This window comes from Phoenix dactylifera, chromosome 18 (assembly GCF_009389715.1).
Source record: "Phoenix dactylifera cultivar Barhee BC4 chromosome 18, palm_55x_up_171113_PBpolish2nd_filt_p, whole genome shotgun sequence".
Lineage (NCBI taxonomy): Eukaryota > Viridiplantae > Streptophyta > Magnoliopsida > Arecales > Arecaceae > Phoenix > Phoenix dactylifera.
Genome location: NC_052409.1, coordinates 3,585,775 through 3,639,735, shown reverse-complemented (window position 1 = coordinate 3,639,735; position 53,961 = coordinate 3,585,775). Strand labels below are relative to the sequence as shown.

The window sequence follows — 53,961 nt, the reverse complement described above, 5'->3', positions numbered from 1 at the left end:
GTAGAATTGGATGCGGCATGGGATGGTCTTTGCTCCGGAAATCCGTTTGCCAGTTCTCCATTGACTCTCGGAGAATCAAAAGATAAGGTCCAGTTACAAGAGACCACGCGAGTCCGCCTTGATAGATTCTATCAGATGGCACGCGGCACATCGTGTGATTCGACCCCTCGTGCCCCCGCGACCGGCTTTCGCAAAAATACCGACCACATCAAATCAACGGTGGATTCACGGCCAGAGTTGACAGGTGTCGTTTTATTTCATGCAAATGACATCGGGAACCCTCCCTTCCTTTTAATCGCATCGTTGAATCCAAATCAGGCGGCCAAGCAGTGCAATGTCGCATAATATTCAGCGTATAATCAACGAGGTACAGGTGAACTCAGTCGGTCGGTTAGCACGGTATCGGCCGGTACGGTTTAAAAGACGTCCGCCACAGCAAACCCGGGTGGCCATTCCCCAGGGCATCACCGGATCAACTCCTCCCTCCGTACCCAAATTCCGATCGCTCAAAGGCTCCTCTTCGTCTCCAGCTCGTTCTTTCTCTCCTCCTCGATCCCTTCACGCCTTTTCCGGCGTTCGAATGCTGCGACCCCGCCCACCGCCGCCGTCCTTTGCCCGTCTGGTCACGCCGCCGTAGCCCGCCGCCCGCCGGAATCCTCGTTTCCGGCGTTCGACAGGGCGAGGAATCGCCGCGGGCTCGGAGGAGTGGTCCGGGCGGGGGGTTCTAGGGTTTCTTTTCCCGTTCCTTGATCTTTTCTCTTCGCGCCTGGGTTTCTGGACGACGGGTGGGGGTTAGGGTTTCTTGAACGTCGCCATGCCTCCGGGGCGCAGGAGAGGTGGGGGCCGGGGCAAGGCGATGGACCAGTTCAAGCTGGGGGATTTGGTTCTGGCGAAGGTGAAGGGATTCCCGGCATGGCCGGCGAAGGTAAGTTGGGCTTCTTGTTTGGATTATGATTCTGTCACGGCAGTTGGAATTTTGATTTCCGTGCAATTCTTGTTCCTCTCTTTTCCTCTACTCGTCTCAAGATTTCACTACCGTCTTCTTGGATTTTAGTGAAAGTATGACACATGACATCTAGGGTTTTGGAATTTCGCTTTAATGGATAAATGTCTGGATAGCTTGATTATATTCTGACTGAAACTTTGTTCATGATGCTTTCTGCTTGCATAGTTTTTTCCCTTTTCTGGATGCTTATTTATGTATGAGAAGTACTTGGACCTACCAAACTATACTATAGTAACTCGCATTTCTTTTTATTTCTCGGTGGCTTTTAGTTTATTGTCATCTTTGTTCCTATTAATTTTTTTTTTAATAAAAAAAAGAGACCATGATTTTTGTTTCCGATTTCTCTTTATTGCGCTTGCACTAAACATTCTCGTTGCTTCTCTTATCGTTTATATCTAATAGACCTGGGATGTTTCTTCTCAGATAGGCAATCCCAAAGATTGGGGGCAATCACCTGATCCTAGGAAATACTTCGTGGAGTTCTTCGGGACTTCTGAAATGTGAGTATGATGCATGCCCCTTATTTTCTTTATAGCTCTTATTTTGTACTCTGGGTGAATATGTAAGTTACATCCTGCGTTATACCTTATCTTGTTCTATGTAGTAATATCAGCTGCTCTTTGAGCGGTCATCCCATTGCCCCTTCACTTTTTTTAATTAACTTGGTTAAATTTGAAAGTTAAATATGGGGATGGCCAAGAATTATTATATGGTGTAATGTTCATATAGGGAATGACTCCTCTTAGAGCCCTTGTAGAGAAAATTCAAGGAGAGATTTTTCATGTTCTTCATACAAGGTTCATTTTAAGATTAAATTAGAATGACCGCAGATAAATGCTTTTGGGAAATTCCTTCAGAAAGTGGATCTTTTCTTATTTATTATCTGGGTATAAATGGTTTGCAAATATTTCACTGAATTATAACTTATTAGTATTATGATACATGCTATTATCAGGTTTAGATAGAACTAAGTATTTTGCCTTTTGGCTACTTTTCCAATGTAGTCAGTTGAGTCATATTAGAATTTTTTGGAGACTTAATTTAAGGTTTCAGACGATGATGAACTTTATGTCCAAATCTTGGGTGAGACTTGCCGTTCCCATTCATGTCGAGATTATTAGTGATAATTCATGTAAGTAGCAAATAGCTTATAGTCAGTGTCATAGTGGCATTTAGGTGGGAAATAATTGTAGAAGCTTTTAGAAATAACTATTGCTATGAGGGTGGTGTAGGATTTTAGGCTCCATTTGAGCATAATACATACCTTAACATGGTTAAGCTGACTCCCACCTTAATTGCGATGATGGGGTAGGGCTGCAACTGTGTTTGTCAAGCTGAAGATTAAGCTGTTTGGACTTGGCCAAGTTATATCCGGTGGTGTTCAATCTCAGTTCAAGCTAGAGTCAAGCCCAAAGATCAATGTTCAATCTTGGGTTGACACAGTGCTAGCAGATTTAACTTGGCCTGCAATTGGCTCATTTGTTCTATGAGCCAAGTTCAAGTTCAAGGTTGAAATTTAGGCTAGAGTGCAAAAAATTTGGTACAGTGAGTCTAAATCAGCAAGAAGAACCTAAAAGTCAATAAGAACAAGAATCAACTATATACTTCCCAAGTACTTCATGGAACACGAATCAACTATCTACTTCCCAAGCACTTCATGTAATTGAATGTTGGCATATAATTCCCTAGTAGTTATAACTGATGATCTTTCTAGTTCAATATTTTGCTTTCCCTATCTCATGTAAATAAAAGCTATTGGGATCCCATCAACAGAGAAGAATATGGAGACAATTGCTTGTGGAGTGTTTTTTTCTCTTCTTGTTTGGGGCCATGAGTTTTGGTTGGTTTGTGGTTTCATTCATCACTCGATGAAAAGTGCAACACTTCATTTCTTGATCAGCAGTGGATGTTTCTGCCACTTACCCATGATTGAGGTGTATGCACAATGTATCATGCATTTTTTGATGCATGGTTGATTATAGAGTTTGCTTGATGGGAGGTGTATATATCCTTTGAATGCATGATGTGCGTATGGTTCATGTTGGAATTTAAGAGGACCAACTGGTTGTTGGCTTGCATTTGTATCATGCGTTGGTTTGTCCGAGTGTCAACGGTTGCTTAGTGAAAAATGTTTAGGAACTAAAACATCCATGTACATGTAAGTCTTTGAAAAAGAGGAGGTAAGTTAGAAGCATGTAAGTTACAGGAAGCATACATGTGGTTTTGAGGTTTTCTTGGAATGCAATTTTAATGAGGTATTTTTGGATATTGTAGATAAAGTACCAATTTTTTTTTTTTTTTTAATTCTATGCTGTGTTTATATACCAAAGGAGGGCCTTTTACGTACCAAAGGTGCTACAAAAAAGGTTGAGGATTTGGGTTGACGGCAAGGCCAAAGTGGGAGGGTAGTGTATAAAATTATCATACTTCTGATTTAGGAATGGAGAAGTATGATTCTAGGTACCAAACGGTGTAATAAGGAGCTAGGAAGTGGCAGGGACTTGTAGGATTGGAGGGGATCTAGGACAATTGGACTAAAAAACGGAAAGAGTGATGCAGTTTAGTCTAACTTCCTAATAATCTTCGCTTAAGAGGTGATAATTTCTAGTATTGAGTGTGGAACCATGCTAAATTTTGTGAATCTCGCCACACTCATCTTATAGCTTCACCTTTCTTTGTCTATATATTTGTTTGTCTTTCCGCGTTCTCTCTTTGATGCTTTCTGATATTGACTATAACTATGAATCTAACCATACCATCTTTTGGCCTCATGTCTCTCTCCCCCTCTCCCCATTTTTTCTGTGCTTCCTTTGGTTTTGTAAGAAGATGGAGCTCTTGTATCAAGGGTCATTACCTATGTCACTTTGTAGTCATGTTTTACTGCCGCAAAATAATGTCATTCAGAGTTGAACTAGTTTAGCGTATCCAATGAATTTATTTGTTGTTGTGTCGGTTTGCATAGTAAGGTTGTTTATGAAATTTAGTTTTACTTGTTTGTCATTCTGAATTTCTGGAAATCTTGTCCTTGACTAGGTTACTAGGTTGGGGTTCTACATAATGTGGGACCCTTATCATATTGTGTGCTGTGTGCAGCAACATTAGTAAAAACACCTATTCTTGGCGACACCCCCTCGTTTGGATTTTTTTTATTCAAATTCAATTTGAGAGAATTCAAGAGTCCCAATTTTTAATCCTGATTGCAGAACCTATGTAAATTAGAGGATAATCTTGCTAATCCCTGCATCACATATTTCACAATCGGTGAATAAATTAAATTGCTCTCAAGGAGCATATGAACGATTATTCTTAGAAATTCTTGTATACTCCTTTGGTGAGGCACCTAAACTGCTGCCTCCTTCCTCCTCATTCACTTCCCTTCTCTTTTTGTTGTCTTGTTTTCTCTCCTTCCCCCCTCTTTGAAAGCCATTCGCATTGTTGTCCCCTATCCCCTCTTCCTTTCTGTGAATGATGCAGCAAGAAGGGCGAAGGGCTAAACAAGGGATCCCAATGCCCAGCAATGGGGTAGGTCAATTGGAAGGGTTGTCCCCCCTTCCTCCCCTGGTGCACCATTGAGGAGCGGTGGCAGGAAGCATCGAGGGGGGAACAAGATATGCAAAGGGCAGAAGTGGAAGGGGAGGACATGGGTAGATCCAGGGGCTGAGTTGGGCTTGTTCCAACTTAAAATGAAAATTTCGACAGCAGAAATTGGATCCCTCTTTTCCATTCCTGAGTTTCTGACCATTTTAACCTTCATCATAATATTTTATGTGAGATCGCTTCCATTTCACCCTAAGTTTTTTAGAAAACCTTCCTCTTGATATTGGGCTTTTATTTTGTATCATAGAGGTACGAGGGAAGTGTCATATGGAGATAAAGAGGGCCTTCATTTCATGGGCACTTGTTGCTGGTAGTAGAACAAGGATGAGAGAGGAAAAGGCAAGAAAGATGAAAGATGGAGAGATGAAGTGTATGGGTGGTCTTAAGGTTGCCAAAGGGCCATTGACTATGAGAAGATGAAAAAGCTATGGTGTTTAACTTTACTGTATGCTATAATGTGCTATTTAAGCCCCAAAATGGAAAATAAAAAAGGAAAAAAGTCAGTTAATTAGATTATTATTGGATGATCTTCTTGGTGCTGTTTAGCTGTAAGAGATCTATGTTTGATGTCTTCTCCTAAAAGAACATGCCAGAAGGCTAAATTTTGTTCTTATAGTAAAATTCAAAATACAGAATACTCCATAAGTAGTAAGAACCACTTTGTTCAGGCCATGTTGTAAACAATTGAGGAATTTACTGTTCCTTGGATGGACCTTCACTTAAGAGAAAGAAAAGGCCTGCATGAGGTCATGAAGTAAAACAAATTGCAGAATGAGTTGTGTAGTTCTTCACCAAAAGTTAGGCTGCATTTGTTGCTTTTCGCAAAAAATAATTTATTATTTAAGGCGAGAGTGATTTTATGGAGACTGATTTCTCTTTCGTAACTTGCTGTACCAGATACCAAATATTCCATTGTGGACTAAAACTAATGAAGAGAAAATGAACATATTTTTTTTCTATTTTGTTAATTGGAACTAAGGATTTCCTAGCCTTTAATTCTTTTCATGAGATTACTGGATTTTGTAAAAGCTTCTGATTTAGACTTAAGCTCTTTGTTCGTACATCCTTAGGGCTTTATACACATGTAGCAACTAGGAATCAGGTTTCTTTATTGTTAATGCAACTTTAGTATTATGCAGACATTAATGAAAAAATATTTGTTGATGCATTAATGCATGACCTCCATCTTTTAATTTGTTGTTAATGTTGCTGCAACACGACAGTTCTTTTTTCTATACAGTAAATTGGGTTAATTCATATTAAGCCTAGGTAACCAATATATACTGCGTATTACCGTCTTTTGTATCGTAGGAACCAAGCTGCCCCTTCTGACAGCTGAAAGTAGATTGTCCAAAAAAAGGCTTTAAAATCGATATTTCTTTGCTATCTAGCTAATCAAACATTTTGTTTTGTCTCCTAATCTTATGTTCATACCCATGCATTACCGAAAAGGATGGTACAGTTTAGATTGTTATTACAAGACAAGTGATGTTGGTCATTGCAGTAATCAGCTTTCCTGGAAAATGGATATCCATACACTTGAATTTTTAATGGTGGGATGGCCACTAAGCTAGAAATGTTGGCAAATTAAATATACTTGAGAGTTTTAATTTTTTCCAGGGATTTAGAATCAGGATAACTATGATTGAAGAATTATTCTAAATTTATGTATATATAAATGGAGTATTCATGACACATGAATGTACATATGGAGGTTTGCATATTCTAGTTTAAAAATTGACATTCCGTAAATAGAGATCAGAAAACTTTAGTGGTTTATGGATTTTAGAGGTTATTAGTTATTAACCATGGAACCGGCTTGGTTCTTGAAAAAGTATTCGATGTCAGAGACTATTGTTTTTTTAAGCACTAGTTATTGAAGTGTCTGCCTTATTTATAATAATTAACTACTTAATTAGTTGATAACTCTGCCATTGACTTATTTTGATGCTTTTATAATTAAATTCAAATTTCTATGCGAATTTGAATGCAAAACCTCTTTGAAATCATAATTCGCAAAATCTACTTGGAGATCAGGATCACACTTCGGGAACCAGAATAATTTCTCCTTATAACATTGAAGTGGCTCTAAATCATGCAAACACGAAAAAAGTATTGCATTAATTCAATGACTGACCATAAATCGTCCAACATTTTTCTAGAACATTATTTTATTATGGTTCTTATTTGCAGTACTTAATATATGATATTCTTCTAAATGGAGACAAGATGGAAGAGAAATTTTGTACTTTCTCTCTCGGCATGTATCATGCTCTTATTATTAAAATATGACGAGCAGTCCATCCTAAAGAGTTCAGGAGTTATCTGAAGCAGATCTATGTTATACTGAGACAGCAAATATTTGCATGATTCAGTTTACTTGGAAACCGGTTAGTCAATACTGAGAAAAACTGAGGTTGCTGGTTTCAAGTGATATTAATTTTCTTCTCTGAGATTTATAGGGTTATAAATGAGATTTATGTGTATTATGAAAAGTCTATGTCAGGTCCTAAATCTTGTTTAATTTATAATTGCGGTGCCCATGTATGGTATTTTTCTGAAGTGAGATCTTTCTGATGCATGCCGTGAAAACTGTGTGGGTAAGTGACCTCAAATGAAGTGTCTTCTTCCCTACCTTAGTCTTGTTCATGTGTGACCATTTACCGAAATCTTGTAGTCATTCTTCGGACATGGTTGGTTCGTTACACCGAGAAATATTGGTTTCCTCCATGTTTCTTGCATCTTATTATTGTTTACTGTCAAACCTTGATAGATAAATAGTCTTCATATGAAAGTTTGCTCCCGTGCTGATGACATGGTACTTCACCTTCGTTTATTGATTCTTCTCATATGTCATTCTTCCTAGTATTATGAATTCTGTCAAAGGGTACTTGAGTCTGGTCTAAGAGTGTGTCCTGTTTGGCCAACTCTATATATCCCTGTAACTAATCATGTTTGTTTGCTGTTCTTCTGCAGTGCTTTTGTTGCACCAGCTGATATTCAAGTATTTACTAAGGAATCGAGAAGTAAGTTGATAGCTCGCTGTCAGGGTAAAACTGTCAAATATTTTGCCCGTGCTGTGGATGAGATTTGTGGGGCTTTTGAAGAACTGCACAAGAAAAGTTCAGGTGAGCTTGGACAGGATGTTGACAGGACCACCACTGGTCCTGCATTTTCCCAAACTGATTGTTTTGAAGATAGCAAGGATCTAGTAGATAACCATGAGACATTTCCATTAAAAAATCGGGAGGAAAAAGTGGAGCAGAACGAAAGAGATAAGAGTGAGAACTCTAGTGATGAGTTGCATGGCTTGGAGCACTGTTCACGGAGTCATGAGGGGAACGTGACCTCTGATTTGAAGCCTAGCGATTTAAGTGGAACAGAATCTTTAGTTTTGTCTGAGTTGAGGAGGAAGAAAGCTTCAAATACTGATGGTATACATGAGCCACTAGAAAGGAAAGCTTCAGTTTCTAATTCAGCTTCTGGTGGTCCTTCCCTGAAGGAAGATAATCTAACAAGTCCTCATCTTGATGTCAATCAAGGTAATGACAGGGAAATATGCTCCAAAGCTGAAATGGTGGAGACTCTTCCAAAGGGCTCTGTGGCTAGTGGATATCAGCATCTTTGTGATTCGGAAAGAGGCCATGGGGACCTGTCTTGCAGCGGGCCTCTGGGTTCTCCACCTGTGGCAACATCAGTTCATTTGAAAAATGCAAGCAATGTACAGAAAGTTGTAGAGAATGGCCGTCTCATAGCAAAGGTGGTTCCTAAATCAAAAAGAGAACTCAGCAATGACCTGAAAGTACAAAGAAGCCCTGCACTAAAAAAGCAGAAGGATTCTTATATGAAGGGGAAAAAACAGCACATATATGAAAATATTGCTTCACGTGATGGTGCTAGACCCGAAAAAGCTTCAAGATTAGATGCTGATGTGAAAAGTGGAAAGAGATCAAAGTGTTTGAAAAAATCAGAGGAGGATTCGGGAAAAGATACATTACAAAGGGGTCTTAGCAAGGAGGAGGAGGAAGAGGAAGATACTTCTAAGGGACATGTCTCCGAAAGGTCACCATCTTCTGATGGATCTGGGGAGAAAAGGTCCCAGTTTCGTGGTACTAAGCATAAGCTGGATGACAATGAAGATTCAAGGCTAGCTAAAAAGTCAAAATATGCAGACAAGGGTGGTGCAATAACCAAGAGCTCAAGAAATAGCAATTTATCTCATTTTTATGCTAAAAGTAAGGAGGTCATAGAAAGTAAGAAGAAATCTGCTACAACTCTGAAAGCTGATAGTCATCTGGTTTCTAAAACAGGAATGCATAATGTTAGGATGCCCATACAAGGCCCGCCATTATCAAAACAACATTGTCATGAATTGGAGACAGCATCAAATTCAGAGACTAAAAGTGCTAGAGATAAAACCTATGTTCGCCCCAGACGGAGGTCATGTCGATTTGATGATGATGATGAAGAGGAAGGGCACAAAACTCCAGTTCATAAACAATCGGCTGGCAATTTGATTATGGTAAAACCAGACATATCAGCTCCTACTGAGAAATTTCAGTCACAGCTAGGAAGATGCAGTGATCCTCCATCAAACGTTAACAATGGCGTGATTAAAAACCCAGATTTTACAAGAGAGGAGGAGTCTTCCAGTGATAGGACATCACCTGTTAAAATTGAGAATGATTCTTCGTCTCCTTGTCGTGGCAAAATCGCAGAGAGAAGGGCAGAAAAAGCTTCTGGATTTGGGAAGCCAGAATATCAGAAATCCTCATTTAGTGAGGTCAGGAAAACCATTGTTTCACCCAAAATATCTGCTGGCCCAGGTGATACAACAAAGTTGTCAGAGCACAAATCTATCAAGCCCCAACCAAGAACTTCAAGTTCAGTTTTGGTAAAGAAAGCACAAACTTCTTCGTCTAAACTCTCAAGCCAGACTGCTGAGAGCTTAACCCGCACTCATAATCAAGCTATGGCAGAAAAGAATAGGTCATCGTCTAAGTCAGAGATGGTGAAGGTCAACTCTAAATCCGATGTGCAGATATCTGAGGTCACTGAAAATAGGTCTGTCATTACTTTTTCTGCTGAGCATAACACTGAGAAGGATGTTTTAGCAGGAGAACGGTATGTAAATTGGTACTTATCCTTTTTATTAGTTATTGTACATAAGTTTGGTGTATGATTCCTTGAGTCAATTGATTTTGATTGCAGATCAGAAACTGCTAAAGAAGATAAACCTGCAAGTTTATCAACTGATTGCAAATATACAGGTTCCTTCAAGTCAATGAAACATCTTATTGCAGCTGCTCAAGCAAAGAGGAGACAGGCACATTCTCATTGCCTACCCTGTGAATATGCTTTTCCTGGTTCAGTCTCGACACCGCCTGTGATACAGGGAAGAAGCCCAAGTCCTGCTTCTTCCATTCCCTTGTCATCAGGGAATTCTGTTCAAATGGATGCAAAAGAAACTTCCGCACCTTCTGATTCTCCATCCATACTTGCTCGACAACTGTCATCAACAAATCAAGTAGAACTCGAAGAATATGAGCACAAATTTAGTCCTGGATATAGACCACCTGGGGGTTCATTGAGTGGCGGTACTGAAGCTGCTGTTGCACGTGATGCTTTGGAAGGAATGTTAGAAACACTTTCAAGGACAAAGGAAAGTATTGGACGTGCAACCCGTCATGCCATTGATTGTGCCAAATATGGCATTGCTGGTGAGGTAAGCTTACTTGTAGGATCGTGTGTTATTGCAAATGTTTTTATCTCTCACCCCTCCCATCTCTCTGTTTTTTTTTTTTTTGGGGGTGGGGGGGGGAGAGGAATAGATGCACCACATGTTGATAAAGCTGGCTACATGCACTAGCTTGTGTGATTTTAGTGTCTTCACACCCTTTATGTGATCAATCTGCTTTCAAGTGGCACTTTATATTTTCTTGCATCAAATAAGGATCCTATGCAAGCGTCCTTCAACTTAGGTTTTTCTGACAGTTCTTGCATTCTTTTGGTTGGTAATGATTGATAATTTGGGTTTTATTAGTGGGACAAGTTTATCAATTTGCTTGTTGACAAAATAAGGGGTTCTGTTAAGTTCTTTTGAGCTTAAAATTATTTTTACTTGATGAATTCTTTTCAAAATAAAGTTTTGTACCTTTTAGTTCCTTGATTTGATGGTAATGGTTATGCATCAATAAGTTATGCTTCTCCCCTTTCTTGTGGTTTGTTATACATGTTAATGTTCATTCACTGTAAAGTTCATGCCTTATGCAGATTGTAGAACTTCTCATTCGGAAGCTAGAGTGTGAACCCAGTTTTCATCGTAAAGTTGACCTCTTTTTCCTTGTGGATTCTATCACCCAATGTTCACATAACCAGAAAGGTAGGTGCATCTATGGAAGAACTCCTGTGGCTTCCACGAAAATGTGTTTACAATCAATATAATTTTGGTTGAAACCATAGTTTATAATGGAAGTCTACGATTCTACTTTTTGGTGTGTGCTTCTGGATCTAATAAGATAACCAATGGATGGATTTTTTTTTTAATTTAAAAAATCTTAGTCTTTTTAAAAATGATCAGGAATCGCTGGAGCCTCATATGTTCCTACTGTGCAAGCAGCATTACCACGTCTTTTGGGTGGCGCTGCTCCACCTGGAGCTGGTGCTCGTGAGAATCGTCGCCAATGTCTCAAGGTAATTGTGTTACTAATGTTCTATTAATAAGAGGTTGTGCTTTTTGAAGGAATAAACTATTTCTTCCACAGGTCTTAAGGTTGTGGCTTGAGAGAAAAATTCTGCCTGAATCACTTCTACGTCAGTACATGGATGAAATTGATGTTCCAAATGATGACACGAATGCTGGATTTTTTCTGAGACGTCCATCTCGAGCTGAGCGTTCCGTGGATGATCCGATCAGAGAAATGGAAGGCATGCTTGTTGATGAGTATGGAAGGTAGTTTATTGCACATATTAATCGAATTCCTTCCATTTTAATATGCTGATTTCATATTATCTAGTCATCCAGTTCATTAGTTTAGTGACAAAATTTACCATTTGATTGAATACCAGGTTCGGCTGATTTTCTTATGAAAATGGATATATTTTGGAATTTAGTCTTTCATAATTTGAACCTAGATTTTAAGTGCTGGCTCATGCTCATTTGCGTTGGGTGGCACATACTCTACTGGGTGGTACGAGCGCCAAAACTGGATTATCATGGCATTTATTTGATTCCTTTTTTTATTTTTTAATCATAAAAATACCTTTTAAATTATTAGAGGGCAAGCCTTGGTGGAATGATAAGGTTGTTTTATTGTGACTTGGGTGTTATGGGTTCGAAACATAGAAATAGCCTCTATGCATGCGTGGTAAGGCTGTTTACATCTGACCCTCCCTAGTCCCTGAAATGGTGGGAGCCTCATGAACTTAGATCCCTTTTTTAACTTTGCAGTTATTAAGTTTTTTAAGCACTTTTATTTTAGCACTGCTTGGCATGTGCCATGCTGGCTAGTGGCTGGTGGCCAGCGGCCAACATGCTTGGCAACACTAGTACTTGAAGATATGATTTTTCCTATTTTAGATTAAAAATCAACATTGGAATGAGATCTAGAATGCGTTAGTTTTGCTATTCATCTGGTTCGGAGAAGCCATGAAGAGTGAAATTAAACTTTGCGTTATATCTTTGGCTTTGCATTACAATATTGCAATTGAGAGTTGAATGAAATCTTCCATTTTGTTCTGTTTGTAACAAGAAAATTGAGCAGATCACTTCTGTTATTATATGTTTTTGGCACTATTTTTATAGAGTCCATACTAGGGCCGGCAGAATCGGTACCGTACCAATGGTCCGACGGGACGAGTCGGTACGGGCCCGCGCTGTGCTGTCGGGTCTGTACCGACACAGTAGGAGAGGCAGGGGAGAGGGAGAACGAGAGATAAAAGGAGAGAGAAGGGGGAGGTTGGCGGAGGGCCGGAGAGCTGTCGCGCGGAGGAGGTGGAGGCCGGAGAGCTATCGCGCAGAGAAGGTGGAGGCCAGAGAGTCGCGGAAGAGGGGCTTCCTCCAATCTCCTATTTTGTTCGAAACAGGGGCCGGAGAGGGCTCTTTTATTTTGAGGTTTTTAAGTGAAAGTCGGCAAACTAATTGCCGACTTCACTTAATTTTTTTATTTAAAACAAATTAAGTGAAGTCGACAATGAGTTTGCCGGCTTTCACTTAAAATCTCTAAAAATAAAAGAGGCCCCTCCGGCCCCTGTTTCAAGCGAGCCCCTTTTTTGTGGCTCCTTCCTCTACGCGGCGGCTCCTCGGCCTCCGCCGGCCGGCCTCGACCTTTCTCTCTCTTCCTTTCTCTCCCTCTCCCTCTCCCGCTCTCTTTCACTCTCTCTTTTTCTCTTTTTCCTTCGTCGTTTTCCCCTCCGGTGCCGGTCTTGTTTTCGTCGTCGGAATTGTTCCGGTCTACGGCCGGTACGGCTCGGGACGCTTCGGTTCGGGACAGTTCTGCCGACCTTAGTTCATACATTTGTTTGGTCAATAGTACATCTTATAATGAAAGTACATATCCCCCTCATCTGGTTGCATTTATTTTCTGCACAACAGTCTGGCAATCATGTGTGCACTTGCTTAAGCTTATGGTTTGATGGCAAATCAATATCTATTAAATGAAATAAAAGCAAAGAGTTAAAACATAAGTTGTGCTTCAATACAATTACCAGCATTTAGCTTGTTAAGTGCCCAATAATGATATCATGGTAGCTAATGTTCCATCAAGATTTGATACACCAAATGGTGGGCTTGTACCTAATTCAATTGGATGCACATTAATTTTTAACTGTCTTCTATTTGATGAGCCCACACACACAAAAAAAAGTTAAATAGAGATTTTTTGGTCCCTGTTTCCACCCTTCATAAAAGATAAAATTGGAAAGAGGAGGAAAAAATCAACAAAGTGCCCTAAAGAAGGTTCCCAGCTAAAGTCCAAGCTATTTCTCTTGAATATAACTTGTTTTCATTTTCGTATGCTCACATGTATGTTCTGTTTGTATGTATTATTTATGTATATAGTAAACAATTATATGTGTGTATATATTGTTTATAGAAGTTGTCGTGTTATTAAGGTTACCCCACTTTTCTTTCATTATTTGCAAAGTCATTCAACATACACGCATCATACCAATCCACAATGGAGTTTCAAATCCTTCACTTCTCAGTTGGAGAGTCTGAGTCTGAGAACAAGCCAAAGAGAGGGAAGAAAAGATTGTAGGTCATATTCTTCATTTGTCCTGTCAGGTATGCTGGACTGGTGATTGCATGTGTAGTTGAATTTCATTATTGTGTTTTTGTATCTAATTTTCTGATCTTTATGCGACACTTGTTTCCTGTTTATTGAGAAACTATTGGTTTCTTTTATCATTTGATTACTTTCTTCTTTGTGCTGCCATTCTTTGAATCTTTTTACATATTTTCTTATTCTGTTTTTTCAGCAATGCAACTTTTCAATTGCCTGGACTTTTATCATCCAATGTTTTTGGCGATGAGGATGAAGATCTTCCTGGTAGTCCATGCAAGGATACTGGCAATGAATTGGTAGTTGAAGCTGTCGGTGCTTCAGAAGAGCTAGATGCTTGTGCTTTTACTCCAAGTGACAGACATCATCACATACTGGAGGATGTGGATGGTGAACTTGAAATGGAAGATGTGTCTGCCTTATCCAAAGATGAGAAAAGTGTATCAGGGAATAATCACATAAAACTGGAACCTCAGCATCAGAACTCTGACTTAGCTTTTGAACCTGCATTGGCAGATCAAACTGAGCTTCCCCCTCTACCTGTGGGTCCTCCTCCACTGCCTTTGGATCCACCTCCGCTGCCTTTGGATCCTCCACCTCCGCCACCACCTTTGCCTCCATCACCACCGCCGCCGCCACCACCACCACCATTATCACCATCTCCTCCACCCCCACCCCCACCCCCACCATTATCTGCAGCACCACCCCTGCCATCTCTCCTGCCACCCCCACCCATGGTGTCGTCATCCCCGTCATCATTGTTATATCATCCTTCTATGCAAGAATATAGCAGGACCCCAAGTGTAAGTGTATTGACTGGTAGCCTGTATTCATGCTCTTTATATAGTATCTTTAACCTCTGTCTTCTATATGCAGGGCAATCAACTAGCCCAGATGACTGCAAATGCTACCATCCAGGGCCAGGATAATGCTGCTTTGAAAAGTGAAGTGGTTTTGCAGCAGCCTGCTAACTTCATGACAAGTGGCATTTGCAACACACAACCTATAACCAGCTTTAGTTCCTCGAGGCCATATGAATATGGACATAATGACATGTATTTAACAACTCAATCTTCCTATGCCAGTCACCAGCTTCAACAGGGCAGTGCGCCCTTCCACCAAAGACCTTACCATCCTCTTCCCCCTGCACAAACACCCCCAAGTCATCCCTTTCCACCTGCACAAACACCACCAAATCATTTCTCACATGTTAATGCTATCAGTCAACAAAATATGCAGCAGTCGTGTAATCCTTACACCTTGTCATCTCATCCTAATAGTCGGAGGCATTTTGCTTCTGATGAACAATGGAGAGTGCATTCTGGGGATTTTAGTCCAGATAATCATCATAATGCTTGGGTGTCTGGAGGGTCGTCAGCTTCTTTGGTGCAGGATGGTATGTGGTAAATGTTGCTTATAAATGAATATTTTTCTCTCCCGGTTGAACAAGCCTGTTAAAGAAAACAAACAACAGCTTTTTTAGTAGTTAACTTAGGATGGTCAAACTCTGAATATGTTTGACATTTTTCTGGTAGGATTTTTGAGGCCTAACATGGAAAGACCATCTTCAAGTTCCATGTGTTTTCAGCTTCCTTTGAATACTCTTATGCCATCTGGCGGAGATTCAGTTCCAGGTTGTTTTGATTTGCAAGTTGGGAATTTGGTAAAGACAAATTTTTATTATCATCACGTTGTGATTGTTTTGGTGTCTTTTGAATTTATCCAGGCCATGGTCTTCGCCAGGTGTTGTCATGTAGGCCTGATGTTCCTCTTAATTGTTGGAGGCCAGCTTAATGGTGAATTTGGTAGTGTTTAGTTTGTGGTAAGTTTTAATAATTAATAGTATGTAGCTGTGTACTTCATTTTCTGAAAGTACTCTTGGAAGTTATAAATTATGTTCTGCTGAAAGAATTTCTTGTAGAAGAATCTCACAGCAAAAGATATCTTCTTCTTTTTTTTTGTTTTTTATTATGTTTCAGCTTTTGGCTGTATGACATGTGGAAGTTGGGGACTTGCAACACTGATATTTGTGGAGGAGGAACTTTCCTTGGAAAAAGGCAATTGCCATTAAAGATGGTGGCAATATCTAGAACTGCCTGTTGGCAAGGCTTTGTACATTTTAATTTTGTCTTGACAATTGCATCAAGCAGGCTAATCGCTGCTAAATGTAAGCCCATGTTATTTACACAATTAGAGAATGTGATTCTGACCCTTGTACACTTCTGAGTTAAATACAACATTTTTTCAGTTACAAGTTTGTTGGTCATACTGTTCAGAAGAATTTTATTCCTGGAATATTTCTGTCTTAGTTGATGAAGCACCTTTTCCACATTGATGGTTAGAGGCATTTTTTGAATCAAGTTTAATTAACTGCAGAAGTAGAAATATCTGGGTGGAAGCAAAATAGGCATGAGATGAGGAGAAAATATGTGATTTACTTGCAGAGGTATATTGGATCTTTTTCTTTGCTGATTGTTTGGTGCCAAACAATGATATGTGTGGAGATTGTTTTGCTTTATACTGTCGTAATTTGGGTACCACTAGGCAGAAGTGATCCCACTTTTTGCCTTTTTTTGATTGAGATAGTTAGCTTTGAACTAGGCATGCATTAGTTTTTGCATTGGACTTGGAGCTTCCACTTTTTGTAGGTGAGACCTGATCAAACACCAGCCTGTCCACATTTCATGATTAATCTACCAATATCTTTTGATGCACAGGTTCTTAATTTAGTTTCTCTTTGTCCAAACTCATCTTGGTTGAAGTTGTTCCACATGTTTTTCGTCGTTGTTCTTTGTTTAGAGAAAATTGTCATTATATATGTCCATTGCAACCGCACATTCAAGTATATATGTGTTTGGTTGGGGGAGGGGCTGTACAACCATCACAAATACATGATCCATGTTGAAAAATGGGAATCTAAAGCATCACATATGATTTAGAAGATTTAGAATGCCTTTGTACAAAAAAAAAATGTTTGTTAGATACCCCTAGCTTGTGCATCAAGTTGCCCTAAAGATAATACATTGTATCATGACATTAAACATTATTTATAGACCACCTCTAGTGGGATGATTGATCCCCATATGTGTATATATAGAGAGAGAACGAAAATCTATACTACACAATAAATTTTAATTTTTTACTAAACAGTTTAATGATTCAAAAATCAATGATGGGTCATTTCTCCAGCATTTGGTCATGATCATCACCACTGAAAATGCTTGTGAAAACCATCTATTTGTGGAGGTCTCTAACCTATGCATAGAGGGCAAACATAAATGGCTTTAATGGCATGATTTTTCTTACTATAATCTGAGTATCAAAACCTATTGAAATAAGGTCTATAGATGTTTTAAGATGTGTAAATCAAGATCAACAGCGTGGATTTTCAGTTCATATGCCCTATCTTGTATTTTTAGGGCACTAGAACAGTTTGTTACAGTCCATTTTTTGCACCTAGTTGATGCTTAGGTAGGATACTGACATTCGTTTTTTAGGCATCTTTAATGGTGTAGATCATGATCAATGATGCCGTAAGTTAAAATCCGACTATTAGGGAGTCTTTGCAAGAAGGGAGTATCTTCGGCAATCAATAATTCAAAACTTCATGCACGTTATGTACTATATCATAGAATGCTGATTATGTTGAGGACTCATCAAGGAATATTGAAATGGTTGATACTATTTCATATTGCAAAGAATTGATTGATGCGCATGCATAGGAATACATACAGATACACTTAATTGACCTGAACTTATTGAATGCACATATTGTATAATTTAGCTGCCTTGATGATATCAGCCTGCCATCATAAATGTGGTTGGTATCGGTGTGGCTTTTTTAATTTTAAGAATTTTCCAGAATATGTATCTATATATGTATGTATGTATGTTTAGATGCATGTATTTGCATCTGTAGTATATACATGTATATATCCTGATGGATTCATAATTTTTGGCATGTTCATAATAATATATTTAAAAGTTTAAACATGTTTTTCGCCCATAGTATTGCCATTTTAACAGTTTAAGATGGAACATTGAAGTCCTAGTTAGCATTTGTTTATCCTTAAATTCTTTGAAAGTTTGTATATCCGAACAACATAGGCACTATATTGCCACCCTCTCCGATGCAAAACATGTGTAATGTTAGCCTATCAAGTGCTGATTATAAGGGGTATTCTAAAAAAATGTTTTTGGCGTGTTTTTTGAGAGCATGCTATCATGTCTCTCGATATAGATGTATTTGGTGTGTTTTGTCAGACATACTGTTTTGATAGCTTAGGTACTGATTAGCAGCCTATGTAAGTTAGGTGCTAATCTTGTGGTTGATGGAATCTCTCTGTGTGCAAGTTTAGCATTTGCAATTTGATGAACATGATCAAATTGCTAGCCAAAATGTCTATATGGTTATTCTGACAAAGTTTGTTTGTTCCAGAGTTGCAATCACACCTATGAAGCATGTTAGGAGCTCACAAAATTTCTGAATTTGATGAAGAAATCAACTGTCTTAGCCTGTTAGTTTGTTTTCTTCCGGCATAGTTTGGTTTTGCCTCTAATTTTTTGAGAGTCCTCACAAAGGAGAAACCAGAACACTTATTTTTTTAGGAAGCACATGTTTGCTTTAAAAGTTTTAAAAGTGCTTATTTAAGAAGCATGAAACATGCCCTTAATAAATGATGCAACTGTCCTAATCTGATCTCATGCATGTGGCTAGCCCATAAATGATGCAACTGTCCTAATCTGATCTCATACATGTGGCTAGCCCTTGCCTGGCAAAATACCTTCCCTTCCAAATCTTTTTACACCTTCTATATACATATCTTGTATCTGCTGACACAGCAGATCAATGTTAATCTTCAGCTGGACCAGGGAACTAGAACAGTTAAACAAATGTATGGAGAATTAGATCTGTCAATTTTTCTTTGGTGCCGAAGAAAAAAAAAGGATACACGTAAAAGCATTTTTTTTAAAATGGTTGTGTAGTTAAATTTAACTAGAAAATTGTCATTGTTACTGGTCATAAAACACTAGCTTCAGTTTGGAGTCATGATTCATATGGCAATAGCCCATTAGCATCTCATTCTGCTAAAACCATAATATAGATAAATCATTACTGGAAATCATTACTGAAGAACTCTGTAAAACTTCTGAAGCTCCTTGGACATTTCATAAGAGAAATAATGGTTTTCTTAATATTAGTTGGTCATGAAACAATATAATGTCGAAGTTAGTATGTGATTTACTCTTTTGTTGGGTGAAAATTCAAAACAAAGTAGTGGGCAAAATCCAATCCAAAATCATTGTTCATCTCAAACTAGCGCTTCTGTAGATTTGAGCTGAAAAATTAACAAGACTTTAGGAGCTGCCAAACATCTTCCTATAATAAAGCTTATTACTCCAGTGGTTCTCCTATAATTAGCTTCCTTGGTGATGATTGTTGATGGTCACAGATTAGGGCTAACATGACATATACTGCAGCAAATTCTGTTGTCATTTGGCATCATCTATTGTCTCTGTCTCATTGATTAACAGTACTCTTTTAAATTTTTGGGATATGTAGCACCTGGTAGCTCTTTTATGGTTGTGGACTGTAGTTTGAACTGTAAAATTGTGGAATTTAAGGATGAGATGAATTCTGTATTGGATTTTCTTCTAGTATTACTACTTAAAACATTTGGGAAAAACATAAAAGAGCATTCTGTAAGATTATTAGAATTTGGGTACCATTCTGCTAAACTTGTGAGAGGAGGCTGTGAATTATACACCTACCAATATACAGGAAGGAAGTAAGATTTAGGGGAATAATGGCACTGATGATAGGTAAAGTACTTTTAACATGACTAACAGTGTGATAGTTGAGTTTAACAATTGCTATGTGTATTTGGACTCTGAGACCAAGCTTTGACTAAATGCATTTGTGGTGCTACATTTAAGCTTTAATAGAAGTAAATGTATCTAGTGAGAACATTTGTAATCAAGGTATTTTAGTTGTGGTAGAATATATATGATGAAAATTAAAACCATTCCAATGTCTTTTTTTCTGCCTTGCATATGCTATAAAAGTTCCATTACCCAATTATTGTCCCAGCAATCTAGGGTCCTAGGACGGGCAATCTAGGGATAAACCTAACCTTAGGCAATTTTTTTTTTTTTTTAGCATGTAGTGCCTGCTCCATGACTCGAACTTGCACTATTGCACTTGTCTGCCGAAGCCTTTTACAATTGCCCCAGGCATGGCGCACCTTGCATATGCTATGGCAACCAGAAATAGAAGCTTTTAAACATACTTTTAAGAGCCTCATACAAGTTACGCCATCTTGGTATTAGGTCCCGTTTCGGTGCCATCTAGTCACCGTATCAGTACGTCTGATACAAGGGCCGATTCGGTGTACCGAGTATCGGTAAGCCTCCTATACCATATACTGGTATCGAACTAGTACGGTATGGTACGCCTTGTACTGTCCGGTTCGATACGGTATGGCATACCATGGCCTCATATTTCTTTAGGAACTGATTATGGCTTAATTAGCTGATTTGCAAATGCAAGTCTATGGAATCAAATCCTGTTTTCTTGTTTAGAAACAAAGTATTGGTGGCTTTGTTTTGCTTGAACTATTCTCATGGAAGAACGCCTTTTCGTCTCCCCTCAAAAGTTGGTTCTTGGGATCTTGAAGCATATCTCTATGTTTCATGTACATGCAGGTGTGATGGTTACATCATGTATATCATATGTTGATTTTTTCCTCTTTTTTCTGAACCTGATGAAGGGACATGTGTTTATGTTTCTACCGCCTATGTACTTACCCTTACCTCTAAAACACAAACAAATGATGGTTGATGGCCCAAATATTGCAAAGATCCTCTAGTCTTCTCCAGTGATTTAATTATGTCTTTCTTCCTAGACATAATTAGCATGGTGCACATTGTTTTTTTATGTTTTTATGTAAACATGTTCTGCTAAATTGATCAGCTATGAATAGAAAAATAATAATTTCTGACATGGTACCAAATCCCAGAGTATGATTTAGTTGAAAAAAGAAAAAAAAACTGAGGAAGCTTATGGGTTGCAAATGTTGGCTTGTATTTCATGATTTTTTGTTATAGAAAATTTAATATTTGCGAAGAATTAGGCATTCAGGTGTCTGACAATCATAGCGGTCATTAAGAGGTTTTTATTTCATTACTAGAACTGTGCATTAACCGATTTTCTTGGGGGGTTATATAACCGTTCAAAGTTGCAATTTCTTCAGCCTAGCTTCAAGTTTGTGTTGCCTACTACGTACAATGTAATTAAGCAATTTGCTTTGTCCTACTACATTTTTAAGTTATTTTTCCTTCCATCTTTTCGCTTCTTTGTCTATGTGCTCGTAACATATGTGTTTTAAGGTGTCGTGTAACCATGTCAGGGATTATGTTCACACTATTCCAATATTTCTAGATGCTAGAATAGAAACAGAAACACAATAAATTGGTAGATAAAAGAAATCATGTTCTGCCTATTGATACAGAACATGTAAGGCTACGGAGAATTAACAATGGTAGATGTGAAATTGAGCCATCAGAAGTTGGAAAATAGTGAACTATAAAACAAACTTACCAATCTTGTGTTTGAGCCCATTATAGTATTTCATTGTATTGAACATGCCCTGGCTTGATAATACTGAAGTCCATTACCTTTTTGCTTTGTATGATCTTTTGATGTTCTGTTTTGTCTGTTTTAATTTTTAAGAATATTATATCAAGTAGGTTTAGACTTAAGGAATTGTTTTTGTTTTATCTGGTATCCACTCTTTTTGTTTTTTGTTGCTTAGGTTGCTGAAGTTGGGAGTCTGCTGTCACCCACATATTATCACATCACAATTTGCTTGAGTGGTTTACATATGCATCTGTACACATTGCTATGTCCCATTCTGCTTTTCTTTGGGGTTTCCTTATGCTACACATTTATTAGTTTCCACGCTTTTCTTGTTCAAGGCCATTCTTTATGTCAAGTACCTTTTATTACATATTATAGCAGCGTAGTTCTGTCAAAAAGAGAAAAAGTTTACATGATTTTCGGGCACTTGTCCAAAACTCATTAGCAAGGGTTGCCGTGCCGGGACCGGAGCTTGTACCGATCGGCCGGTGGCACGGTTCGGTATGTCTCCATGTTGTTCTGTGCTAGGCCCGTACCGATGCAACAGAGATGGCGAGGGAGAGGAGAACGGGAGAGAGGAAAAGAGAGAGAAGGGGGGAGGGAGAGGTAAGAAGGGCTCCAGACCCCTTTTTCGAATGAGGTCCGTTGGGCTTCCTTTTTTATTTTGAAAATTTTCAATGAAGCCGACTAGGGGTTTGCCGACTTTACTTCAAATTTAGGCCTTTTTCATTTTGAAAATTTGAAGTGAAGTCAGGCAATCCCCTTGCCGACTTCACTTAAAATTTTCAAAATAAAAAAAAGGGCCCAACGGACCTCATTTGAAATAAACAGGGGTTTGGAGGGTGGATCCCCTGCTTCGGCCTTCCGGCGGTCCTCCTTCCCTTTTCCTTCCTCCCTCCCTTTCTCTCTTCCTCTCTTTCCTTCTCCTTCTCCCCCTTTGGCAGTTTCTCGTTTTGAATGCTTGAACTGTCTCGGTTTGCCGCCAGCACGGCTCGGTAGGCTTCGAATCAGGCAGTTTGGGACACTTCCACATTCTTTCGTTTAAAGAATATGTAATCTTCATTTTCATGCTTATGCACATGAATATAGATAAGTATTCTTTGGCACCATAATGATCTGTAGAATATGTCATTGTAAGTGATTCTGTATTTCCTTTTCTGTATTGTTCTTTTCTTTTCTTTTCTTGTGGACCATCTTAGTTTAGTCACAAGGCCATTTCTTGTCAACCAACTAAAACTGTGTATGAGTTCATGGGTCATCTTATAAATTTTTGGAATCTATATTTTCGTGGTGCTGTAGATGGTCAGTTAATTTCAGTATTTTTTGCCTTTTCATTTGTAATTCATATGTGAATGCGATGATAAGTTGTATCATTATACCCAGGACCTTCATTTGTTGTGGGGTTTCCAAGATTCTAAATTTGTAGCATCTTGTCTATGGAATGCAAGACATGAATTGCCATTCTGCAAATATAACTTTTCTTTTTGTGGGTCGCCTGAGTTTAATATGAGGGCCATCTCTTGTCAACAACAAGTAATACACATGTTCAAAGCTCTAGTCAGAAATCCACATTTCTGGCATGCTGCAGTTATTCAGTTTATGTCAGTATTTCTTTTCCCTTTTCTTTTGTAATATATGTTGATGTGATGACAGGCTACATTTTTTTACCCTGGAATTTCATTAGATGTGATATTCTTAAAGTCCAAAGACTTTTAGATGCTTGTCATGTGTATGTCTGGTAGATTTTTGGTCTACTTTAAATTGTTTTTGGGATATGTCATAGTTGCTCATTAAACTCTTAGTTGCTGGAATCTTCAGCCTTCTGGCTGTTATACTCGCTTTGAAATTCTGCTCCTGCTCTTCCTACTTCTTTTAAATGCTGTTTTACTTAATTCTTATTGCAACTATAGTTTAGCAATATCCTTGTCAAGATTGAATCTCTTATTTGTTTTTTAAAGTTCTTATGATGTGTATATCTTGAAAATGAAGCAAAGTAATTTGTTAGTAATGTCATAAGAATTTGCATGATTTTAGAAGGTGCTCGCTATCTTTAATTTTTTAGAGCTTGAGTTGCCTGCTCTTACCAAAGCCTGGTTCACAGCTGCTTCTGACGCACAATAATGATTGAATACTTTCAGCCTAAAAAAATTATCAATGGACAGTTAAAACCTATATAGTACATGATAACAATCAAATTCTGCCCCTGATTTTTTAATTAACAATGCATGGTTCTTCATATGAAATTCTTCCAAATGTTAAATCTCAAGGAAATGTGGGCATTCACTTGCATGTGCTCCTGTATGCTTCATTTAGGAGGTTGGATGTGGTGGTAAAATTATACAGTTTTTTTTTTGTTCTTCATTGGGGAAGGGGGGAGCCCTGGTTACTGTAGTACTATTCTTGCTTGATTTCTTTACATTTAGCTTGTGATATAATAACTTCTATGGATCAGAATTTTTTTTTAAGTTCTAGACTTACGTGTTTGACTTGAAATTGGACTGAGAAATAACTGTGACAGGTTTTTGGCTGCACGAATGGTGATCTATGTAAATAGATATCTTATCAGAATCATATGTGGCAAATGAAGAAGTTATGTTAAAGGTTCCCGGCAGATGAAAACAGCTTCAAATGCTGCTGTGAAGTTTGGAAATGCCATAGGTTCTTGGAGAAATGGACAGTTCCATGACATTCTGCAGAGCATTTTCAAAACATCGGACAGAGGTCATTGTTCCTAAACTTCCAAGTTCAGAATTCTGGTTTAGTTGTCTCAATTTTGGCATAGATATTGAAAAGTTATTGCTGTGACTTGAAGTGGGAAAAGATAATAGTAACCTATATTTTTCTTGATATTGATCTTTCACCATGTTTTAATTTGAAGCTGAAACAGTGAAAATTTACTACATAAACTCTGAAACTAAATCTTTTGTGTAGGCTTATCATATGTAAATATACTTGCTTCTAAGTGCCAATGTTTATTTGTTATTTTGATAGCGATGCATTCATCATCTGGACCCTTGTTATGTGGATTCCTTTGTAAATATATATGAGCTGTGTGCCCTTACAAAATCTGTCAATTTACTTTTCTTATCTCTATTGTTATATCAAGATTTTCTAAATCCTTTTGAGCTACTTCCATTCATGTTAGCCTAGGTATTCCCCTCTTGGGGTTTCAATGGAAAATAGCATCTCTAAAACCATGGATTCAAATACCATTGAAACATGAAGGTACCATCGGTCTCGTATTATTTGGGCAAAAAGATGGCACTAGGAGGGGTGTTGGGTTGCCGAAACCTAGTGGTATCGGCATGTATTGACCATACCAATAAGTACCGCCTTCATCGACCATGTTGATGAGTACTAGTCTGTACCAACCATAGGAACCGGCCAATATGTAGTGGTACCAGGCTTGGTTCTGTCAAAAAAAAAAAAGAAAGGGAGAGAGAGATACGAGAAAGATAGGGAGAGGAGGCTAAGGCAGAAGGGGGGTAGTGGAGAGAGAGAGAGAGAGGAGGATCAGGGACGGTGGAAAGCTGAGGTTCCTCATGCCCCATCTGACACTTGGGATGAGCCCTAAACTGAGTTTGTGCACCATAAATGGGTCCCAACTCAAACCTAATCCATTCAAACGTGACTTAAATCTGGCCTCGTAACTTCTCCCCTTAACACCTCTCCTCCTGATCGTCTCCTTCCTCTCCCTTAAAACCTCCACCATCACCTCCTTCCTCCCTCAATCCTGCCCTTCCTCTTGGTGGCATTATCTTTGGACCCTTGCCCCCCTCCATGCCTTGACGACAAGTTCTTCACCCCACCGCTTGGTGTGCTTGCGCCATCTCCCAGATCCTCTCTCACCACAGCTCTGTTTGCAGATTCCTCCTCCAGTGCTGCTATTTTGGCCTCCCCTCCCTTGATCACTAAATCAAGACCCAAAAAAGAAAGGTAAGTGAAAGTTTAAGAGCTTGAAAAGGCTGGAGAATCCAAAAATTCAAATAAAAATCAAAATAAAAAAAACATACTAGATGGTACCAATACACCATCATCCCTAGAGTTGGTACGGGACGGTCGGGTACCATAATGTTCCTGGGAAAAATAGATACCACCAACTGATATCGTTAAGTCCTTGTCTAAAGCTGCACATCTAACAATTTTCCTGCACATGTTTGTGATATTTTGATCAAGTTTTGGTAATTTCTTCAATTTCTGCCACTTCTGTGTTCCTTTGGTATTCTCGCTTTTCATTCTATGCTTCCTAGTTTTAACCAAGCCTTCATGTCAACATTCTCATTTCAGCAAATCCCTTTTTCATTTTTTTTTTGTTAGTGTGTGTGTGTGTGTGTGTTTTTTTTTTTTGGGGGGGGGGGGCGCTCACTTTTGCCATCTGATTTTTATACCTTGTTTGAAACAGTCATTTGTTTTATTGTCATGGTAAACATTCATTGAGAACATTGCAGGCTATACTTAGCACCTTACGTGACATGTACGGAGATAACTAGCATGGGAAATACTCTCATGCCTATGTTATAATCCAACTTTAGACCTACACACCCTTATTCTCTTAAAAGATTAGCATGAACAATGTAGTTTTAATTGATGAGGGGAGAAATGGTCTTATATGCTAAATTAAGTATGTGAAAAAATAACTTGGAGATAGTTTAGAGACAGGAGTGCTGATGGGCCTTGATGTAGGCAATTTTGATTCTGGCATGGGATAAGTGTTATAGCTAGATGTATAGAACTCAAAACTTACTAGGCCCATAGTCTACTGTTGATATACCACACTAAACGGTTCCGGTTATAATTAGTAGCCTAGTGTTTGCTCATTATTATCTGGTGCAATCTATAATCGATTACTACAGGTGTAGATTGATTTCATAATAATCAATTATGGTGCGATTGATTAGACACTTCAGCAAATACTTATCATCCTAAAAGATTATCATACAGGTATGTGAACGCAAAACAGAACATGGTAAATGTTTTATTAATGAAGCCAAATCAATGAAATATAACTAGTGCAGCAAACTGAAAATAACCACAACAGAACAATAAAAAAATATTGCCAGTAAACTAGGGTTTCAAGGATGTGATAGATGGCAACGATGGTAATGATGATGGGTGGAGATAATGATTGATGGATGAAGAAACGAGGGCCGGGCAAAAGATGGTGATAGAACTAGTCGGATAATTACCTCTGCGAGTTTGTTCCCTCCAATCCAATAAGAATCCTCAGGCCGCGCTTCACCAAGGTATCGAGATGAAGGATGACGGGGTCAAGAAGGTGGCTCCAATAAGAAATAGGTCAAGAAGCAGGATGAAAGTAGAAGAAAAAGGATCTCTCAAGGCTTCGCCCACGGTGGCACTTATCTTTCTAGGGTTTCTTCTTCTTTCTTCCATGCATGCACAATTCTATTTTCAAGACTATCATCCATCCTCCTCCGTTCCTAGAGATGAGTGATGACCGTGGGTATTGAAGAAAGGCTAAGGCTCAAGCAATTAAGTGTGGTGGTTTTCTATCGCACCTAAGTGGATCCTTTTTGCTTGGCAGTACTAGTACATGACTCGACTAAAAATTCAAGCCTAAACATGGCTTTAGATGAAAAACATAGAAACAACAAAAAACATAAACTATGTCTAAGATGGAGTCCTGAGACTACATCATTATCATTTGGATTTCTAAGATATTTCAGATGAAGAGGTGGAAAGATAAACAAATATTGTTGATTTGTAGGCAAAAAAAAAAAAACAAATAGAGTTGATGAGGTTGAGATGTTTTTCTAGATCATTATTTGATTGCAAAACCTATTGCTAAGACTTGGGTGAAAATAATGTAAAATGTGATGTGCCAGGAAGGCCACTGTAGATGGGAAAATTTGCTGGCGGTGTAGAGGAAGGCCAATGTAGATGAGAAAATTTGCTAGCGGTGTAGTTCAATTATGATGTATCTAGTTAGAACTATGTAGTTACGGGTTACCTAATGATTGCATTGGAAGAGGGATAAGAAATGGATTGATTGAAAGGGTGAGGATCATGTGCTGAAAAAGGAAGAAAAAGAAGACCTTGTGAGGGATGATTGCAAGAAAAAGAAGACCTTGCGAGGGATGATCGCAAATCTCTTTTGTAAAACTTGAAAATTTAATTTCTTCTGAAAGTATCATGATTAATGTTTTTTCCCAAAGGGTTTAAGAAATCTTGCATGAGCCGAAATTTTAGTTTGATATGATTGAATGACTAAGAAGTGGAACATAGCAAAATAGGAAAGTTGAGATGAATGTGTAGAAATACTAAAAGGGATACAGGGAGGAATAAGTGCGTTAGAGAAACTGTAATAGTAGTACAAATCAAGACGAAGTGCTGGAGAAGCAGTCAAGATGGCATGGTCATGTACAATGAAGATCTCAAGGGGCTCTAGTAAGGAGGGGTACTTTAATCTTTGTAGAAAGACGTAGGAGGGAAAGACCTAAGGTAACCTGGATGCAAGTTGTGAAAAGGATATAAAAAAGCTTAGGTGACATCAAAAGTAGTTCCTAATAGGAGTGCTTGGTGAATGAGGATCAATAAATTTAAAAAGCTTATTATTTCTAGTTATAGTTTGATAGTTGATACTCATATCATGCCTAAGCTATGTAATAATATCTACCAGGTAGACTAAAATAGCTTCCTGTGACAGTTATCTAGAGAGTGGTCTAAGGGGGTTGGGTAGCTTGAGGTCTGTCACTATTTATTTATGGATGGATGGATGGATGGATGGATGTGCAATAGCTGACACTCCATATTCTAGGAATAACTGTGGATTAGCTTCACATTCTTGTGGAGACTATTGTGACTAGGGATGTATCTAGTTTTATTAGTCTTTGAAATGTGCAATAAACGCAACTTATTGCTGCAAATTTGAATCAAGTATATAAGCAGCTGAGAGAATCAGTATTTGACATGCATACACCCCTTTTATTTGGTGCATCCAAGTGAATAAAGTATATAAGCAGCTGAGAGAATCAGTATTAGACATGCATAACCCCTTTTATTTTGTGCATCAAAGCGTGTAAATCGAGGGGCAACTGAGACTACATTTTACAGATACTTCCATAGGGTGCAGTTTAGAGAAGGTGGTTGGTATCGAGATCTTAAAAGTATGGAGGAATGATGGTGTGAAGTGTGGGCATGCAATTTTGTGGAGAAATAATAAATTTTTGTGGTTGACGTTTTCAGTGTCACATAGATAATTGAAATGGGCAGGTGCAGGGGGGCCATAGTAAGAAATTCAGTTTGATGGTGATGTTTGATCATTGAGATGTTACATGGTGAACAGTAGAGAGACGGCATAGTAAAAAATTCAGTTTCATATTTGCTTTCGTTAAGATTGATAGTAGACCTCTTGGTCAATATATTTGATGCTGAATGGATGTGATGAGAAATCCTCTTCTCAAAAATACTTTAGGCCCCACTGGAAAGCAACCAAATAAATGGTCAAAATTAAAGATGTTATGGACTTGTTAGTTCTGCAGGCACATTATAAACCCAATAGGGTGATCTTATCAAATGGATAGTTGGAATAAGTGGAGAGGTGAAGGCATAGTTTGCTATAGCATTTGCTCCAGAAGCTCTGTCCTTTCACCATTGGATGGTTTTGTTCTTTTCAACATGGTACATACCAAGCCCACCATAAAAACCACTTCTAAGTTGACTATTTTTGCTTACCTTTCTTGTTTTGTCCTACTAATCTCGTGATCCATGGTATATGTTTTACATTGTTCAAATTTATTTGGCACTCTTCTATCTAATTCTTTGTCACTCCTTACAAGGTAACTCACTTCTTATATTTGGAAGAGAGATTGGGGAAATGAGGGGTGTCTTTGATAGATATCTGTCGAATATCTTGCAAGTGTCGCCAAGTCAGAGCACTCAATGTATATGGAGATAAGGGTCTTATGGATGAAGAAATCGTTGTTGAAGTCGTTGACGGCTAGGACTTGTGTATGGGTTTAGGCGTCCATGCAGAGGGAGTGAGCAGCAGTGCAAGCCTTGAGGAGGGTGGAGAAGGTGAAGGAGAGGACAGGGTAGGGGGTTAGAGGCAGCGCATGGCAGTGTAGAGGTTGAGGGGGTGGATGGAGAATGAGGAGGCAGCTAAGTGGAGGAGAAAAGGGAAGAGAGAATCTTGTTTTTTTTTAATTGCGATATCTATTCGGGTAGCTGCAATTTGTCCTGTGGCAATTTTGACTGCAAATCGACCTACTATAAGATAGTCTTGAGGTGCAGCTTAAGCAAGTTATTGCGCAACTTGAGTTGCAGGCATCCAAACAAGCAGGCTGGCTTGTACCTGCAACTTGAGCTGCATGCGTCTCCACTTACAAGAGTCCAAACAGCCCCTACGTGGAAACAGTTATGGGCCCATGTTTGGTCGTTTGTGTAGGCCCACTGCATGTTGGAACTTGTCTTGCTATAGAGCCTCGTCACGTCATACATTTTGCTAATAATTTCCAAATATACCTTATAAATGCAATAATAATGCACGCTGGATAATTTTCTCATGGCACTCAATTTGACGCTCTCATTAAGTCGATAAAATAAACCGCATGCGGATCTCCATAATCTTTTGAGAAGGAAATGCAGAATTCTTTTCTTGAAATCTCTTTCAGCTGTCTATTAGCATGAAACCAATTTGGTTCTCTCAAAATTTGTTTTATCAACTCTTAACTATGTAGTTTGGCTTATAGATTAATTTCATGGTGGTTGGTGCAACTATTTATGTCACCTTTATTATTCTTATTAACAAGCATCTCAATCCTCCTCCCAGCATTTTGATTCTTATGTCCTTCTAATGGACAAAGGCTTCATCCAATTATTTGGTTGCATTATCAACTCTAGAATAAATATAAAGCAAATCATTGCTACATCTTTGTTACAACTGAAGGGGAAAAATCAAATGGCCAATTGGTTGCTAAAGCAAAGCAAATTGCCTCAGAAGTGGACCATTCGACCACCCTTTAGGAGTTTCCTTCTCTGTAGATTTGAGTGCCTAGCCAGAAATCCACGTGCTTTTTGATGTCTTATATATCTAGTAAGCATGGACGAGTAGTACTTCAGTCACCATCCACCCACAACATGATAGTTAGAAATCTTATTTAAAAGAAACTGCTTAGTGAACTAGTCAGTCATTAAATGAAGTTTCCCTTGATATTCTACAAACCTCTTTTCTTTCTATATTTCTTTCTTTTGCTATCATCCAAATGCTTTAATCTGCCACATGCTTTTTTTAGCCATCTAAACTGTAGTTAGATATGAATGGTCATACACATGGACATCGAAAATCCATTCTATTTAAATATAAAAACTCAGACTTAAAATGGATTTTTTGGTGTCCACGAATATGACTGTTCTTAATTTACAAACTGCATATATAACCATCTTCGGTGTAGTTACATGTGAATGGTCATACACATGGACATCATGAATCCATTCTAGTTGAGTATAAAAACTCAGACATAGAATTGGATTTTTTGGTGTCCACGAATATGACCATTCTTAATTTACAAACTGCATTTATGCCTTAATCTGTCACATCCGTTTTTTAGCCATCTCCACTGTAATTATGGGAATGGTCATACACATGGACTTCATAAATCCATTTTATTGGAAAACAAGAACTCAGACATAAAATGGATTTTTTGATGTCCACGAATATGACCACCATTCTTAATTAACAAACAGTATATGTAGCCTTGCTACCTGTTTAGCTTTATTAGCTTTTTCAATATATTTGAAATTTTTCAATTTCATCTCTGACTCTCTCTCTCCCTCTCTCACTGTGTGTGTGTGTGTATGTTTTGGCCACCAACATACTTCATCTATCACATTGCAAATTCTCTATGATCAATCCGCTGAATATAGTATGTCATATTCCCACATCTTTTGCATTTTTAAGTTCAGATAGTTCTTTCTTTTTTCGGGTAGTTAACTGTTTGGCTCTTTCCTTTTTTGGATTGTAACAACTATGTTCTTCCCACAATGTCTCTAAGGATCTTGCATCTTTTCTATCTCACATATCACTATTTTTGTTTTAGGCTCTTCGTTGTTCCTTCCTTTTTCTTCTAGAGTACATACTCAGAACCAAGATATGCCATCTCGGTATCGGGCCCCACACTAGTATTACCCTGCTACTGTGTCGGTACGCCTAATTCGGGCCGGTTCGGTGTACCAAGTGTCAGTACGCTTTCCGTATTGCATACCTGTACCGAATTGGCACGTTTTGTACTATTTAGTTCGGTACGATGTGGCATACCTTACTCAGAACAACCTCACCTTTGTTTAGCAATTCAGCTTCCTCGTTATCCATTAGTGTTGGAAAAATGAACTCTATGACTTCATAATCCAGTCACGAAAGTCAATAAATTGTCAGGTATCATCATAATATGGATACTGCTTAATGATCATAGGCCACTGCATAATGTCTTTTTCCACATATTTCTAGAGGATTTTAACACGGTCCTCATTTCACATTTCACCACTTTATTTTTTGGCATTTTATGGTTTCCTCCTTTTGCTCCTGGAGTACATACCCAACAAACAAGCCTTTATTTTGCAATTCAGCTCTCCTTATCCATTAGATGTTCATGCACATTGATCACTCTTTTCTTCAGTGGAAAATTCTGGATGACTTAATGGTTCATTCATGAAAATCAGCAAAATGTCTGGTATCATCTTAATATGGATAATTTTTGTTTTCTTTTTCTTTCCTTTTTCTCTTCTTAGAATTAGGATGGAGAAATCCTGGCCAGAATCATGTTGAGGGTGGGATCAAACCCAGGCACCTAATGACCAACATCTAGTGACTTTACCAGCTCAACCATTGGGCACCCTCATCTTAATGTGGAAACTTATTAGGATACTTGTTAATTATCATGGCCTCTGCAAATCGGCTGTTTTATGTCCGGTTATCCAAACTTTGTAGTTAATTGTGTACCTGAAAAATCCTTTACTGCTTACTATGAAGGATCATTAGCGGACACCTGTAATTAATTTCTAGACCTCTGGATGTTCTTGAATTAACCAAGCCATCATCATCATCAATATCAGTACTTATATCCAGTTGTATTTGGTTCTTCATAACTCCTGAATAACAAACAGTTTCCAGCCTGTGCTCATCCTGTTTACATCTATGGTTGACATACCAGTCTCTGTATATTAAATGTTTTTGTTTACTCCCTTCAGAGGGCCTGTCGAAAAAAGATGGAACAGAGACTAGCTAGATATGGTAAAATTAGTGGAAGCATGGACAATTGTCTTTCATTTGTAATTTAGGCATGCTTCAATCTGATTCTCTTTTTGAGAGCATTATTTAGTTTAGGCTACCATGCATGATACTGAGTCCCAATGTTGCCTGTGCTTTATTCCTGTATTCAAAGGCTGATAATGCACAATGTCTTATGTCAGTTTTCAGTTTTTGTGAGAGCAATTAGATTTCTTCTCTCTTTCTTTTAATGAAGATGGTAGTCTTGAATTTCCCTTCTGATTTTCTTGATGATTTGTCCTGCACATTGAGGACAGAAAGGGAAAGTAATATATTAGAGTTTGAGGCATGTACTTGTCACTCATTTACTGAATCCCATTTTCTACCTTGAAAAAAGATGATAAATTAACAGAGAAGTGATGATGAATTAAAAGATGATAATCTGCCTTCCATCCAGCATATGGCCACATGAACTCGCCTCTGTTGGTGTGGCGGCCTTATGTCACTTATTTACACAAAAGAAAGGGAAAGAAAGAAAAAAAAACAAACACTATTTTATCACAAAAAATATACTGCTTCTATTTTATGGCTGTGGATTTTATGCTGTCTCAAGGTTAAGCAAACAAACGCTGATGTTTCTTCAGCTCATGGTTTTGTCACAATTATTCTTGTTATCATTTTCTTATACGAGTATTATTGGATCTGCAATCATGGCATCCGAATGAGGTTTATATCACAGTTTCTGGTATTATTCCCAGTACCGGGGAAAAGGACATGCCTTCGGAACTTCTTTAACTGTGTATACCTGTAAGTTTCGCATCACATATTTCTGTCCGTTTCCAGCCGCGCTTCTCTCTCAAAGGGACAGTGTCTTTAATCCTAAAAGGCCAATTTGTGTACATTATTTCCCCTCCTCAAGCTGGTTGTCCCCAAAAAAAAAAAATCCCAGAGGATGCTTGTTGCCCCGTGGAATAGGGTTAACTTTGGTGCTGGCACTGGTGCTTGCTGTTCCCCCGCCCGGAGTTCTTCGAAAGAGAGGCAGCCTTCTACATCAAGAAGCATCCAGAATCTCATAATACGTATTTCATGGATGAGAAGTTTCACAGAACGGTGGTACTGGAAAAAGGATGGTGCTTCGACAAGCTCTGCTGTTCTTAATCAGTGGTGCACAGGCTGGGTCCTGTTCGCCGAAATTTTCTATTTCCTTATAAGGTTACATATGACCAGTCTTAATCAAGGCCTCCTTAGCAGAAAGGGGGGTGAGTCTTAGATTTACATTTGGTTACACATGACGGCAAGGAAGAAAAAGGCGAAAGAACAAATAGGCATCTATAATGGCATGATTAATCTAGAGCAGATTTGTTCCAAGAAGCAATTGGCTTTGGCAAGCCACCGAAAATTGGTCTGGTGATAGCATCAGATTTCAAAATCCACTTCGAAGATGACCTTGCGGATGACCCAGAATCGGATTCCTGCAAATTTGAGGTGCTCAATGATTTTTTTACAGCAGCAAACCCACTGGCCGCAGAAGTGTCTCCAGTTGAAAAGGCATTCTGCCGGAGCAGCTCCATGCCTATTGGTGTCCCCAACTTCGGCCTGGGGGCTGGACCCTTTCCTATCCTCCCTGCGACCCCTCCCCTATCCTCCGTTAGTAAGTCTAGGGCGGGCAAAGGAGGATCAGCATCAGCTTTTTGACGTCGCCTGACAGACTTCTCACTCTTTGATTGCTCATCACTGCTGTCCCCAGCTTCAGCAACTACTGGTATCTCAGCTGGCTCACCATTTTCCTGCGGGAACCCATTTGTTAGGCTTGCAGACCTCCTATGGCGGTTGAAGTGTTGTGGATCAGAAGCTGGTGAGGGTTTAGGGGGTTCATCTTCAAAGTTGAAGGAACCACTAATTTTGTAAACGGTCATTTCAGTTTCTTCAACAGCTGGACCCCTTCCAGGGGCCTTGAGACCATAGTATCCCTGCACACTGATTATGGCAGGGGAGATGATCTTGGGTTGAGGAGGTTTCGACTTCAGCGATTGGAGTGAATCTAGAGCAGAATCTCTGCGAGGATGACGAACAGGAGTCTGTTCTCTGCAATAATATTATAAAAGAGGCTGTACTGAATGTTCTTATGCATGATGCAGCTAGTATCAATGAATGGCAGTACTATAACTGGTTATCCAAGAGTAGACAGCAAACAGACGACAGTCCAAACATGGAATTGAAAAGGTGCTGATCAACCATTGTAGACTTTTTAAAAGTACTTTAAAATCCTTGCATTAAGATCTCATTTGTTTAACTACTTAAATTTAAAGATTATGAAAACAATCGGTGTCAGCCCAGTTTGTTTAAAACAACAGAAAGAGGGAGAAATTTAAATCTGGTAAACGTTTCATATGTGTGCGATCTTCTATTTGGTTTCATCAGTATCCATTTATTTGGTCTTCTTTGTGGACTTTATATCAGTAAACAGCAATTCCAGATGTCTGAGCATATGCAAGGAGAGATCATGCCATGCAAGATGAGATACTTGTACTGAAATAGCCAAAGATGACATGACGGCAAAAAAGATATACCGAGTGATCGGTGCACCATCTGATTAATAGAAAAATTTTCAAAGACAGAATACATGCACTACACCTATACCATCTCCAACTCAAATAATTTAGGAGGAATATTTTAAGGAGCTTTAGGGTAAGATGAGGTAAAGCAGCACATTCCTCATAAAACATGAGGAAGATTTGAAATCAGGAATTTGGCTCATTTAGAATTCAAAATTTCATATGTTGTTCCAGGGCTTAATCAGGATCCCGACTCAAATGTTGATGTTAGATGGTAATAAGCATATCTTTGCCCCCTACTGCAAGGGGAAAAAGATATCCATTAATAACCTTGCTCTTTCCAACTGCCATAATGGAACATGGTTCTCAGAGGTAAATCTGAGGCATGCCTTGTCAAATGCGCAAGATTAAACAGAAGTCAGACATTATTACAAAGATTCCAGGTTAAAAAAGGTGTCCCCTTTTTCCTCAGACACATACTTCAGCAGCTCTCAAAGTTGCCCCCTCAAGCAACAGAGGCAAAAGATTGCTTGGTTTCTATCGTCAATTAATGCTCTAATCAACATGAGCGTACTTCTTTAATACAAAAGAAAATCTATTATGCATAAAATCTAAAATTTTGAAAAGGTCCTATGATCAGGTTATGAAGTATGTGGGAGGCCCTATTACAACTTAGCTCTAAAGAAACATCCTAACAATGGGAGTAAAACTAAGTATCAGCGTTCAACGTTGCACTCTTGGGCATATTGGTGTTGAAGTCATCGAACTCAATTCTCAAGTAAAAGGAACATGGAAAAATTCTATTAGGGGATGCTAGCTGAGGAGATGAAGCTTGTAAAGACAAATTCAAAGGTGTATAGATAAGTGGAGTTCCTATGAAGGCACAGACAAACTTTATCCAAATTATCCAACTACACAACTTCAAGTTACACTTCCATTCAGGAGTTGTCCCTCTTCCAGATATTTTACAAGCACTATCTCTACACTCCCTCATTTAGGTATAGTAATGGAAGCTCTCACATTCAAACTTAGTCTTGCAGGTTATCTGTTATATATCAATGCCAGAAAGTAATATTTGGTAAAGCAGGCACATCATAAAGCAGTTGTTATTACAAAATGCATGCCCATATTTCATCTTCATTGTAATGTCATCTTCGGAATGTACCTTCATCCTAGCTTGATGTATCATGGTAAAGAAAAAACTTCAGCACAGGATTTCTGTGATATTGCAACATTCCAAGTGTACCCAAAGATAGAAATGCTGTCATCAGGTTTTCCAGGTCTCCCAACACTAGGATGCCATAATCAAAGCATACAATTTGGTTTTTCCATTTAGAAAACAAAGCTTTATCTTCTACAGGTGTCCATAAAGCAAAAATAAACCCTCAGATTCACATGTCATAACTAAAACTGTGGGAAAAAGCTTCCAGCTGCAATGTTATCTAGAGTACGGAGTACCTGATAGTATGAAATTCCAATCAACATGAAACTGATTTCCAGATAACTCAAGTACCCTGCAGTCAAAGGTTCGAGAGAAGTTTTCCGAAAACCTCCTGGATTCTTCTTTGAAACTTGTTGCAGCCGCCTATGCCATTACCATGCTGGAGGCAACCCAAATTATGTTGGAGGGGAACTCCAGAACTGGGGTCAACTGGATAGCTATACCAGATGCTCACCCCGACAGTGCACATCCTCTTCTTATGGATATTTGGAGGATTACATCCGCTCTTACTTCCTTTGACGCCGCACAGTTTATAGGGAAGCTAACAGCGTAGATGACTAGGTGGCTTCCTATGTTGTGAATAACTTGGTCAATGTTGTTTGGGATTCCATCACCTCTGCACCTATGCAACTTCATAAGCTATTGTACTCGGATATCAGTGGATGTGTCTACATGAGGATTACATGAATTATCCACCTCACCAAAAAACAAAAAACACTTTTTGCCTCCAAATGGAAGATCGAACCAAACCAAATGGAATATTGTAACATCACCGGCCAGGCATAACTAGAAGTCCACAAGAAAGATAAGACCTTTTTTTAATAGGAACTAGAATGAGGTTTGTCAAGCAAATATATCATACTCCAAATGGATAGACTCCTGCATGTCTCACTTGAAACAAAATTACCACAGCATCAAGAATTTTCTCTGTATACATTTAATCAATTATACACTAAAGATTTCAGAATTTGGCATGCACTTGAAAGATTAAGCATTTAACAAAAGACTGCCATTTGGTTTTGTTTATGGCTATGACATCTATGAAATTCATTGCAGGGCAAACAGAACCTGGAAGGAGATGAACAGTAATAAGCAATATTAATAGCTTGCCCTCACAGCTGTAAGATGAGTAAGCATTGAAGAGCATCATTAAATTGAAGGCTTAATGATGACATCATTCATGAAATTTTGAACAATACATATGATTCGATACATTGAAGCAAGCTGGCAGGGTACGTAAACAAACAGTCAATGCTGGTTCAAGTAAAGACATAAGCAAAGATTTACCTATTATTGGCTGCTGCACCATTCAGATGGATAGGAGATGGGGGGTGCCGACCTGGCAAAGGAATCCGCAGCGTCTTGTGCGCGAACATCTGGCGATCCGTCACCAAACCATTCATTCGCTTTATATCAGCAACCTAAAACATTAAAAAACTTCCATATCTTATCACATAATCCATATAAGAAAATCAAATCTCAATTTATCTTAATAACAATCAATAGTTCAAGCATAACATCTTTCCCTATAGGAATACAGAATAATTAATAATTAATTTACAGATCTTATCAATGGCTTGCAGTGTTATCCATATATACAACAGAAAGAGGACCTTTTAGCCACAATACACCTATCTCTCGTGAAAATATCACCTAAATGAAGTAAAATACTAAAATCCAATGCTCAAGTCTGAGAACTCCAATTACCTCAACACCATACTTTATCGCGATGCCAGCAAGCGTGTCCATCTTTGAGACATGGTGCTCGACATACTTGGTACCCGGATAACGAGAAGAAGGCGGCGACGAAGATGAAGAAGTTGGGGGAACGGCTTCATGCAGCAGTAGTCCCTCAGTGAGCAGACGAGAGGCCCCGTTCCTCCGGGCTCCCTCGTTCGGCATCTCGGGCGATCGGATGAAAACTAGGGGACAGATAACAACCTAAGATCCGCACGAAATCGGGAGTTTCCGCACCTAAGACCTTAAAATCCAGTTAAATCTTCCTCAATCGGCCAATGCCGCGACGCCGATCCAAGAAAACCGGAACCCGAACGAATCAAATTCTCAAATCGAATCCAGATCACCCAAGAGGACCCTAGGTCGATAGATCTCGAGCTCCGGATCGCGATTCCGGAGGGCTCTCGACCGGATTTGGCAAAAACAGTCTGGAATTCGCCGAATCCTGGCAAGGGGATAGCGTAAGCAATGGCGTTGGAATCTTGGAGCGGGAGGGAAGATGGGAGATAGAGACAGCTCTTTGCCGCTTAGGAAACTCTTTTGATGATTGCCGCGGTGCCTTTTTCACCAGCGTGAACGCGGTTCGCGGAGTCGGTGCCGCCGCTCGTAGTGGCCGCATTGTTTTATTACGATCTTGCCCTTGTACTCCTACTCTTCTTCTTTTATGGTCTTCCCACCGTGCCTACCATCTTTCTTTTTAGGTCACGTGCACGTTCGCCAAGTGTTATTTGACCATCCGATACATAATATTTTGGGTCAGAGTTTGCGAGCGGCCGGAAGTTGGCAGGTTGTTTTCGGTGGTCCATACGGTAGAAAGGTTTATATAAATGACGTCAAAGTAGTCGTTGATATGACTTTAGGGGTTATGATTACGGGTTTAACAGAATTGAAGAGTTGTGTGGTTGTTTGTATTGGTGGAGGTCTCCGGATTGGCAGAGGATGAATTGACTTTGCTATGGGGTTTGGCTTTCGGTTAGGGGAATCGAGAATTCCATATGTGGATCGATTTAAAGGTCTATTTGGATGGCTGATCACCCTCTCTATATGATACATCATATATAAGTTGCAATTAGGAACAAGGAAACAGAAAAAGAAATTGTAGCTATTCGGCAACTGTTGTTCCTTCAAATTTAATGTATTTCTTATATATATATATTGTTCTATTTATCTCATAGGATGCAATTGATATCCTTGAGAGTCAAAATCAAGACACACAAGGGCTTCGTACATCATTTTTTGCCGCCAAAATTTGGCTAGATAAGATTTTCGAGGTTGGGTTGGCTTCCGATTGATGAGTGATTGGTTTTACTAGGAGGTTCTGCTCGGACTGGTTCGGAGCTAGATGTCCAATCTGCAAATATGGGAGAAAACACCGAAGGTTGTCCTTTGATGACTAAGTTGGACTAAGTTTTTTGAGAATAATGAAGATTTAAGAGAGAAATAAGTGGAGTAAGAAAGAATAGCATAGAATAAGCATAGATTTTCTTATTTGGATGTCCTCTAGGCTCTAGGTCCGATATATATATATATATATATATATATATGAGGGCATAGAGTTGTTATCCCAAAAGATCAAGCATGTTATATTCATCGTATGTGCAATAACTATCTAGTCATGCAACAACTGCTCAACATGCAAAACGAGCTACAACCATCTCACAATATGTCTCAAAAATGCATAGGATTATAACCGTCTTCTCAATGGTTTCTAATCGTTTTAAAAGGGTAATACGTGGCTCATTGTTGCTGGTTGGCTGATCAAGTCGCTTAGTCTAGTCGACTATTCTGCTCGACTATTTTGGTTAGCCATTCTGATCAGTAGCAGTCACAAGCTGACGAATCGAAGCTACATCAATCATCAATATCAAATGGACTTGTAAAAATCTTTATTTGAATCATCCTCTAAAATCATCTCTCTAAGCCCATCTTGTGTTGCACGTAGTGCCAGCTGATGTGTAGTGGACTACGCTAGCCCGTACTCCATATTCCTTTCCAAATTTAAAGCAAGCACTTCATCATCAAACGTAAATATAAGTATTATACGTATTATAAATCAAACAAATAATTTATATTACCTTAGCCTGAATGAATCCATTAATCATGTTTTGAATCCAAATTATGTTACCTTATGAGGGGCAAAACTCGTGCCCCTCAATATGAACAATAAGGTGACATGCTTAGCAGCCAAGGGCGACCGCATGGTTGGCTGAATTTGGATGTTAGTTTCACTCATTATTTTTTCACTAGCATTAAAGTAATATAAAAATGAGTACTAATTTAGTTGGACTATCAAATGTAGAGTAATATGAGTATAATCGACTTGAATTCAGAACAGCTATTATGAAAAATAATCTCTCTTCAAGTAAAACTCTTAGGTCATCCATTATAGGAACATTTAGCATTGTCAACACTTTAATGGATTTACCAATGTGAAAAGCGCTGCGAGTTTGATTTCCGACATTTTCTAAAGCATCGCAGAAGCGTCGGTAATGCTACCGTGAAAAATAATTTTATGACGTTTTAGGTTAGCTTTGTAAGTTATAACATGAAGTATGCTAGACTCCTCGCCCTCCCCAATGTCAGGCTTAACAACACCGTGGTGGCAGAGGGCTTAAGGGATACAAGTCATTGGCATGATGACAAACTATGCCTTGATGTCGATGGACCACAATACTTAGTCATGCATCGATCCAAACATCATGAAGGCCAAGATGGTGATGCTTGATATCAAAATTTATTTATTTATCTTATATGTACTTAATATTTTTATTTATATTTACCTTTCCCACGTGGAGTAGTAGTAGTTTGCTTGTATTTACCTATATAGTTTATTTCTTTTTAATAAAATTTTGTATTCTAACTAATTGATATTCCATTCATGATCGAATTTGACGGACGCAGCAGCCCTTCTAATGCTTTTTTTAATATAGCATGGATATATTTACTGTTTTTAGTACATTTCCATATAAAAGCTGCACCTATGAGCTCTGGAAACTTGGATTTTTTTTTTATTGTAATTTTTTTATTTCTATTTTATTCCAATAAATTTTGGTGTTAAACATTTCTATCAAAGACTTTAGTTGTGGACGTGGTATCATTCAATGTTTGTAAGAAAGTCATTACCAGAAAAAGAAAAATAGTTCTAAGATTCTTTTATTGGATGACAGGTCCATGAACGATGAATTAAAAGGTAAAATCTTAGTCCTTTTCTCCCAAGTCTTGATAAAAGAGATTGAAACTCAGATCTTTAATATCACCATCAAAAAACTTTAACAGCTTGGTAAGCTGGTACCTTTGTTAAAAGTGGTTTTGGTTGCACCCTAGCTTACATGAATGATTTGGTAATCTTTCACTCGACCCTTCCTAATGGACAAAAAATAGTACAATATCAACAACTAAAGCAAGAAAAAACAACCACAAATTGCTTATTGAGCAATGAAGAGAGACCCTGTTGTGAAGAGGGTTTGATTCAATCTGCTGATCTACATATTACGGTAGGTGCTTTCACGCTCAAGTAAATATATATATATATAACTAGAAGATGCCCTGCACCATGCGTGGGCATGTAGTTATCTTAAAGATTATTAAATGCTGTGTTTACTAAAGAAAAAACTTATGAGAATGAATAAAATAAGTTAAAGATGATTCAGGATAAGTAGAAAACAATTGGTAATTAAAGATTTAAATCTTTATATTTTTGAGAGCTGGAGATATTTTGTTGATGAAAGATATCAGAAGCATTCTGTAATAGATAAGAAACTGATTCAGGACAGCATCTAGACGGCTGTTTCTTGATTCAGGACTAGCTGAAGTTGGGTCAACCGGGACCTCTTGTTTCAGCGGGGTCTTTTGAGGGACGAAAAAGTAATTTCCCGAAGTTTTAACTGGCCTTAAAATATTGTTTCTCGACAATCTGCTAAACAGTACGTAAATGTACAAGCACTGCTGTTTCTATCATCATTGAAGTTTCTTCAGTGCATGTTTCATTTGGTCTTGGAAGAGAGAGTGACCAGTCTTGTAGAGAATAATCGCGAGTTACCTTTCAAATATGTGTCAAGTCATCTAACCTTTGATTCTGAAATTTTCTGGGTTGAATGAGATGTGAGATATATGAATCTTTTGTTCAAACAATCTTAGATGTGGTGATGAAGTTACTAAAGGTTGATAGAGTGTGATAAGTTAGAGAAATCACAGGAATAAATTATTTAGTTTGGTTATAATATTGAAATGAAGATAGGAAAGGCAGCAAACTTACATCTCAAGCACATTTTATGTATTTGTGCAAAGAAAACAAGCACTTGTTTAGGTCCCTAATAATATTCGCCAAATCTAAAGGAAACACATTTGGGCTTTTTTTATTTATTTTTGGATAGAACGGATGGATCATACATATCTGGTATGAATATATTTCAAAGAGTTAGTAAAAATATCCCGAAGTGGTCGTAGAATGGATAGTGAATTAGTCCACAAAAAGTCGGCTAAATACCGAGCTACATAAGAAGCAACCCAATCAACTATTCCATTGGCTTCTCTATAGATATGCATAGCCACTAGGGACACGCACTCCTCAGTTTCATATATCATGAAGAAGCGGGTGGACAACAACAGCTCTCGCCTACTCTTAAATCCACCTAATTACTATGGTCGAATCAGCTTCGACGGCTTTATGATCAGCTCCTAGCACTTGCCACGCATAGGTGATGCTTACCCAAATTGCTCTCAACTCCACCTCAGGTATTAAGGTCATATAGATCGACGAACAGCCAACCACCACCAAGCTCGAATTCAGGCCTTGAATGACGAAGCCCACACCCCCTCTGTACTAGCCATCCACCATGCTGCCATTTTTCTGGTTTGCCTTCAACACACGATTGATGCTGGACAGATCCATAAACAACTTTTTCCCCATCATCCTCTAAACACATTTCTCAGAGCTATCTTGTGTTGCATTTGGTCCCCATGGATCTAAAAATTGTGCCCATGGTTCACATTTCTTCCACGTTACATGGTTTCTACAATCCAGTATCTGTTATATTTCAACCAGCCCGATTATTTCTTAGTCTAAGTAGAGCGGTTCCTGTGGACTCCGAGTCTCCAACTCAACGGCTCTGTTACGCGGTATTGCAGCTTCGTAGTGTTGTGTCGGTTGGCCTTGGTGTGGTACTCGTTGTTCGTTTATGTAGTCCCACATTGCCGTGCAGCAAAAGCCATAACGATACATTTACCTGCAAGCTTCCCACCGTCCATCGACCTGAGGAGAGATGTGTTTTTTTCTTTTAATAAAAAAAACAACTGAAAGGGAAAAAAATAGAGTCGAGACTTTTCTAATTTTTTTTTTTTTAAATGATGTGCACAACAAATGAAGCAACTCAATCAACAGCACTTTTGTACCAGAATACTATCAGCACTACTGGGCTCTAAATTCTAAATTATAATTAATTTCTTCTCATTTTGGGTCATCTTATACTTTATAATGATTAATTGTACTTTGTGTGAAAATTATTTAAAGTTTGACTATTTTGAGACCTGTTTTGAGAGTTTAGAGTCTTTAGACTAGGTGAATTACTCGAGATTTGGGGTGGATCACTTTAATAAACCCAATCTCATAGCAAAGGAACAAAGATATTAATAATTTGCTAAAAAATACCGATGAATGAAAAAAAAAGATATTAATAATTTGCAAAAAATATTGATAAATTTTAACGAAAAGGGAATGAAATCATTGGTTACGTGTCTCCCATCTTTCCTTAACATATAAATTTACAGTATATTGGACTATAATTTTCCATTAGACTACAGCATATAAATTTACAGTATATCGGACTTTATCCCCATGCCTGCGAACTAATGTGCGCATCAAGACCATATATTTTAAGTTTCCCACGGTGGGACCATTCCATCTCTTCAACGGTGTTATCCGCTGAAGAACTGAGGAGCTTTCGTGAGGCCCGCGAAACCAGATAAGAGGAAACCAAGAGAAACCAAGAAACCGGGAGCCTTGGAGAAGCCTTTCCCATGGCGAGCCTCCATCTCACCGATTCAAACCCCGTCCTCCTGAAACCCTCCCTCTTCTCTTTTTCCTATATAAGTCGGCGTAGCCACCGTCTCCGCCTCCCTCGCGCTTCTCTCTCCTCCCCCTCCCCCTCCTCTCCTTCCCTCAAGACTCGCCGCCGGTTCATAGCCGAGACCACCTCCGCCCCCCTCTTGCTCGCCCCCCTCGTTGGCCTCCAGCCGCCGCCCGCGAGGTCCGACGAACCCAACCTCTCTGAATGGGAGCGCGTCTACCTCCCCATCGACCCCGGCGTCGTCCTTCTCGACATCGCCTTCGTCCCCGACGACATGAACCACGGTCTCTCTCCGATCAACACCTCTCTGTTGCCCCAAACCCTCCTTCCTTGATTTTTTGGAAACTTCTTGATTTTTTTAGAACCTTCTAGAAAATTGCCCGATTGAATTGGTGCTTTCTTTAATCTTGAAAGAAATTGAGTGTAGAACATCGTAATGGAACCCTGCAATCTCAAGCTATTTTGGCCATAGTATTTGCTGCTTAACTTACTCTTCTGATTGCGAATCTTGAATTGGAATTTGATTCTAAGAGGGCCAAGCAACCACATCTCAACCAGCAATACTGACTGTACAATTTTCATTGAAAATTACCAACTATATACAAAGTTCAGTTCTCTGACATATAAGAAAGGAAATCTTGGAAAACTTTTCTTTCTATGTAATTACCATATCAATTTTAAAAAGCTTTTTTTTCTGTTTATATATTTTCCATGTCAGGAATCTTGTTTTCAAAAAACAGTGAGCTTCCTCATCAATTCAGCTCTGCATAGGTTTCCCCTGTTCTTAGGGAGAAAAGATTTAAGATCCATGTATACTCTTGTTTGTGTCTTACATGACTTGCTAAAATTTATTGTCCTATACCAGCTTCTTTATTTAATGTACTCATTCTTAATTGTTCTTCAAAGTTTGCCATGCATTGACCTAAGCAAACTTTTCTTTGCTAGTAAATTCGTACTTATGCTGTGTCCTCTTAACTGTGCAATATTCTGATCCGTACAATGTATTTGCTCTTATTACTGTATTATAAAGTCTTTCAATGCCAAGTCATGTTTGTCAACAATTTTAAAGCACATTTCCATTTTACACTCCCTCGTCAGGATTTATTCAAATTATTATCATCGACACATCATCCTCTAGTTTGTTTCAGCGAAGGTTTTTATGAATCTTCTGAAATTCTTTAGCCACATTTCTAAGTTCGCAATATTTCTGCAAAATTGTGGTGCAAATATTGATGTCTAGAGGTTCTTTTAGTGGGTTATTTAAATGCCTGGTTGCCACATCATATGATAGGTTGCACAGGTAGGAATATATGGTGAAGCATTTGAGGAGGAGGAAGGATAGTATGAGGACCAGAGAAATCCTTCATCCTGCTATTTCAAGATTTATGGGATACCATATTCCATATATAGATGAATCACAGTATCCCAAAAATCTTGGGATTACTTGATCTGTTTCCATCTCAATAAATCTAACTTCTAGCTTCCTCTATCCCCTTAACTTCTTCAACATTTAATTCTTTATTTGTTTGTTTGATGGGCAGACTTAGTTTGTACAATGTTAATCACCTTTATGGTTTGCAACCTTTAGTTTAGTATGGTAGGGTGAAGGAAGAACGTGAAATTACAGGCATACTATGGTCCTACACCCTCTTCCAACCAAACTTGTATGCATGTTCTTTGAAAATTAAATTTAGAAGGTTTAGTCCATGTCCTTCAGGTTTTCTATTGGGAACAAGACAAACTATATTGGAGACTAAAGATGGAGGAAATCTTTGGCTCCCACGCTCCATACCTTCTGCGGAAGATGATGACTTTAACTACAGATTCAATTCCATAAGCTTCAAGGGGAAGGAAGGTTGGATTGTTGGAAAACCTGCAATTTTGTTGTATACATCAGATGCTGGAGAAAGCTGGGAAAGAATACCTTTGAGTGCACAACTTCCTGGAGATATGGTAACTGCACTCTTGTGATTAGCACAGGCATTTCCTCATGTGTTCTGCATTATCTAATGTTTATATCTGAGAAAATTTCTGCTGGCATTTTATTGTTTCTGCTTATGGGGTTGCTTTACTTTCTGTAGATGCACTAGGCAGTTGGTCTCTTCTCTATAGATCAACATTATAGGTGATAAGTTATGTTCAGTTTGTGCCTGGTTACCGTAAAAATTCTATGACATATGACTCTCTTCTCACCACATAAATATCATATATGCACATGCCTTGTGCTTATAATGCATAGCTCCATATAATAATAATAATAAGTAAGAGATATACTACATGCTGGATAGCATCTGTTCCATTGTAGTTATTTGTCCGTGCATAATCAGCTTCAGTGTCTTAAAAGTGAATCTTGCTCTTTAGTACTTCATTTCAACTTTTGTCATCCAAACAAAAATATGACCACATGGTCATAATCTTCAGATTTTGTTCCCATTTGTAAGTATTTTTTTTTATTGCCTGCCTGTTTTGGTATGTTGATGTTTCCCTGCTCATATGCTGGCTTTTGCTCTGGATTTTTTTTATCTAACTATTATTGGTTGCAAGTAAAGTTCAATTGATAATATAAGAAGATTACTGGAAATTGAGTTCTTTCAGGTAGTACAGATAAATATCTGAGACTAGATGACTATTAAAAACCATAGCCACCAGTAAAAGGAAGCAATCTGCACAACAGATAATAAGTTCGATGTTGATCTAAAATTAGTGATGTACAAGAAGCCACCATTACCATTGGAATCTAGGTTTGAAGTTTCAGAAAACAATAATTTGTTTTAAATGACTCCAATCATACAATCCATTAATTTACATATTTTGGCTGTCACTATATGGTTTTAACCAAAACTGGTGAAATTGCTGAAATTGACGAAACTGATCAAAACTGAATGGTTTCTTTCAGTTTCAATCGGTACCAGCTGAAACTGACTATTTAAGTGAACAGTCAATAGTGAATATTGATTTATATGTATGCTTGACATGTTTTTGAATAAAACAAATATGGACGCCGTAATTTCTTAAAATTATCCATACTTTCTTAATAATCATATACTAATTTAACTTTATAATATAAATGTATGAAGAATTTCGAAAATTGTCTCATTGTGACTAGAACATGTAATGAATTCCTGACAATAATAAAATAACATGTTTCTGTTATTTTTCTTATTTTATCAATCTTTCTCTGTATACATTTTGTGGTCTCAGCCTAAAGCTAGTGAGATCATACACATATATTTGTCCAAAAGAATGCTTATATACTTAAACATGTTCCATAATTTATTTTTAATATTGTTTCAATTTTATTATTTAATATATATTCAAAATATTTTTGCGCCATTTTTGGCCAAAACTCCAAAACTTGGACTGAAATTGCAGAAATTGAATTCAAGGTCCAGGAAGAAACATCCGCAGTTTTGCAGGAAAATCTGGGTTATAGAGTCCTTTGACCAGCAGGATATCATTTCTCGATTAATTACGGCATCCAAACAAGATTTAGTTTGGTTAAACTATATGTTACTGTCACTGCAGGTTTACATCAAAGCAATTGGCGAAAAGAGTGCAGAAATGGTCACTGATGAAGGAGCAATCTATGTCACATCAAATCGAGGGTACAATTGGAAGGCTGCTGTGCAAGAGACCGTATCAGCTACTCTTAACCGGTATATTTCTTGTTTGATGTTTCTTATCATGTTAATCTACTCCACCATATGTATTAATTTAGAAAAAATGTGAATGTGTGTTAGCCTCGTTAGTTGGTTGTGCTTTGTGGCCTTTTCAGCTAAGAAATAGTGATCTCGTCATATAAACTGTTGAGGTTTTTGTGAATGCTGGGAATATAAAGGCACTAATATTGCATGCATTGGTGACCATATGTTTTGTCATCTAGGGAATAAAGATCACAAGCTCCCAATAATGTTTGTTTTTATTTCTTCTGCAACCTGTTTGTCATCGTGTTTTTGGGCCAGCATGTGGTTCGCTCTAGCCTGTATATTTGACTGATTGCTAGCCCTTTTCATGTGGTAATCAATATTTGATCTGCATCTTTGATGACCAAAAATTCTACTTTTTTAATTTCATTTTGATATTGCATTATCTCTTATGTATATAAATAACCAATACCATGAACTTGGTTCTTGGTGTGTTTATCACTTAGAGCTTACCACAAAGTTACCTTTTTTATGTTGCTTTGTATTTCTTACATAGTTAAACTAACATACTATCTTGTATCATGCAGAACAGTTTCTAGTGGCATTAGTGGTGCAAGCTACTATACAGGAACCTTTAACACAGTAAACCGCTCTCCTGATGGCAGATATGTTGCTGTCTCAAGTCGTGGGAACTTCTACTTAACCTGGGAACCTGGCCAGGTGTGCTTATCATATGTTGCTTCTGAGATCTCCCTAGTTATAATTTTTGTTAGCACATGCATTCCTGTTCTCTCCTGATGGAAAAGAAAAGAAAATCTCATTGCAACCAAATCAACGGATCTGGTCCAGTCACTTCAGTAAATAAATAAAGAAAACATTTATGTTTATCCTAAAATAGCTCGAAATAGAGTCTAATTCAATCACTAGACGTCTATCTATTCTTTTAGGACTGTAAGGACAAAATTTCGGATATTTAAAATATAAAAAAACTGGGTTCTAAAAATCATCTTTGCAACTGGTATTTGCATGCCTAAACATAAATCTATACAATGAGTTATGCATCCATTATGGAGTGAGTCACTTTTTTAAAAAAACTGTATTTTGTTCCTACAGGACTACTAACAAGAGAAACAAAATTATGACAGCCTCTAATTATTTAAAAGAAAAAAACTAATTAAGATATCTCATCTCAGTCCCCTATATAAAATTTAGAATATGTCAAAGCGGCAGTTATGGCTGCTAATATTGGATCAAGGTCCAGTGACTTCAGGGTCTGGCTACTTTGTAGGGATTCTGAGGCCTGAATGTGAATCTAATAGGATTTTTGACATCCAAATAATGATTTTACTTCAATTTGGATTGAAATTTGGTTTGGATATTTAAAAGTAACCTGAGCACTGCATTTCAATGATGTAAAATTTGAATAAATTGATGTTTAATGTGTTATATCTGGTCAGATTGCATTCAGTTATTAAATCTGTTGATAGGCCTACGACTCTCTCTCTCTCTCACACACACACACGCACACGCACACACTAATTTTACTCACTGAAATGCATTGTGTTAATATGTAATAGGTCCATCCTCATAAGTGATGTGTGTTACTCTGAACTGATAGATGAACTGATGAGGGATGTCTTGCAATGTGTAGGTGGACCTGAGGAAAGGGATTAAACTAGGCGTTGGGTTAAAATATGACATTATCTTGTTATATAAATTGGGGGGAGAAGCATTTTTTGGTAATCATAAATAAAATAGGGGTCAAGAAATTTCTGTCTGAAGCTTCTTGGGAGGTGTATGTTCTAACCAGGTGACCTGTGAAGGCAGTTGTTTGATTAATAAATTTTAGCTACATAAAATTAAACTGTGCAGATATGTATGTTATGCAAAAAGGACAAATATATAAAATTAAATACAGCAGCATATGTGATCTCAGCACAAAAAGGAACATGAAAAATGCAGATATCTATAGTGAAGAGAATCGGCAGATAAGAAGAGTACCAGTAGAATTAAGTAAGAAAAGGAGAAAATAGTTGGGAAAAGAAGATTAAATAAGAATTAAAAACAAGATGGGAGGGAGAGGGAAAAGAAAGGTGGGGGAGGACAAACACACACACACACACACGCACACACACACACACACACAGAGAGAGAGAGAGAGAGAGAGAGAGAGAGAGGAAATTGTTGGCTGAATCCATCCTTCAATCCATCTTTAAGAAACCAACCTAATGTTGCTTTTCCTAATGCCTGGCCAAGGGCCTTTGTCTTTGCCTTTCCATGGTTTGTTCTCCAATTAGTCTAGGATTCTTAAAGTGAATCTCTTGAAAAATTCATTAAACTTCCCTTTGGTGATCCATCTATTTGACTCCAAGGTCCCTAAAATCTGCTACAACAAACTTGTCACCCAAGAGTGGGTCTCTATTGGACTCTAAAAGGAAATAGTGAACAAATCCTTTTCATTGTTCACATTACTATTATGTGAAGAATAATCCATGAAAAGTGCCTTTGACGAGAAAAAATGCTAATCAATTTACAATTCTTCCTAACATTCAGATCTCAACTTGGACTCTAGAAAGCTTATTTTTTAATGATAGATATGGACCATTTGCTTGATTGATGCTCTGGTTTCGCTCCTTTGACACTTTAGACAACAAATAATGGAATCAAATGATTATTGGAAAAAATTGTATAGTGAATTCTAAACCATTGAATTTATCATGAATCAACACTTTTGGATTGTTGGATCTCTTTTCCATTATTCTAGTAGCCTCTGTTGCTACTGTATCCTGCTAGTCTTGCTCAACAAATTGAGGGTATCCTTTATTATGTGCTGGAAGCATTTAGTTAGTTCATTGATGGTAGACGGTCTTGATTGTTGATTGTTTTGTATAAATTTGCAGCCTTACTGGCAACCTCATAACAGAGCAGTTGCACGGAGAATTCAAAATATGGGATGGAGGGCTGATGGTGGTCTTTGGCTTCTAGTGCGTGGTGGTGGGCTTTACCTCAGTAAAGGCACCGGGGTAATTGCATTTATAAATTATTGTCACATTGATGCAAAAGTACAAGTCAAAATATGACCTCCAAAATTCCTTTTTGCTATTTGATGTCTGTCAAAAATTTCATTTGCTTTCTTCAGGCACAAGTTTGTCCATTACATTTTGGTGACAGGTGACACTAAGGGGAATATCAGACATTTCTTCAACTATCAAAATATATTAATATTTATCTGGACACTCATGATTTATATGATTATATAACATATACTGTTCTTCATTGGCACATGATACCAGGAAACAATGACCTTTTCATGATTTTGTTCTCATAGAGTTATCAACTTTCTGAATTTATGACACATGAGTTTCATGAGATGCAAACCTGACATGCATGTCATGTCTAATAGCAATAGATGTCTGTCTGATTTACGCGACTATTGTTTCTTCTGTGAACATTTGAATTATTCTATTGAAATTACAAAGGTTATTTGCACAACCATCTAGTTTTATGGATTTGCAGTTCTATGCTATTTATCATCCTTGTAAAACTCATGTGTTAGTAAGCCATCAAGTATAGATGTCATGTTCTATGCAAACCTGACATGCATGTCATGTCTAATAGCAATAGATGTCTGTCTGATTTACGTGACTATTGTTTATCATGTGAACATTTGAATTATTCTATTGAAATTACCAAGGTTATTTGCACAACTATCTAGTTATATATATTTGCAGTTCTATGCTATTTATCACCGTTGTAGAATTCATGTGTTAGTAATCCATCAAGTATATCATCATGAAGATTATAACAGAAGAATAAAACATTCTTGAAATTTCATCACCTTGCTGTGTCATAGGACCTAGTAAAACTTTTCTTCAATCCAGCAACACCTCTTAATGTTTCCGAGAGATCCATTCCATTTCGACACATTATAGACGGGAGGACAAACCCTCCTTTCCACCAAGGGATGGAGCCAGAAATTTTGTGTTAAAGTTATAATTCTTTTGGTAACTCACTGTAGCTGGAAGCAAAACTAAGGCTTGACTACTAGGAAAGGAAAAAGAGAGAACCAATGATTAGATTTAATGAGGATCAGTGTACTGATTGTAGGCACAAAACACAGTAAAAAAAGATGGATTGCAGACTATTGTTTAAAATCTATTTGGTGATGGAGGCATATAATTTCCACCTCATTGATCTTGAGTGGATAAGCTTTTATTGGTGTCTCCACAACTGAAAGAACCAAGGGTGTGAGCTATTAAGGGCTGGTTGAGCTTTTAAAATTTCATTGTTATTATTATCATGTGTTATCCTGATTTATTTGCATAATCCTTTTTGTTACAATATTTAGATAAATTTATCTCTCTTTCTGCATTCTTCGAAATACATATAAAAAATTTCATAGTTAATGAATAATGGTTAGAATTACATGCATGATAGTATTTGCTTAGTTATATGGTTTAAAATGAAGAATAAATATCTGATTGTGGGGGTTATTGCTTATCCTCAGATCACAGAGGAATTTGAGGAAGTTCCTGTTCAGAGTCGGGGATTTGGTATTCTTGATGTTGGTTACCGCTCAAAGGTAATTCTTTCAAAGCCCTAGCAATAATTGAGCTTCATTCCAAAGTGGCTGTCATGCTGTGGCCTTCCCTGTGCCTACACATTGATTGGCCATGCATTTTTTTTTTTTTGGAACATCACTGGTATGCATTAGGAGCAATATTTCTTAGGTGGAATCATGTCAGACCTAAGGGAAGCCAAGGTATCAAACCCATTATGCAGGCCAATCACTTCGTAGGTGCAGGGGAGGCCATTCCATGGTGACCATGGGACATCAAGACTTGTGATAATTGCAACAGAAATTTCTTTCTTTTTTTATGGAAATAGTTACAGCAAAGTTGTCTTGGAATTTTATGGGATATATGAACATGGCTCTTCTAATGTTATCCAAGCGTCAATAGGGCCATAGGCAGATACAGTATTCTAACTATATATTTTACAACCTTAAGCTTTGTGTTGTTCCACTTTCTTGCTGTTTAATGTTGTTCGGTTGTTTAGTTCCAAGTAAAAGATGGCTTCTGGATTTGATCAGAGGCAAATCTTGATACATTTTTCTTTCTTGTCACTTCTACTTTTTTTTTGATTTTTCTTCTCTTAATCTTTTGTTTTTGGTGTTCCTGAACACAACATTTTGTGATATATCTGACGTGGCTCTTCAATGATTTTTTTCCTTTGATGTTGGTTTTCTTTAATTTTTTCTTGGTAAAAAGCATGCCATCATTGTATGCTTTTATTTATTAGACCGAATTTCAATTTGATCTCATTTCCTATTCAATGCATTGCATTGGCACTTGGTACATTGAAGAATGATGAATCCTGCTATTCTTTTCTGCCACTGTATCTGTCATAACATGACGAGTTGACATGCTATCCAGAATTTTTCAACTTGTGAAATGGACATGTTTATTTGTAGATGTCCAAATGTACTATGGTAGAAGTTTTTTTTCTTTTTTTTGGATGAGAGAGGGAAACTATGGTAAGTTGGTAACCAAAGTGGCACGTATCTTATATAAAATCAAGATGATTGTTTCCATTAAGAGTAACCATAATTCTGAAACCCAGTCCTCAGTTATAAACAATAATGCCGAGCAGCAACTACCCAGCGGCCAAAAACACTTTAAAACCAACTGCACAATTTTTTATTTAATTGCTAATTCAAGCTGCAGGTTAATCTAGAAGATTTTATGTTACTTTCAATTTTTCCATCATCTAGAATGCACCTGATGCCGTTAACTTCTCCAATGTCCTCTGAAATCTGCCTTAGTCGTTCATGCATCTCCATGCTCCATTTGGCATGAGAAACCTTTACTCTTTCTGACTTCCTACATATATCGCACTTATATGCCTCCAATCACATGGTTACTCCATGATGCTCTATCAACTTTGTTTGGGTCAATTGTTGATATGTTGTGTGACTTTGAATTGCCTGGATTG

The 53,961-nt window shown here is 38.0% G+C and overlaps 3 protein-coding genes across 7 annotated transcripts in view; 2 read left to right on the top strand and 1 right to left on the bottom strand.

Annotated features, from left to right (window-relative positions):
- Positions 1-417: 417 nt before the first annotated feature.
- Positions 418-24,513, top strand: LOC103722461 (ENHANCER OF AG-4 protein 2-like). 3 transcript variants are annotated; one of them, XR_001880358.3, is made up of 14 exons: positions 418-925; positions 1,430-1,506; positions 7,580-9,727; positions 9,815-10,328; positions 10,877-10,985; positions 11,184-11,296; positions 11,368-11,555; positions 14,081-14,687; positions 14,761-15,280; positions 15,420-15,518; positions 15,611-15,706; positions 15,864-16,051; positions 16,261-16,330; positions 24,042-24,513. XR_001880358.3 is itself a non-coding variant. In XM_008813031.4 (12 exons), the coding sequence occupies exons 1-11, from the start codon at positions 815-817 to the stop codon at positions 15,676-15,678; spliced, it is 4,554 nt and encodes a 1,517-aa protein (XP_008811253.2). In that variant the 5' UTR covers positions 418-814; the 3' UTR covers positions 15,679-15,706; positions 15,864-16,141. The 3 variants fall into 3 exon arrangements, 1 of the variants encoding a protein (XP_008811253.2); XR_606475.4 differs by lacking the exon at positions 16,261-16,330; XM_008813031.4 differs by lacking the exons at positions 16,261-16,330; positions 24,042-24,513 and having other exon boundaries at positions 15,864-16,141.
- Positions 24,514-29,216: 4,703 nt separating this feature from the next.
- LOC103722476 lies at positions 29,217-38,866 on the bottom strand. Its single transcript, XM_008813048.4, has 3 exons — positions 38,229-38,866; positions 37,809-37,942; positions 29,217-34,829 (listed from the first exon to the last, which is right to left on the bottom strand). Exons 1-3 carry the CDS (start codon positions 38,421-38,423, stop codon positions 34,088-34,090), a joined length of 1,071 nt encoding a protein of 356 aa, XP_008811270.2. The 5' UTR covers positions 38,424-38,866; the 3' UTR covers positions 29,217-34,087.
- Positions 38,867-44,156: 5,290 nt separating this feature from the next.
- Positions 44,157-53,961, top strand: part of LOC103722490 (photosystem II stability/assembly factor HCF136, chloroplastic-like) — a 14,636-nt gene continuing 4,831 nt past the window's right edge. For 2 of the 3 annotated variants that reach the window (XR_005506817.1, XR_005506816.1), the window contains exons 1-6: positions 44,157-44,607; positions 46,041-46,276; positions 47,849-47,979; positions 48,555-48,687; positions 50,868-50,990; positions 52,475-52,549. Coding sequence is in view for 1 of the 3 variants with exons in the window: in XM_008813069.4 (XP_008811291.2) it covers positions 44,274-44,607; positions 46,041-46,276; positions 47,849-47,979; positions 48,555-48,687; positions 50,868-50,990; positions 52,475-52,549 (1,032 nt within the window). In the remaining 2 variants the exon portion in view is untranslated. The remainder of the gene's footprint in view (positions 44,608-46,040; positions 46,277-47,848; positions 47,980-48,554; positions 48,688-50,867; positions 50,991-52,474; positions 52,550-53,961) is intronic. The other variant, XM_008813069.4, reaches the window with a different exon arrangement.

Bases quoted from the DNA above. Each gene is read 5' to 3' on its own strand.
- LOC103722476 (XM_008813048.4), bottom strand. From the start codon at position 38,423: ATGCCGAACGAGGGAGCCCGGAGGAACGGGGCCTCTCGTCTGCTCACT. The intron at 37,943-38,228 runs GTAATTGGAGTT...TTAATGTTTTAG, and splicing joins CGATAAAGTATGGTGTTGAG to GTTGCTGATATAAAGCGAAT. The intron at 34,830-37,808 runs GTAAATCTTTGC...ATATTATTGCAG, and splicing joins GGTGCAGCAGCCAATAATAG to AGAACAGACTCCTGTTCGTC.
- LOC103722461 (XM_008813031.4), top strand. From the start codon at position 815: ATGCCTCCGGGGCGCAGGAGAGGTGGGGGCCGGGGCAAGGCGATGGAC. The intron at 1,507-7,579 runs GTGAGTATGATG...GTTCTTCTGCAG, and splicing joins TTCTTCGGGACTTCTGAAAT to TGCTTTTGTTGCACCAGCTG. The intron at 9,728-9,814 runs GTATGTAAATTG...TTTTGATTGCAG, and splicing joins GATGTTTTAGCAGGAGAACG to ATCAGAAACTGCTAAAGAAG.